This window comes from Lethenteron reissneri, chromosome 71 (genome assembly GCF_015708825.2).
Source record: "Lethenteron reissneri isolate LAM-NWPU_2019-01 chromosome 71, ASM1570882v1, whole genome shotgun sequence".
Lineage (NCBI taxonomy): Eukaryota > Metazoa > Chordata > Hyperoartia > Petromyzontiformes > Petromyzontidae > Lethenteron > Lethenteron reissneri.
In genome coordinates, this window is record NC_083849.1 from 4,215,308 (window position 1) to 4,287,396 (window position 72,089).

The 72,089-nt window shown below is 49.2% G+C and overlaps 1 protein-coding gene across 2 annotated transcripts; it reads right to left on the reverse strand.

The window, feature by feature from the left end:
* Nucleotides 1-4,424: 4,424 nt before the first annotated feature.
* Nucleotides 4,425-35,245, reverse strand: LOC133361153 (uncharacterized). 2 transcript variants are annotated; one of them, XM_061580018.1, is made up of 10 exons: nucleotides 34,652-35,244; nucleotides 30,618-30,757; nucleotides 30,132-30,208; nucleotides 28,104-28,247; nucleotides 22,636-22,737; nucleotides 21,176-21,213; nucleotides 12,154-12,200; nucleotides 11,203-11,232; nucleotides 9,008-9,104; nucleotides 4,425-5,304 (listed from the first exon to the last, which is right to left on the reverse strand). In XM_061580018.1, exons 1-9 carry the CDS (start codon nucleotides 34,769-34,771, stop codon nucleotides 9,053-9,055), a joined length of 750 nt encoding a protein of 249 aa, XP_061436002.1. In that variant the 5' UTR covers nucleotides 34,772-35,244; the 3' UTR covers nucleotides 4,425-5,304; nucleotides 9,008-9,052. The 2 variants fall into 2 exon arrangements, with proteins under 2 accessions (XP_061436002.1, XP_061436004.1); XM_061580020.1 differs by lacking the exon at nucleotides 11,203-11,232 and having other exon boundaries at nucleotides 34,652-35,245.
* Between the last annotated feature and the right edge of the window lie 36,844 nt (nucleotides 35,246-72,089).

The following is a 72,089-nucleotide window of genomic DNA, read 5'->3' on the forward strand; positions in this document are numbered from 1 at the left end:
CGCAAACCCTGGGCGAGGAAGAGCCTGCGGCTCACGGCCCAACGCTTCATTTCACACGGCCCACGTTAACGCCCCTGGAGACGAATGCGAGCCAGTGGCTATGAGATGTTAACTACCTCGCCTGGTATACAGGAGGTCGTGGATTCGATGCCGACCATGACGATGCCTGCTGCTGTTTATTTAGAGTTTGCGGTGTCCCTCCCATCACCATCATCACGGTGGCTTGGAGATGTTAACTACCTCGCCTGGTATACAGGAGGTCGTGGGTTAGATCCCGACCCCTGACTCCTGCTGTATATTTGGAGTTACGTCTCTCCTCCACATTTAAAATCGACATCATCACGAGTATTTGGCTGCTGTTATACATTTCCACGTGATGATAATGAAGCCACTTTGTTGAGCTTTCGTTTGTGATAGCCAGGTCAGGGCTTCTGAAAGAGAGCTATAAAGTTAAGTGGACCTTACCTGGTAAAATAGATAGTTTATAGTTTAGTTTTTTTATTATTATTTCTCCGTCACTGCCAGCGTCTCGCCCGCACTAATCGTGCGCTAGAGGGGAAGATTTTTTTCCCCCAACGATAGCGCCATGTGGCCTAACTCTAAACTCCATCGGCACTTCACATCGTGGCTGTGCGATCATAGAAGGCTACGACTGCGTTGTGCGCTGGAGTCCATTGCTACGGTTGCAGTCGTCATCGCCGTCGTCGTCATCATTGTCGTTGTCATTGTTGTCATCATCATTGTCGTCATCGTCATCATTGCCGTCATTGTCGTCGTAGTTGTCATTGTCGTCGTAGTTGTCATCGTTGTCGTGAGAATCGCGAGGCCGAACGAGGTACCGCTGCGTCCGAACAGACGCACGGCCTCAGGCGGCCTCAAGCGACGGTGACGTTGCCGCTGTGGCCCGCACAGCGGTCGCGTTCCAGACCGACGTTCCGGCGTGTCAGTCGCCACCCCCTCCCGCCTACAGCGAGACGCGGGGCGCAGTTCCACCGTCGTGGTCTGATCGGGACGACGACTCACAGCGGCTGCCCTACTGGCGCACACTCCTGCCAACTGGCAGGCCAGGTGCTGGGTCACGTTGTGACGCACAGGGGCAGCTGCCGCTGGGGGTGCCATTTTAACTGTCCTGAGAGGAGATGAGAGGTCTCTCGTCACTGTGTCTGAAGCACTCTGCTCTCTCAAACACAAAGCTCATTGCTGTTGTCGGGTTACTGTTGTTAGAATGCTCAGGTGTATGCGTGTGTGTGTGGAGTAGTAGTGTTAGACTTTAGCTTGCTGCGCTACGAACTCGGCAACCCGAGATTGATTCCCGCTAACGGCCAACACCAGTGACGATTTTCTGAACCTGTCCTGGGCCTCCTCCCCTAGGTCGACTCAGCCTCAATTGAATACCTGGTGCAGTGTGCAAACACAGCCACTAGAGATACAAAGGTGGCCGGGCGTGGTGCTGGCCACTCACCTCCTTGTGTGCGGTTCCAGTCTTCAAAGGTGCTCGTTAACAGCACTTGCCCCAACAGTCTGTTAAGGCTATACGGGGGTCTTTGTTTTATTGTGTATGTGTTCATGTGTGGGGGAGCGGTGGCACAGCAGTTGGCGCAGCGCTACGAACCCGACGACTCGAGTACGATTCCCCGCTGATGATCAATAAGACCAGTGGCGAATATCTGAACTGGTTACACTGGACTCCTCCCCTAGGTCGACTCAGCCTTTAATGAGTACCTGGTGCGATGTGTAAAAAAAAAAACATCGCCAACTGGGGGAGACAAAGGCGGCCGGGGGTGGTGCTTAAGTGCCACAGTTCTGGCCTTCACAGCCCCTGCTTCTCGCAAACAGCACTTGCCCCAACAGTCTGTGAAGGCTATACTGGTAGGGATCTTTGTCTTGAATGTGTGACCTGTAAAATACCTTTTGTAAGTCCTGGTGGCTTACTCAGCTGAAGCGGATTTTTGGTTCCTCGCAGCTGAACTCACCGGTTCCACCCCAAGCGCATCTCTTGCCGCTGGCGAGATTCCAGGGTTCAATACACGGTGTCTGTTGTTGTTTGTGTGTTTCTTTAATGTTTCGTGCAATAATTAAGTAAATAAATAAAGTGAGTATTATTTTTCTGTGAGCGTGGACTGTCTCCGGGGGTGCGTGCCTACGACGTCGTCGTCGTCGTCATCGGCGTCGTCGTGGGTGTCGCGATGTCTGGCCTGGTGGCCCATTGTCTTGCAGAGGTTCACGGATGCAAACCCAGCAGGCTGCCCCGATAGTGACCGTTAAAATAGTGCCGTGTATAGTAGTGTCGTGTATAGTGTAGTATATAGTAGTGTGTTTTAGTGTGTAGTGTATAGTGTATTATAGCGCAATGTGTAGTGTCTAGTTTATTGTAGTGTATTGTAGTGTATTGTAGTGTAACGTATGTTGAACTTCTTTCACACCATACGTATCCAACCGTGCTAATTGGAGGTGCGGAGAGAATCACAACAAACTAAACACAGAAAGCAGTCCTAGAGAAATGAGGTTGTCAATCTAGATGATGATTTAAGAGTGTATCCCAGTGGCTTTATAATATCGGAAGAGCATTCCAGACGGCTGCAGAGACAGTATGTCTGAAAGCGCCGCATGACGACGATGCGGTGACCACCGTTTTTGTTCGATGGTTTAGCCAAAAGCGTCTGCTGCTGCGAGGATGATGACCACCTGAGTTGGTGTGATGATGGTTTATAGCTCCTTGACGAAATTCGCTTCATGAAACTGAGTTTATTATGATTTAATATTTAAACCACGGTCTGCCCACTCATTCTGTGTGACACTGGGTGCGGCGAGGTTTGTGGGCAAATCCCTCTGCAGAGCTGCGCTTAACCGCACCCACGCGTATCAGGGTGGCTTTTTGTGCCGGTATCAAAGTGATGAAAAATAATAATAATAATAGGTTTTACCCTTTCTAGCAAAGGAATCAAGTCTGCATTAACCACACGAAGTACTTGTGGCAAAACATGCTCTGAAGATGATGATAATAATGTTACATGTGTAGTCATGTAACACATTCCTGCGGAGGGAGCTGGTAGAAACGTTGTGTTGCTCTGTCAATGGCCAGGGTCAGCGGCGGCGTGGTGTATTCCGCAAATATGCCCGACTGTGAGGGCGGGCACAAGCCGGCGTGAGTAGGTTAAACGTTGAGTTTTATAAGGGCACCACGGGGTGAGCAGCCCCTCCCTACCCAGCCCCACCCTCCACCCAGCCCAACCCTCCCCTCCCCATCCAGCCCCTCCCGCCCCTTCCCACCCTCGCCTCCCCACCCAGCCCCTCCCTGCACGACGGACACAATAATCCCCTGTGGGCTGCTGTAACCAGGAAGTTCTTACCAGCAAAATGGATCACAACGGCGCATAGCGCTGAGTGCAGTATAACAAGGAAATATGAGGACAGAGGTTAGCACACCGTGCAGTACCGCAGTGGGTCACTGAGGGCGTGGTACCGGGTGCTAACAGAAAGAGTCAAAGGAGCCCTACCGACAGAATAGGGAATAGCAGCCACTCCGCCAGCGCAGCGAGGAATTGCCGCATTATTGGCCACGAGGGAACGTGGTGAGGGCTGCTGGCGGAGGGGGGATGTGAGGACGAGTCACTCCGGCTCCGGGTGAAGTGCGTGATGGGCTGGGGTGAGGGGTTGGGGGATCAGGTGACCGAGGGGGATACGATCAGTGTAGCCGAGAAGCTTTTGGAGAGTTGTCGCATGTGCGAGGTTGTCGGAATCTTCAGAAATGTTCGAGGAGGGCGCGGCCGAGGGTGGAGCCAGGTCGCGCCGAGAGGGATAAAAGGGTAACCCCGATCGCATATCAGGGCTGTCCGTGGGTGAAGTGGAACCGATGTGCTACGTCTCCATCTTCGACATCGTGGGTCAGTCAGCACGTGGCTGGTCTGACCCGATTGTAGTTATCCCGTATAGGAAAGAGATCGGTGTATTATAGTCCCGTGGGTAACAAGAGTGAGGGACAGGCGTATTAGTCCCGTGTGTCACGGTGTCGTCTTGTCGTGTAGAATAAACGTTGTTGCCTCCTAATAGTGTCTCTGAAATGATTCACTGCACATGCATTGGCTTTGAAACTGATTGGCCGACACCGGAGACAGCAGCCTTCTTCATGGCCTCGTCTCTGTACCAGGGTTAGACCAGAGAACAACGCCAAAAGGCGAACAGTACAAGGGCAATGCAAGCATCAGAACACGTATCGCTTGGGTCGAGCAGCTATATCCGTGGGGGATATTTTTGCCAGTATAAAAATGATGACAATAAGAATAGGTGGTGTTACCCTTTCTGGCAATAAAACCGGAGTTGTGTTGAGATGTTCAAACACCAAATAGGCACACACCTATTGCAAGGCAGTCAAGTCTGCATTAACCGCAAACAGTACTTGTGGTGAACATTCAAACAAACGCGCGTTTCATTTGCACTAAATTTTATTTGAATTTGGTGATCATACGTTTGTGTATGTATATATGTACGTGTGCGTGCGTGTGTGTGTGCGGGGAACGGTAGTGGTGTCGCGATTCGCGCTGCCCTACGAGCCCGAGCTTAATTCTCGCTCACGGCCAACACCAGTGAGGATTATCAGAAGCGATGCTGGGCCTCCCTTAGGTAGACTCAGCCTCAAATGAGTACCTGGTGCTGTGTGTGGTAAACATCGCCACTAGGAAGACAAAGGCGGCCGGGCGTGGTGCTGGCCACCCACCCCCTCGTGTGCCGTGCCGGCCTTCATAGGTGCTGCTCGCTAACAGCTCATAGCAGTCTGTTACAGTGCGTTGATGTGTGGGGAGCGGTGGCACAGCAGTTAGCGCGCTGTGCTACGAACCCGCCAACCCGCGTTAGATTCCCGCTCACGGCCAATCAACACCGGTGACGATTTCCTGAACCGGTGCTGGGCCTCCCCTAGGTCGACTCAGCCTTTAAATGAGTACCTGGTGCGGTTCCACCCAACATCGCCACTGGGGGAGACAAAGGCGGCCGGGTGTAGTTGCTGGCCACCCCATCCTCCCCCCCTCATGCGCCACAATGCCCGCCCTTTATAGGCGCTGCTGTTTCTCGCTACTAACAGCACTTGCCCCAAACGTCTGTTCAAGGCTACACGGGGGACCTTTGTATTTGTGTGCGGAGCGTGTATGTGAGTGTATGCTAAGGAATCGTGTAGGAGTAATACACGTGGGGGGGGGGATAGGGGGGGGGAGACGGCGATTTAGAAAAGGAGAAGATTTCACAGCGCCGGGTGCTGCTGTTCGGCAAAAGACTCCATCCTCCTCGTCCCTGCTGATCACGACGCGAACCCTGCAAGCCAAGGGGAACGGCACGGGGTGAGCATTTTGATGGCACGGAGCCAGCAGTGCGGTGGTGGACGACATTACACTATACACTACACTATACACTACACTATACACTACACATTAGACTATACACATTACACTATACACTACACTAATCACTACACATTACACTATACTTTACACTATACACTACACTATACATTACACTACACACTACACTATACACTACACATTAGACTATACACATTACACTATACACTACACTATACACTACACTATACACTACACATTACACTATACATTACACTACACACTACACTATACATTACACTATACACTACACATTACACTATACACTACACTACACATTACACTATACATTATACTATACACATTACACTATACATTACACTACACACTACACGTTACACTATACATTACACTATACACTACACTATACAGTACACACTACACACTACACTATACATTACACTATACACTACACTATACACTACACACTATACTATACATTATACTATACACATTACACTACACACTACACTATACACTACACACTACACATTACACTATACACTACACATTATACTATACACATTACACTACACTATACACTACACTATACACTACACATTACACTATACACTACACTATACACTACATAATACACTATACACTACACATTACACTATACACTACACTATACACTACATATTACACTATACACTACACATTACACTACACATTACACTATACACTACACATTACACTATATACTACACATTACACTATACACTACACATTACACCATACACCACACATTACACTATACACTGCAATACACTATACACTACAATACTATGCACTAGTATACACTACAATACACTCCACTCCAATACACTGTACACTACAATATACTATACACTACAAAACACTATACACTAGTATACACTACAATATACTCCACTGATATACACTACAATAAACTACTACACACTACAATACACTATACACTAAAATATACTATACACTACACTATATACTACACTACTATACACTACACTAACATACTAAATAAAAAAACTATTTTTTTTTATAACTGCCCATTGTGTGTAGTTTGTTGTCCCCCCCCCCCCCCGCACCTTCGTTTAGCACGATTGGCTACGTGTGTACGGTGGTGTGAAAGAAGTTCAACGTACACAAACACACGTACGTATACGCAGTGCCGGATGAAGCTAGTGTGGGGACTGTAGCATATGTTATAAAGGGGCCCAAAATAAAATAAAATAACACGTAAATATTAAAACACTAAATTTCGATTTAAAGCTTTCGTGACTGCAGGGATTCATCTTCTTGGTTCTTTCGGTAAAGTCACGTAGAATGGAAATAATAAAATAATAAAAATGAAACATCATAAAATAATTCTAACGACGTTTCGGCCACAACGCAAGCAGCCGTCCTCAGGTGGAGAACAGGTCTGTCGAGAAGACAGAGTCTGAATGAAACAGCACCATGCTTGGAGCGTCTATTTAAGCTGGGATGGAGGGGGGAAGAGCGCCTTGACAAAATAATTTGCATATCAAGAGGAATTTAGCATATGTATGGGAAATGCAGATATGCGATTAGTACTACTTGTGAAATGCGTAGGAGGTTTGGCGGGGGGTTTAAAGTCATATTATGCCCGTGCATTATGCAGGATTAGCAGCATCAAAGGGAGGAGATAGGGGTAACATTAATAAAGGGAAGGAATGTTAATAGTATGTGGCTGCAGTAACTAAACCACCACGTAAACAACTAAAGTATAAATTACATAGTATCATCAGTATACTAAATATACTCTCCAATAAGCTGAGCTACTAACAGTAAGTAATACATTACAATGCTATGTCGCAAAAATATAATATGCTTCCAGCTAAACTGTATTCTCTTACATCACACGAGTCTACACCGTACTATATACTGCCATAGACAAACCCAACATTAAATTATATACTGTATTACTATACACCACCTTATACATTGTAATATTACACTATGTATTATTCTACCCACCCTACTGTATATCACACTGCTGTATATTCACTATACAATTACGATACAATATATTACTTTGTACATTGCATTAAAAATTACAATTATATACTATTTATTATTATACAATCCGCTATACACTATACCATTGACCGTCGTGTGAAAGATACTAAGAGGAAGCAACGACATATGTCAATGGGAGAGTGGTGGTAGGAGACTTGCAGTGGAGCAAAGAATCCATTCCCTGCGGAGAATACAAGATATATAGTCAATGCCAGTGAGTGGACTGCGGTCTGAAAGTCACCGTAAACGTGAACACAATCAGTTAAGATCCAAAATGGTTTATTACGTCCTTCCAATGATTGCTGAGCCAGAATCCTGCCTTTGATGCTGTTAATCCTGCATAATGCACGGGCATAATATGACTTTAAACCCCCCGCCAAACCTCCTACGCATTTCACAAGTAGTACTAATCGCATATCTGCATTTCCCATAAATATGCTCAATTCCTCTTGATATGCAAATTATTTTGTCAAGGCGCTCTTCCCCCCTCCATCCCAGCTTAAATAGACGCTCCAAGCCTGGGGTGTGTCATTCAGACTCTGTCTTCTCGACAGACCTGTTCTCCACCTGAGGACGGCTGCTTGCGTTGTGGCCGAAACGTCGTGAGAATTATTTTATGATGTTTCATTTTTATTATTTTATTATTTCCATTCTACGTGACTTTACCGAAAGAACCAAGAAGATTAAAACACTAATTTTTAACTTGCATAGTAAAGTAATTGTATTTTTTTTATTTGCTATACAGCCAGACAATATGACAAATCCCTAACCTTAAACACCCAGTCGTTCATAAAAGTTGAAGGCAGTATAGTACTATAGTAATAGAGCAAGTGCAGAATCACTTAACCGGAATTGATAGATTGAAAAAAGCATTTAGCGAGGGCACTTGAATGTGCGGGGCCCGTAGCTACATATGTAGCTACTTTTACTACTATAGGGCCGTGCATAAATGATGTCACGCACCTAGGGGGGGGGAGGGGTCAGACATTTGTGACGATGTGTGACGAGGGGGGGGGGGGGCTTTGAGAAATGTGACGTCACATCAAAATGCGCAACTTTAAATTAATATAGACAACACGTTATACTTAATTAAATAGACTTTTTAATAAATGTTGTCTCCTACAAAATCAGAGTGCAGCGCCACATTAACTACGCACTACAATGACAATATTCTTAGTTTTTTTCGGTAAAGTCACGTAGGTAAAACATTAAAATTAATAAAAGTAAAATAAAATAAAAATCACGACATTTCGGAAGCTTGTGTTGCCTCCGAAACGTCGTGATTTTTATTTTATTTTACTTTTATTAATTTTAATGTTTTACCTACGTGACTTTACCGAAAAAACCTAAGAATATTAATCCTTGCAGTCACGAAAGCTTCAAATCTAGAAACAATGACAATAGTTTAAAGCGATTTGAAGCAAGTTTTATTTGGGGGGGGGGGAGGGCAGAGCTTTGTGACGTCATTTTTGAGGGGGGGTCTGACTTTTTGTGACGCCGTGTAACGAAGGGGGAGGGGGTAAATAATCGGGTGACGTCATTTATGGACGGCCCCTATGATCATCGGTCACTGCGTACACTCCGAGCGCTGCTACCTGCCGGCGGCGGCGGCAGCAGCAGCGTGGGGAGGAGCGCGGCGGTTACTCCGGCATCGCCGCTCGGCGTGGCCGGACCATGGCGTCGCGCTTCAACCTGCGGGACCACGAGGCCGGAGAACGGCAACAAGGGGGGGGGGGGGGGGGGGGACAGGTGAACGACGGCCACGCGCTCGGCAAAAACGTTGGGCGAACGTTGGGTTCAACATTGAGCTAACATAGCCGGAGTGTTCGTTGAGTCTGTGGGCAGTGTGAGTCTATGGGCAGTGTTGAGTCTGTGGGTAGTCATTTACACTATGAGACATCTCCTTTACCAGTGGCAAAATATAGTAGTAGGTTTTTACCCTTTCAAATGGTACAAAAACTGACACCTTTATACAAGGCATAATGTTTGCAATAACCACAACACAAGCAGTCAAAATGCAAACAAAAATAAACTCTGATGATGATAATGATATGCACTGTCCTTGAAGTTGATTGGTCCACACCCGAGACAGCTTTTCTTAGAGCCTAGTCTCCATTGGTGTTGGACCAGATGACGCCAAAAAGCGTACAACTCAAAGACAGCGCACTATCAGAGTATTGAGAGCTCAGGGTAAGCATTTACACTATGAGACATCTCCTTTACCAGTGGCAAAATATAGTAGTAGGTTTTTACCCTTTGTATAAAGGTGTCAGTTTTTGTACCAGTCGCGGACTGTGCTTTACCTTCCTGTTTTATATACTCGTCTATTGCCCTTGCAAGGACGGGTGTATTGCAGTAAATCTGAAACTTGCAAGTGAAAAGCAGACCGCTCAGTGATATTCATTGCATTAATGCGTGTGCAATGTGTAAGGGCGCGGTGACACAGAGCTATTTCATTTTTTAAGGTTATAATCCCTTATTCATCATGACGTCCTTTTTACTTTGATGTCTCAAAAGCGTTACGGAGATTGCATGATGTGAGGGTTCTGCCTTTGTAGTGAGGGTTGTGAGTTGACGCCGAGGAGGGGGGAGGAGGCGCCTCGGCCCCCCATGTGGAGTGACGTCACCTGCTCATGATTATTAATGAGGAGGGGGGGTCCATGTGGAGGACGTAACTTGTTCATGATTATTAATGATGGGGGGCTGGTGGTCGACGTGGAGTGACGTCACGATCATTGCACACGGACATTTTTGGCTCATAGTAGGTAATAATAATGGGAGGGTTGTCCATTTGGAGGACGTCACCTGCTCATGATTATTAATGAGGGAGTCTGTTCGATGTGGAGTGACGTCACTTGTGCATAATTATTAGTGAGGGGGAGGGGAGTACTCCATATTGAGTGACGTCACCCGCTCATGATTATTAATGAGGGGGGCTGGTCGATGTGGAGTGACGTCGCGAGCGTTAAGGACAGACATTCCTGGGTGATTATAGGAGGTATTATTCATTCTAAAGCGATTTTCCATAACGCGGTATTCTTCAGGAAGGCAACAGCTACCACCGCCGCGTTATAGGAGAACAAGGGAGACTGAGAAACGAGAGAGGTGGAGTGAACGTGAAGCCGGCAGAGCGTTAAGGGGGAGAGCCCAAGCGTGAGAAGAGTTAATGTGGAGATCGGAAAGAATGGATCAACATGCAAGGCCCTCTTCCTCCTCCTAAGCTGGGCCCTAAGTTAAAACGACGAACTATTTTATTTGACCAGGTAAGGGCCCCACTGAGCTGCGTAGCTCTTTTTTCAGAAACGACGCTGGCGATCACAAATGATCGCTCAACGAAGTGGCGGCTTAGCAGCATCATCATCATCACGTGGAGATGTAGAGCCAATTACTCTGAACGCATGACTTCGATTCTCAACGTGTAGGGGGAAACCGGGGGACCTGGAGAAATATCCACACTACCACGGGGAGAGAAAGAGAGACACACAGACTCCAAATATACAACAGCAGGCATTGTCAGGGTCAGGATGGAACCCTCGACCTCCTGTATACCAGGCGACGTAGTTATCACGGTGGCTAGGAGATGTTAGCTACCTCGCCTGGTATGATTATGAAAGAGAGAGACATGCAAACTGCAAATATACAGCAGGCATCGTCGGGGTCAGGATCGCACCCAAGAACCTCCTGCATACCAGGCGAGGTAGTTAATATCTCTTAGCCACCGCGGCGGCCTCACCAGGTAAGTGGTAAAAAGTGAGTTTCGTGGAGGAGGGCGACTCCAGCAGACGCTCACCTTTTGTCGGGTTGAGGCACATGGCGCACGCTGAAGAGGGCGGGGTGAGATACAAGGGAAAGATTTTTACCAACGCAGGCCGTGACGGTAGTTCTCTGTGCTGCAGGATGACGCAATGGTTAGTGTTGAGTCTATGGGTAGTGTTGAGTCTATGGGTAGTCCATATTATTTGGTTCTTTTGGTAAAGTCACGTAGATGAAATATATTGAAAGAAAAGCAATAGCTTTAAGCACGCTAAAACGTCTGCTTGGTTTAGATATGTGGATGACACATTGGTGGTCTGGCCACACGGCAAAGATACACTGAACGTATTTCCAAATCATCTCAACTCGCAAAACCTATCCATCCAGTTCACTATGGAAGTGGAAGCTGACAGAACTCTACCATTTCTGGATATTCTGCTCGGACGGGGTAGAAATGGTAAACGAACACACGGTATTTACCGAAAGAAAATGCATACTGACGCCTATCTTAATGCATCGTCACACGATCACCCCGCACAGAAATCTGCTCTTATCAAGACGCTCATTCATCGAGCTAAGAAAGTGTCAGATGGTGAAATAAGTACAGAATAAGTGGTCTTACCAGTGATATTTACATTAAACATCTTTCACACTATACGTAGCCAACCGCGTGAATCAAATGGGTGGGGGAAGGACAACACACTAAACACAAAAACTGTTTGAAAGAAATCAGTTTGTCAATCTCGGGGATGATTTAAAAGTGCATAGCTTTAGCAGCTTTCTAATATCGGCAGGAAGAGCATTCAAGATGACCGCAGAAGCGCATCTGAAAGTGCAACGCGATGATGCGGTGACCACCATCTTTGTTCGACGGTTTAGCCAAAAGCCGCCGCTGCTACTGTTGCTGCGATAACGACCACAGAGTTCACGTGATAGAGATGGTTTATTGCTCCTTGACGAGATCCAGCGACTGGGCAACGCAAATTACCTCGAATCGTGATTTCCTCCCATTTTGGCTTCTTTCGAATCTTTCTCCTGTAAAAAAAAAGCATTCCCATTATCACAAGTGCGACATCGTATATCTGTATGCACGTGTGTACCAATCTTGATTTGAAGCTTTAGTGACTGCAGAAATCCATACTCTTTGGTTATTTCGGTAAAGTAACGTATTTCTAACTACGTGACTTTACCAAAAGAACCAAACAGCACGTGTATACCATATATGAGGAGCGGTGGTGTCGTAGCGGTTATCACTATGCTGTTTCAACACGTAGTAGTGCTTTTGCGACCAATATTATCCATAATGGAGGCGTTTTAGGGGTGTCCCCCCCAATATATATATAATAATTACGGCCTTGGTGAGTACGGTGACGTTTTGCCAGTAATTAAAACTAGCATCATCAGGCAGACAGCCAGAGTTGGCTTACTAATTGGCTGTGTCGGGTGGTGGCGGGTTTAACGACACATTTACGCAATCTCACCCAAAAACCGTTGTTGTGGATAGCGCTACGCTGCGCTACGAATACGGGCAACCGAGTTCGATTCCTGCTCACGGCCACCGACACTGGTGACGATTATCTGAACCGGTTCTGGGTCTCCCCTTGATCGACTCAACCTCAAATGAGCACCTGGTGTAGCGATGTGTAGTAAACATCGCCACCAGGGAGACAAAGACGGCCAGGCGTGCGGCTGGCCACCCACCCCCTCGTGTGCTGTGCCAGCCTTCATAGGTGCTGCTTGCTAACAGCACCTGCCCCAACAGTCTGATGAAGGCTTTACGTGGGATTTTTTTTATTTACCGTATATGACAAGGTGGAAACATCGCATAGGCGTGTAACTTTGTAACGCTTTAATGGTGGTTTGCGTTTGACAGAGGCGTTCTCATAATCGCCAGGGTCCCATGGTGGCTAGGAGATGTTAGCTACCTTGCCTGGTATACAGGAGGCCATGGGTTCGATCCCAATCCTGACACCAGCTGTATATTTGAGTTTGCGTGTCTCTCTCCTCGTGGTCGCGTGGATTTCTCACATTTAGAATGGACATCACGCGTTGAGAACATTTGGCTGTTGTTATCAATTTCCACATGATGATGATGAAAAGCCCACTTAGCAAAGCTATCATTTATGATGGCCAGATCGCTTCTGAAAAATATCCTACTTAGCTCAGTTGGGGCCTTGCCTGGTAAACAAAAACATCGTAGTTAAAATAGTTGAACAGTATCTGGACATCTGTGAAACTACTAAACATATGTGGGAAAAGAGCTTCATAGCTCATCGGATTAAAAAAAATGTCTCTTCTGACAAAGATTCTGAGTCTGTCGGAGTGCTTTAACATCTCACATCAACGCATTTTCAAAGGGGACAGCTGGCTGGAAAAATGGTCTTCACAATAAAAGTTCGTTTATGGGCTTAGATGGCGTATGAATGTACAATGTTGTGTCGTTAACCCATCGCCACAACCACCACCCGACACAACCCATCAGTTCGGTGCTTGTGAAGTACCCGTCGAGGACGCTTGACAACGGAGTTGAGGCACACGTATATTTATTTAACAAGTTGCCAGTACAGGACAGCACTAGAGGGGGTAGCGGCCCCCTCACCCGTATAACTCAGGGAATACCCCTAGCTATCCATAGCCTATCCCCTGAGTCCTCCACTAAAGAGCTAGGGGAGGCTGTCTGGCCCGACACTGGTAATCGGGCTACGGTACCCGGAGTCCCAGAGCACTGGCTCTGGTTCACGGGACCACGCCGCTGGCTCGAGCCTGATCCCGTGGGGCCCTGATAAGGGCGGCGATCAGGGGGAGTCCAGGGCTCTAGCTACGACGTCTTCCGACTTCTTAGCTTAACTATAACATAACTGACTAAGCCCATATAACGACCCCTTTTTATACCCAACCCTCCTTGAGGGGTGGGGCCCCGGGGGATCGTAACGCCGAACCAGCCCCCCCCCAGGGTGTCTGGCTCGGACGTCGCAGAGGGCATCTCCCTGTGCACACACGTAGCCCCGCCCACTGTGTTTCTTTCCCATAGGCTGCCATGCATAACGGCCCTCTCTCTAACATCCCTACATCACTCCCCCCCGCATAGCTCGCAGCCGTCCCGGCTGCAACAATTTCAACAAATGAATCTTTACCCCTTGACTCCCCCCGTGTGTGCCCCATTTTTTCATTTAACAGAACGAGAATTGAACAACAACACTAACAATGCCCCTAAAGGGAGAACAAACCGACGCGCCCCCCCCCCCGAATAAATACGAAATCCGTAGAGGCAAGATATGTACATTTCCCGGAACCCTCAGCGCACACACAACACGCACACAAGACGCACACACACACACAGCCATAATACAACAACGCGCCAAGAGCGCCACACGAACGCAGCGTCCAGTAACAATAGCACACGAAAGTGTACCAGAAAACGCAAAAAAAATAAAAAAAATTTTTTCTTATTTTCGTTTCGTTTTCACTTCTTGTTCGCGTTCCAGTGTTTTTATAAGAGTCTGCGCATTTTAGCGCGCGTCCTTGCCGCAGGCCCGTCACAAGGGCCAACCTCAGATGGCGGACCATTCGGTGGCCGCTGTCCCATCCGAGGCGAGTCCGCAATTGGAGTGGCGGGACCCTCGGCATCCCCCGTGAGGGATGTGCGCGAGCCCGTCATTCCGGGAGAACCTGGGGGCGGGGCAACCGGCAAGACGTCAGGTGAGATCAACAGAGGCGGACCCTCCGGGTCGGTCGACCCCTCACATGCTTGGCCCTGCGCGTGTGGAGCAGAGCCCCGCACCGCAACGAAGGGTTTTAGTCTAGAGGGGTGAACGAACCACCGGCGCCTCCCCCACTTGATACGAACGCACTGCGGTCGCAAAACCTCGACCACCTCGACGGGGCCCCGCCATGGCCGTACCAGTTTCGAGGAGGTCACAAGCGGTACCTGGGGACAGTGCAGCCATGCCCTGTCCCCTGGCTTCCACTGCAGCACGTGCGCGCGCGCGAGTCTGAGGCGCTCATTCGCCTTTTGGCGCATGCGGGAATTGAGCATGGCAGGATCCCGCGCCTCAGTTAGCTTTTGAAGGTTAAATTTAACGTGCTCGTCCAATTTTATTTTACCTAGAGGCGCGGGGATCTGCAGCTGTGCCCGAACAGGTGGGTCATGTTCGCGACCATACATGAGAAAGAAGGGTGAAAATCCCGTGGCAGCATGGGGGGCCAATCGATATGCTGCCAGGACCCCTTGAATTTGCAAGTGCCAATTGGTCTGTGACTCCGAAACCAGGTGCGACAACATAGACGTGATGGTACGATGCAGACGCTCGACCATCCCGTCAGTTTGTGGGTGATAGGGAGAGGTACGAATCTTCTTTGTACCTAGGAGATCACAGACTTGTTTGAGGAGGTTCCCGGAAAAATTTTTACCCTGGTCGGTCAGCAGCCGCTCCGGAGCACCTTTGTCCATGACGTAGCCTTGGACAAAGGCGTCCACGATGGCTGCTGCCGACTGATTTTCCAGGGGCCAGGCCATAGGCCAGCGTGTGAAGTATTCGACCCCTGTTAGCAAATATCTATTGCCCCTAGGGGTGGCGGGAAACGGCCCCAGGATATCCAACGCTACGAGTTCGTTCACCCTGGAGACTGTGATGGACTGCAACGGCGGGTTCGACTCCCGAGCTGGTGGTTTGCGTTGCGCACACCGGGGGCATGCTGCCAGCAGATCCGTGACATCCCGTGTCATGCCCGGCCAAAAAAAATCCAGCTGGAGCGAGGCGAGGGTCTTTTGGGTACCCAGGTGGAGGAGGCGCTCATGAGCAGCCCACACCACCTTACCCCGTAACCCCGCAGGAACTACCAGCCGGTGACGGTGGGATTTACCGTCCCAATGCATGAGCAAGCCTGCGTGTATTTCCCAATTGTCGGCATCACCCGTCCCACACCCCCTCTCCCTGGCGCGACGACGCAGCGCGAGGAGGGAGGCGTCCTCCATCTGGAGGCGTCCCCACTCAATCACAGGCAACCCAAGCAGGGAATCCCTTCCCTGTTTCCCGATCTCATCGGGGAGCGATGTGTCAACATCGGCGGCGGCCGCCAGGACTGGAACCGTCATGTCCCCAGCTGGCTTGCAACGCCCCGACCCCAGGAGGCATGCGCATTCGGAGGTGGTTGGCATGCGCGACAGAGCGTCCGCATTTGTGTGGCGAATGCCCTTACGATAGGTGGTGTCAAAATCGAATTCCTGGAGGACCTCCAGCCATCGGGACAATTGTCCCGATGGCTGTTGAACCTTCAGGGCGTACTGCAGTGCCGCATGATCCGTACGGACAGTGAAATGCTGACCGTACAGATATGGGCGGTACTGTTGGATGAAGAAAACAATTGCCAACAGTTCTCTACGGGTGACACAATATTTTTGCTCCGCTGGAGACAACACCCGACTGCCGTACGCAACCACCCGTTCCACGCCATCAACCACCTGGGAAAGCACGCCTCCGATACCTGTGTTGCTCGCGTCGGTGTCGAGCAAAAACGGCCTCGAAAAATCGGGGTAAATCAAAGGAGGAGCCTTCACCAATGCATCCCGAAGGGAGCAGAAAGCTACTTCCTCATCCCGACCCCAGTGGAACCGAACCCCTTTTGATGTCAAAGCATGTAGGGGTTTGGCAATTGTAGCAAAATTAGCGACGAACCGTCGGTAATATGAAGCGAAGCCAATAAAACTCCTCACCTCCCCCACCGAGGTCGGAATTGGCCAGGAGCTGACACACTGCGTTTTGGCGGGATCGGTAGCAATACCCGAGCGCCCCACGATGTGCCCCAAATAACGCACTGACTCGCGAAACAAATAGCATTTTTGGGGCTTAAATTTCAAATTAGCAGCCCGCATCCTTTGGAAAACAGCCCGCAGCCTCTGGAGATGTTCGTCAAAGGTTCTTCCAAAAACAATTACGTCATCCAAATAAATCAGGCACGATTCCCATTGCAATCCAGCCAAAACCAATTCCATCAACCGCTGGAAGGTTGCCGGCGCTGAGTGTAAGCCCATCGGTAACCGGTTGAATTGGAACAGGCCGTGCGGTGTACGGAAAGCGGTTTTAGGCTTCGAGTCATCGTCCAGAGGAAGCTGCCAGAATCCCGAAAGTAAATCTAGTGTGGAGAAGAATCGCGCTCCCGCCAAGGCGTCCAGCGATTCGTCCATCCGTGGGAGCGGGTATGCGTCGGCAACCGAAACCTTATTAAGGCGACGGAAATCTACGCAAAACCGCAACGAGCCATCCTGTTTCTTAACCAGGACAATCGGTGCTCCCCAAGGGCTGGTAGAGGGAGAGATAATGTCGGCGGCTAACATGTCATCGACAGCCGATTTGACATGGTCCTTTTCGGCGGGACTCAACCGAAAAGGATTTTGGCGAATAGGCGCGCTGTCACCCGTGTCAATATGGTGACGCAGCAGGTGAGTACAACCCAAATCGTATTTATTCCGACTGAAAACGTCGGAAAATTCCTTTAGCAGCGATCTAAGCCGTTGGCGCTCTAAATTGGACAGGTTCGTCGATCCCGCACAAAGCGCGTCGAGCCACCCTTCATCGCCGTCCGAATGCGGGTGCGTCCGAGCAGCAGTGTCAATGTGGTTCACGGCAGGTTCCTCGCAGGGCACCGGCGTCGCGTGAGCGAGCACAGTCCCTTGGGGAACCACTACTGTCTGCGACCCGACATTGAGGACCGCGATGAAGGGATCCTCGTCCCCCCTTACGATGGTCTGGGCCGGAATTAAATGAGGCCCATTAACCCCGGCCCTAGACGGCCCCAGCACAACACCCTGATCCCCAACACCCTTAGCGAAGGGCCTACGAAGTTTAAGAGGTACCAGCATTTGTGCCCCCGGCGGCACACGCACTGTTTTTACGACGAACGCCGGTACCGTCGCGAACGCCGTCCGAGTCGCTACAGGGGAAGGCAGGAACGCCATACGTCGCCCCGACGGAAGCTCAATGCATCCTTGGTCGATCAAAATACGAATTGGCATCCTGCCCAAGAAGTCCGTCCCCAGCAGGCACGGAACTGCCAGTGAGGAGGAGACAAAAATCGGCCCCGACAATTTGATGTCCCCGATAGAAATTTGCGCTCGAATCTGTCCCACGATGCCGAGAGAGCCCCCGTTAGCGGCATAGAAAGGGACATTAACCGGTAGCAAAGGACGGCTCTGCACCGGTAGAATATTGTAAATTAGTTCCGAAATAATTGTCGCCGATGCCCCTGTATCGACTATGATGCGTACCTCCACCCCATCAATGTAACCGACCACGGCCGACGATCCCGACGCCGCGGCCACCACGCGATGGGCCAACACGGACCACCGCTCGGGCTCGATTTGAGTCCCCGCAGTGATCCGCGCCGGTCCATCGCAGCGCCCCACCGGCCCCCCGTTCGTTACGGTGCGAGAGTGTGCGACAGGTGGGTGCGTTGGCCAAACATGTGAGGTGCCGCGACTCGCCGGATCATGGTGCTGGAGCTTGGGAGGAGGAAGAGGAGGGCCGGCGTCCTGTCGAGGCGTCGTCCCCCGCTGTCGAGGAGAACGGCACCCCGAGGCGACATGGCCCCGGATGCCGCAGTTGAAGCACCGCGGGAGCGCCGATGGAGACGATGGACGGTCGAAACGCCTCGACCCGTCCCGACCCGGCCGCGCCCCCGTCGTCTGTTGCCGTCGATGGTCGACGGCATAAAGTTCTTCTGACGGAAGGGTGGCTGCAGCCACCGCACGCCCAGCCGATGCCCTGTTTGCCTTTCGCCGCTGCTGCAGAAGGTTGGCGTGGAGGAGTCGCGCAGCCTGGAGGGAGGTCATTTCTGCATCCCCTTGTGCGATGACGACGATGTCGAGGTCGTCCGCCAAGAGGAGGATCTTCTCCGCGACCATTGCGTCCACGCCGTCGTCGTCCATGCGGGGAAAGGCTGTTTTTGCCAGCGCCAGAAGACTTGTCCGGAAAGCCAGAGGCGACTCTTTTTCACCCCGCCTGCGATCGTAGAACTGCTGACGGCATTCGGCTGAAGGTCCATAGACCCCGGCCAGCAGCTGTAGCGCCATTGGTAGTGTAGCCCGCTTCTCTTTTGGCGCCGACGTGAGTGCGGCGAGCGCGTCCCCATCGAGGAGCGCCGGCAGCGCGCAAAGGGCCTCCTCGTCGGACCACCGCGCCATCTCCTGATGGGCGAGGAAGCGTCGCCGGAAGCCGCCCCAGTCACCCTCCGCACCGATGAATTCTTTCAGCGGGGGCAGTCTTTGGTGAAGCGCAGCGGTCGATGTGGACTCCCGCAGGTTGCTTTCACCTCCCTTTGGCGGTGCCTCGGCGCGACTGGCCGATGGCATCGCCTGTCGCGGCAGCGATGACGCATCCTTCGGCTGCGATGACGCTGCAGCCCCGGCGACGGCGATGTCGGAGCCGATGTCTAAGCTGGCCACGCCCCGAACAGCCGCGGCGTCCATGGCGGGAAATTCAAATTTTGAAGTCGCTGAAATGGCGGGAAAGTGCTCCGGCCGCCGGTTCTCCTCGCCCTGCGGTGGACCACCAGCCCCCAACCGCGTAATGCCTTCCAGTGTGGCGGCAGCGGCATAAAGTAGCTCCGCCAGCCGTTCGTGAGCCAGTCGTAGTGCATCTGGCTGCGGCCCCTCTCCATGCTGACGTCCCGGTGAGAAGGCGCCAGGCTCCGGCTGCACCCCATCTTGTTGCTCTGTCTCGGGCTCGGCGATTTCCGCGGCGTCCTCCTCTCGTGGTACCCTGGTCCGAGCTGTATGGCGCGTTTCCATTTTTACCACTTCTGACGCCAGATGAAGTACCCGTCGAGGACGCTTGACAACGGAGTTGAGGCACACGTATATTTATTTAACAAGTTGCCAGTACAGGACAGCACTAGAGGGGGTAGCGGCCCCCTCACCCGTATAACTCAGGGAATACCCCTAGCTATCCATAGCCTATCCCCTGAGTCCTCCACTAAAGAGCTAGGGGAGGCTGTCTGGCCCGACACTGGTAATCGGGCTACGGTACCCGGAGTCCCAGAGCACTGGCTCTGGTTCACGGGACCACGCCGCTGGCTCGAGCCTGATCCCGTGGGGCCCTGATAAGGGCGGCGATCAGGGGGAGTCCAGGGCTCTAGCTACGACGTCTTCCGACTTCTTAGCTTAACTATAACATAACTGACTAAGCCCATATAACGACCCCTTTTTATACCCAACCCTCCTTGAGGGGTGGGGCCCCGGGGGATCGTAACGCCGAACCAGCCCCCCCCCAGGGTGTCTGGCTCGGACGTCGCAGAGGGCATCTCCCTGTGCACACACGTAGCCCCGCCCACTGTGTTTCTTTCCCATAGGCTGCCATGCATAACGGCCCTCTCTCTAACATCCCTACACTTGTGTCACGTGAACGAAAGTTACTACGTCAGCGCGAACCGGTGTGTCGGAGAGGGGCAATAATTGCCGCTTCGTGCGATCCCAATCGATCTTTCCAATAATACAAATGCTAATTTCCAACCTGCACAATTTTCACCTGCTGGCCGGAAAATAATAGGCGCTCGCTAACCGCACTTTTTTTGGTCCCTTTACATTCCGTAATAAGGCTGTGCGCGTGTGCGTGCGTGCGTGTGTGCGTGTGTTTGTGCGGGTGCGTGCGTGCGCGCGTTTGCTCGTGTGCGTGCATGTGCGCATGCGTGTGTGCGTGCGCGTGCGTGTGTGCGTGCGTGAGTGCGTGTGTCTGGCACAGTAGGGGGCACAGGTGGTGCATCAGCCAGTCATCTCAGTCAGTCGACCTGTGGCACCTGGGTCTGCCCCGTGACCTCCTGCCGGCGGGCGTTCGATACTTCACGTGGCCTCAAGATGCACATGTCCTGGCACAGCGTCGTGGTGACGTCACCGCCACTTAGTGGCGAATGGCGGTTGTTATCTGCGCGTGTGTGCGTGCGGGTGCGTGCGTGCGCGCGTTTGCGCGTGTGTGCGTGCGTGTGTGAGAATGTGGAATCGTTGCACAGGAGGTCCGTACCTTAACCGGCTTCCTGGGCTCCTTTATCAAGCAGAGGACTACGCACGAGTGACGGAAGAGACGTCGGGAGAGTGGGGAGAGAGATAGGGGGAACATAGACATGGAGTAGGGAGAGAGGAGGTAGAGAGAGGGGGGTAGAGAGAGGGGGTAGAGAGAGGGGGTAAAGAGAGGGGGTAAAGAGAGGGGGTAAAGAGAGGGGGTAGAGAGAGGGGGTAGAGAGAGGGGGTAGAGAGAGGGGGTAGAGAGAGAGGGAAGGGGTAAGGAGAACAGAGCGTGAAATATTTTGTGAAATCTTTCATTTAAAAAAGGGGGGGAGTTACGTAAAGCAAAATATTGGAAAAAAACGAAGCAAAGTGCCGACTACACTGAGCATATTCTTGTTTCCTCTGATCGTAAAAAAGAGAGAGGAGAGAGGAGAAATAAAAACGCTGCGTGAATTGTCAGATCCCCACGGTGTTTAGTATTGTAGAGACTCCTCTGAGGCTCAAAGCAATCGGCTGCAGCGGCTCGCGGTTCGGATCCGGCATGACTCTCCGGATCCGGCATGCCGCCCCGGTAACTAACGCCATGTGGAGCATTCAGAGGCGAGGTAGTTAACATATCATAGCCACCGTGATGATGATGATGAGAGAGACACGCAAACTCCAAATATACAGCAGCAGGCATCGTCAGGATCGGGATCGAACCCACGACCTCCTGTATACCAGGCGAAGTAGTTAACATCTCCTAGCCACCGTGATGATGATGATGAGAGAGAGAGACGCAAACTCCAAATATACAGCAGCAGGCATCATCAGGGTCGGGATCGAACCCACGACCTCTTGCGGACCAGGCGAGGTAGTCAACATCTCCTAGCCACCGTGATGATGATGATGAGAGAGACACGCAAACTCCAAATATACAGCAGCAGGCATCGTCAGGATCGGGATCGAACCCACGACCTCCTGTATACCAGGCGAGGTAGTTAACATCTCCTAGCCACCGTGATGATGATGATGAGAGAGAGAGACGCAAACTCCAAATATACAGCAGCAGGCATCGTCAGGATCGGGATCGAACCCACGACCTCCTGTATACCAGGCGAGGTAGTTAACATCTCCTAGCCACCGTGATGATGAGAGAGACGCAAACTCCAAATATACAGCAGCAGGCATCAGGGTCGGGATCGAACCCACGACCTCCTGTATACCAGGCGAGGTAGTTAACATCTCCTAGCCACCGTGATGATGATGAAAGAGAGAGAGACGCAAACTCCAAATATACAGCAGCAGGCATCGTCAGGGTCGGGATCGAACCCACGACCTCCTGTATACCAGGCGAGGTAGTTAACATCTCCTAGCCACCGTGATGATGAGAAAGAGAGAGAGACGCAAACTCCAAATATACAGCAGCAGGCATCGTCAGGGTCGGGATCGAACCCACGACCTCCTGCACACAAGGCGAGGGAGTTAACATCTCACCAGAGTTGGGCACCACCACCGTGGTCTCCTTGTCCAGGCCGATGCCGACGGTAAAGGCGTTGAACTCGGTGATCACTTGCTGCGGCAGCGTGCGGCTCCGCGCTGATGAGGGAGACACACGCCGGTGGTGAGCGGTGAGGAGTGGTGATTGGTGAGTGGTGAGCGGTGAGCAGGGAGTGGTCATCGGTAAGTGGTGAGCGGGGAGTTGTGAGTGGTGAATAGCGGTGAGTGGTGAACGGTGAGTGGTGAGCGGGGAGTGGTGAGGAGTGGTGAGCGGTGAGGAGCAGTGACCGGTGAGCGGTGAGCAGGGAGTGGTGAGTGGTGAGCGGTGAGTGGTGAGCGGTGAGTGGTGAGTGGTGAGCGGTGATTGGTGAGTGGTGAGTGGTGATCGGTGAGTGGTGAGCGTGAGTGGTGAGGGTGAGTTGTGAGCGGTGAGTGGTGAACGGTGAGCGGTGAGTGGTGAGCGGTGAGTGGTGAGTGGTGAGCGGGGAGTGGTGAGCGATGAGTGGTCAGCGGTGATCGGTGAGCGGTGAGTGGTGATCGGTGAGTGGTGATGAGAGGTGATTGGTGAGTGGTGAGTGGTGATCGGTGATTGGTGAGTGGTGAGTGGTGAGCGGTGATCGGTGAGTGGTGAGCGGTGGCTAAAACTTTTGGTGGAGGCAGTGCTGGAGGGTGCAAGGGTTGAGTTGACTCTGGTGAATTGGTCGAACGGTATTGAGCAGTGCGACTTGTTTACCATCCTCACCACCGCCATCAATGCTATCGCCGCTATCGCCGCTATCATCCTCACCACCGCCATCACCATCATCCTCACCATCGCCGCCATCACCATCATCCTCACCATCACCGCCATCACCATCATCCTCACCATCACCGCCATCATCGCTATCACCCATCATCCTCACCATCATCGCTATCACCCATCATCCTCACCATCACCGCCATCACCATTGTCCTCACCATCACCGCCATCACCATTATCCTCACCACCGCCATCACTGCAATCACCACCATCCTCACCACCGCCATCACTGCTATCACCACCATCCTCACCACCGCCATCAATGCTATCGCCGCTATCGCCGCTATCATCCTCACCAGCACCATCATCATTAAATTTGTCATTGTGTTGTGACTGAATGACGTGGTGGAAGTGTGATGGGGATAATTAAGAAGACGTTGATCATCTCATAGCCCGTCATTATCATCCTGCTAGCTCCCCGCACGCCAGCTACCACCACGCCTATCCCTACCCCTATCACTACCCCAACACTATCACATCACTACCACAACACTAACCCTACCCCTATCACTACCCATATCACATCACTACCACAACACTATCACTACCCCTATCACTACCCCAGCCCCTCCTTAACCACTGTCACGTGTCCTCCTGTCACCACAGCTCCACCATCGTCACCACTTGTAATAACAAGCTAACTACTTTAGTAGCTCATTGAGTTATAGATAATTACTTTACAGCGCCTCGGAAATGGGGCGCTGCTCTATACATCTAGACGAGACGAGAAGAGGGACTTAGTGGGTGCGTTGGTGAGTTAGTGAGTGGGTAAGTGAGTGGGTGAGTGAGTGAGTGGGTGAGTAGGTGAGTGAGTGGGTGAGTGAGGCTGCCGTGCCTCAAATATTGGCAGAAGTAACCACCCCTTCTGAATGGTTGCCTGATGTGCCATCTGTGGAGGAAGTCTGAGGGGCGATCCGAAGTCTGAGACCAGGAAAAGCGCCGGGCAGAGACAATCTCCGAAGCGAAATGCTGAGGGAGGGTGGCATCTGTGTGCAGACTGCCCTACAGTACATGGGATCATCACAACTGTCTGGACCACAGGACGGGTCCCCCCTCTCTTCTCAGTGTGCCGGGAAAGGTCCTGGCAAGGATTATTCAACATCGCCTTACCAGGCACGCTGAGGAGAGTCCCAATGTGGTTTCAAACCAGGGCGGTCCTCCACGGATGCCTTATTCTCTGTCAGTCTGCTACAGCACAGGTGTAGGGAATTCCAACGACACCTACATCTCTGCTTTATTGACCTGGTCAAGGCCTATGGCACAATCAGTAGGCCTGGGCTCTGGGCAGTTCTTCGTGCTTTCGGAATCCATGACTTGGAGCCATTCCAAGTTCACCTTGGCTCCCACATTATAAAGCATCATCTTTGACCACATATTTCGAGAAGCTTTCCATGGCTGTACCGGAGGAGTTTTCATCTAGAACAGATACAATGGGAGGCTGATCGATGCCCCAGTGCGGTCGAGGGATGGCTCCCTATTGGTCAACCACGTTATGTATGCTGATGATCTGGTGATTGCTGCTCACTCAGAGGAGGAGTTGGAGGCGCTGCTGCTGAACCTGGAGTGTGCCACTCATAGGTGGGGCCTTACCATCAGCCCCACCAAAACTAAACACCTGGCTGGGTATGTTGTACCATCGGACACTCCACCCCCTCGGCTCCCCATTTGTGATGGAGCAGTTGTGGAGAGAGTGGAGTTTCCCATATATGAGCAGTGTGCTTATGACCAGCTCTGATGTGACAGCAGAAGTCTCACTCTGAATCAGTCGGGCGGCATTATCTTTTCATCGGCTGCACAATGCTGTGTGGAAGCTACCTGGTCTATCGCTCTGCACAAAGCTTCGGGTCTTCTCGGCCACAGTCATGCCCTCCCTTCTCTATCCTTGTGAAACGTGGACCACTATAATGGAACATCTGAGCCGGTTAGATACATTCAGGCTGGGATGCCTACGATCTATCCTGGGTTTAACCTGGCTGGATTGTGTCTGGACACATTCCCATCGGTGAGCTCCTCCAGCAGGCAAGGCTGCATTGGCTGGGTCATGTAGCCCACATGCCCAAGCTGCTTCTGTTTGGCCATATAGAGGGCGCTAAATAGGCACGACATTGGCTGGAGAAGAGATGGACTGATGCGTTACGGGAGGATGTGGAGCTGAGTGAACTTGCTGACGACTGATACAAGCAGTTTCAGGATCGACCTCTATGGAGGAGGCTCGTGAAGGACGCTACTGGGCAATTGAAGCCAGTCGTCCTCCAGCAACAACGGAGGACAGAAGAGCGACCATTACAACAATGCAGCAAGTTGGCACAGAAGAGGTACAGCTGGTGTGGATCTACCTGTCATCTCAGTCAGCCAACCCATGGCACCTGGGTCCTTCACGAAACCTCCTGTCAGCGAGCCTTCAACACCTCACGTGGCCTCAAAGTGCACCTAGCCTGGCACAGGCGCCATGGTGACGTCACCGTCACTTAGTGGCGAATGGCGGGCATTGGATTGAGTGAATGAGTGGGTGAGTGGGTAGGTGAATGAGTGGGTGAGTGAGTGCGCGAGTGAGTGGGTGAGTGCGCGGGTGAGTGGGTAAGTGAGTGGGTTAGTGAGTGGGTTAGTGAGTGCGTAGATTATTGGGTGAGTGAGCGGGTGAGCGAGTGAGTGAGCGGGCGAGTGAGCGGGCAAGGGAGTGGGTGAGTGCGCGGGTGGGTGCGCGGATGGGTGAGTGAGCGAGTGGGTGAGTGAGTGGGTGAGTGAGTGGATGAGTGAGTGGGTGGGTGAGTGAGCAAGCGGGCGAGCGAGTGAGTAAATTGGCCTTTACCTACTGATTAGTCCTGGTCATAAACTACTGTTGTTATTGTTGACATTGTTATTTTTATTATTGCTGTTGATAATGTTTGTTATTGTTATCATTGTTATTGCTATTATTATTATTAATGTTATCATTGTTACTATTATCATTGTTGTTATTTATATTATTGTTGCCATTGTTGTCATTGCTGTTATTATTGTTACTGTGGCGTGGTGTGTGAGGCATGTCGATGCAGCTGTGGGGGAAACTGAATCTTGTGGCCTGGGATGCCGCCCGCTTGAGTGACACCGAGGAGGGGGAGAGATCCAGGGGCAGTGTAGAGGGAGGTGGCCTATTGTAATTGGCCAGGTGTTTGACCAATCCGGGGAGAGCCCAGACTATAAGAGGAGGCGGCTAGACTCTGAGCGGTTCGGTTGGGACTCTGTGGAACAGCACCACCGTCAGGGTGGGCTACTACCACCTGCAATCAGCAAACGAGGGCAGCGCGGGAAAGCTTCACTCGGCTGTAGTGGGGAGCCAAGCCATGGGGTAGGGCTTGCCGAGCAGTGGCGTGAACAAGACCAGCAGCATTGGGGAGCAAGACCCCAACAGCCTGACATTGAATGTCTGGCATTGGGAGTGTGTAGTCTTTGGCTCCTTGGCTGTGTCTGAGTGTGCGCATGCATATGACTGCTCGATGGAACGTGGAGTGTGGTGGTGATGGTGGAATTTTGTAAAAGATGCTCCCTTCTCATGGAGGTGAGGACGGCTACGACTGAAGTTCATAAGGAGAGGGCACTTGATGGCGTGTCCAGGGCCAGGCTCTGTCAGAGTGCTGGATGTTGGAACACGAGCTCGTACTCCACCAGAACACTGTGAGACCAAGCTGTCCCAGTGTTAGGGTGTACAACCCTCTACATTGTGTTGGCGTGAGTCTCGGGGGGACGCGCTCGCAGTAGGTGTGATTGGGTGCGTGTGGGTGTTTTGTTAAGGGGCCGTCCATAAATGACGTGACGCGATTTTGGACGATTTTTGACCCCCCCCCCACTTCCTCACACGGCGTCACAAAAGTCAGACCCCCCCCCTTAAATATGACGTCACAAAGCCACCCCCCCCCCCAAAAAAAACATGCTTCAAATCGCTTTAAACTATTGTCATTGTAGTGCATATTTAATGTTGTAGGATAAAACATTTATTAAAAGTAAATTGAAGTAAGTAGAACGTGTCGTCTGTTTTTATTTAAAGTTGCGCATTTTGATGTGACGTCACATTTCTCAAACCCCCCCCCCCCCTCCTTGTCACACATCGTCACAAATGTCTGACTTCCCCCCCCTAAGTGCGTGACGTCATTTATGGACGGCCCCTTAGGGCACAAGTGTCCTTGTTTTGTGGATGACGTGACAGTTATTGTTGTCGTTATTGTTGTTGTCGTTGCTGTTATTGCCGTCATTGTTACTACTGTACTGGTAGGAACCTCCTGGTGACACCAGCCCACAGGGGATTATTGTGTCCGTCGTGCAGGGAGGGGCTGGGTTGGGAGGGAGGGGCTGGGTGGGGATGGGAGGGTGGGGAGGGGCTGGGTGCGGCTGGGTGGGGAGGGGAGGGTGGGGAGGGGCTGGGTGGGGAGGGTGGGGAGGAGTTGAGTGGGGAGGGAGGGGCTGGGTGGGGGGTGGAACGGGTGGGGCTGGGTGGGGAGGGGCTGGTCACCCCGTGGTGCCCTTATAAAACTCAACGTTTAACCTACTCACGCCGGATTGTGCCCGCCCTCACAGTCGGGCATATTTGCGGAAGACACCACGCCGCCGTTGACCCTGGCCATTGACCGAGCAACCCAACGTTCCTACCAGCTCCCTACGCAGGAATGTGTTTGTTGTGGTGGGTGCCCACCCAGCAGGTAGAGGATGCTCTCCCGTGTGCCGTTGCGGTATCCGTACTGCTGCATCACCGAGTAGCTCTCGTACTTGATCTTCAGGAACCTGTAGGTGGCGTTCGTGTCGCCCACGAAGTCTGAGAAGGGCTGGCTGCTGTTGTCTGGGCAACGAAACAAAACAGAAATCGTGGCTTGTCAATAACAACAATAACAACAACAACATTAATAATTTATATTTTACATTTTTGTAAGGTGCCCGTGGGATCCCGAATGTGTTGCAAGCGAGGATCGGAAACCGATTTCCGGCCTCGTGCGATGACGTTCGGTGGAGACTGTGACGTCACGCAATGCAATGACGTCACACAAAGTATGGATTCCCCGTGTAGCCTTTAACAGACCTTTGGGGCAAGTGCTGTTAGCGAGCACCTGTGAAAGTCGGCACAGCACGCGAGAGGCTGGGTGGCCAGCACCACGCCCGGCGGCCTTTGTCTCCCCTCAGTGGTTATAGTGACTACACACCACACCAGGTACTCATTTGAGGCTGAGTCGATCTAGGGGAGGCCTAGAACCAGTTCAGATATTTGTCACTGGCGTTGGCTGTGAGCAGGAATCTACTTTGGGTCGCCTCGTTCGTAGCGCAGCGGGATAAAGTCTACACTACCACTCCCCATTAACGACGCAATGACGTAACACACATGCCCATGCCACGTGACGTAGTGCGTGTGTGTGGGGAGATCGGTGGCGCAGCGGTTAGCACTACGCTGTGCTACAAACCGGGCAAATCTGAGTTCGATTCCTGCTCACGGGCAACATCAGTGACGATTATCTAAACCGATGGTCTCCCCTAGGTCAACTCAGCCTCAAATTAGTACCTGGTGCGGTATGTAAGCATTGCCACTGGGGAGGCAAAGGCGATCGTGCTTGCTGCTGGCCACCCTCCCCCTTGTGTGATGTGCCGGCTGTCATAGGTGCTCTCTAACAGTACTCGCCCCTGCCGCGTGTGTGTTAAACTTGTGCGGTGCCAAGTGTGTAGTGTAGTATGTATTTGAAACTTATTTGTCACCGTACGTAGCCAATTGCGCTAATCCGAGGTGTCGGGGAGGAGAAGTACAACAAACTAAACAAAACAGTTCTAAAGAAACGCGTTTTCAAGTTAGTATCATAGTGTCGTGTGTGTATTGTATAGCGAGTATAGTGTCGAGTGCAGTATGTATGTTGAACTTCTTTTGCACCGTACATAGCCAACCGTGCTAATCGGAGGTGCCGGGGGGAAGGACAACAAACTAAACACAACAAACAGTTTTAAAGAAACGAGTTTGTAAATCTAAATATTGGATGGGGAAGAGCGTTCCAGACAGCCGCAGACAGAGCGCATCTGAAAGTGCCGCGCGATAATGATTGGACCACCGTCCGTGTCCGACGGTTAGCCAAAAGCTGGCGCTGCTGCTGCGAGGATGATGAGCGGAGTTTGCGCGATGATGGTTTATTGCTCTATCATGGGACCTTTTTTGCCAGAATCAAAGTATGATCAATAAAAAGAGGTTTTTACCCTTTCTGGCAAAAAAACAGGTGTTAAGAGTGTTTATTTTGCATGTTCACCACAAGCACGTGTGGTTAATGTAGACTTGATTCCTTGGAAAAGTTTTTTATTTGGTGTTTGAACATCTTAACACCACTCCTGTTTAATTGCCAGAAAGGGTAAAACCTATTTTCATTTTTCATACTTTGATACCGGCAAAAAGGTATCCCATGACATAGCTGCTCACCCCGAGCAATACAATGCTCTGATACGTGCATTGTCTTTGTACTGTTCGCCTTCTGCCATTCTCTGGTTTATTGCTCTCCTTGACGAGATCGGCAGCGAGGTCATCGTGCGTGGTTCATTGGGTCGATGATGTTCGATGTGCAATTGGGAGTCGGGTCGCCACTGGCTCTTGGGTGGTGCGGTAGCGGCAATCGACTGCATCATCACTCCCCCGACAAAAAGACCACACACACAAAGAGAGAGGGAGACAGAGTGAGTAGTACACACGAGGTGGTCGTACCGGGCACGAAAGGAATCAGGATCTTCTCCTTTGCGAACAGGTTGAAGTGCTTTGTTTCACGAATGCACATTCCCATCCTGAGCGGGATCGACATCAGGCACAGCACAGGTCATCAGGTTACCGCGCTCACTCAATTTATTCGTAGCAATGCCGGAACCCAACAACGCTCATGTATTTCGCGACATTTCCTCTTTGAGGGAAATCATCAACTAAGCAATGTGCCTACGCTGCTGTGTGTTCACAGGCGCAGTCTGCAGCGGTGCGTTTCAAAGTAGGGAGCGTGGTGATTGCTGTGTGGTCTAACCGAGGGGCACCCCCAGTAGTAGCTGTCCCTGTGCATCAAACTGCCAGTAGCGGGTGGCGATGTTGCCATGCGTTTCCCAATTGAGTCGTGTAATTTGGAAGGAAAAAAGACTGATGTATCTGGGAACAGCTGCTACGGGGAGGCTAGATTGGAGGAGAGGGGGGAGATGGGGGGCGACTCACATGAAGGAGGCTCCGTGGATGACCACCGTGCCGTTGGCACCCTCCTCCACGTGGTACACGCTGCTGTTCACTTTGTGCATCAGCGCCAGCAGCTCGCTGTTGTCGGATGCAACGGCCACGCCGTACCACGTGCCCAGGAACTGGCAAGCAACAGAAGGGCGGTTGATGTGTCACCAGGTGAGGCTCACCTACACAGTGGCTCGGAGATGTTCACTGCCTCGCCTGGTGTACAGAAGGTCGTGGGTTCAATCCTGACCCTGACAATGCCTTGCTGTATATTTGGAGTGTGTGGTGTCTCCCCGTGGCCGTGTGGATTTTTTTAGCTGGGTCCTCTGGGTTTTTCCCTTGACATTTAGATTCGACTTCACGCGTTTAAAGTGTTTGGCAGCCGCTATAAATTTCCACGAAATAAGCCACTTCGCTGAGATATCGTTTGTGATAGCCACGTCGCTTCTGAAAAATAGCTACATAGCTCAGTGGGGCCTTAAGTGGTAACAATAAAAGTAATATTTACAATTTTTAAAACACGCTTTTATTAAATGTATCGTACTAGTAATGGCAGAACTCCACGCAGAACCGGCCCTAGACCTTTAGGGGCCCTAAGCAAAATTTGGTTGGAGGCCCCTTTGATGTATGATTTTTTTCACCCACTAGCTCGCAGTGACTCTAGGGGGCCCTCTGCTGGCCACGGGGCCCTTTGCAATTGCCGCTGCGCTACGAACGAGGCTGGGCCGGCTCTGACTCCACGACTCCATGAAGTGGCCCCGAGGCTTGCCATAACGTAAGGGACCGTGGTGATTTACAGCTAACGTGAGTTGAGCATGGAGAATTAGACCCAAGGCGAAACATAACATATAAAAAAAGATTGTTTAAAAATATATATTTTTAATTTGAATGATAGAATATAGTATTGTCACCAGTATGACATAAGTATACCAAGTTTGCAGTCGATACGACATTGGGAAGTGGGTTGAAATTGATGATTTGAGGATACGACAACAGACAGAGTGAGTTTATCAAAAGCGTGTAAAAGAATGTTTTAAAATACAGTAAAAACCTTGGATTGCGAGTAACCTGGTCTACGAGTGTTTTGCAAGACGAGCAATTTTTTTTATAAATATCAATTTGATAAACGAGCGAGGTCTTGCAATACGAGCAGGACATATCCGCTTTGTCTGCCGAGCATCACGTGATCACAACTGATATACGAGTGCTTTGGATTACAAACACGTTTCCGGAACAAATTAAGCTCGCAATCCAAGGTTTTACTGTATATGTTTTAGATTTTTTATGATATAATATAATCTTGTCATCAGTATGACATAAGTAAACCAAGTTTGCAGTCGATAGCACATTGGGAAGTGGGTAAAAATTGAGTTACAAGATTTTTTGGGGGATACGACAACAGACAGAGTGAGTTTATCAAAGCGTATAAAATAATAAAATTTAATAAATAGAACAGTGCGTAATAGTGTATCACAGCGGTGTGCGTGGTGTTAACAATGAAGTACAGGCATAGCCGGTTTAGGCCTAAGGATGTGTTCCTGAAAACGATAACGTGAATGGAAAGTAACTTACATCGAAACAAAGAGATTCAGTGGTGGATGGTGACGTGGTACAGAACCTGCTACTAGTAGTAGCAGTGCCGGATTATCCTAGTAGCAGAAGTAGCTACATATGCTACGGGCCCCGCACTTTCAAGGGCCCCACACGAAATGCTTTCAAGCTATCAATTTCGGTTCAGTGATTCTGCACTTGCTCGATTACTATAGCACTATACTGCCTTCAACTTTTATGAACGACTCGGTGTTTAAGGTTAGCGATTTGTCGTATTATCTGGCTGTTTAGCAAAGGAAAAAAAATACTTTACGATGCAAGAAAAAAACGTGTGCTTTCATATTTATGGATTTTTTAAGCCCCCTTGATAACATATGCTACAGGCCCTGCAATAGCTTCATCCAGCACTGAGTATAAGTAGAACCTACTCCTACAGACGGGATAGTGGATCGTAACATGGTACAGAACCTACTGCTACTGCTACCAACTAAGTAGTCTAGAGATAGGATGGTGGATTGTAACATGGTACAGAACCTCCTACTACTAGTACCACCACTAAGTAGTCTAGAGATAGAATGGTGGATTGTAACATGGTACAGAACCGACTACTACTAGTACCACTAAGTAGTCTAGAGATAGGATGGTGGATTGTAACATGATACAGGACCTACTACTACAGTACCACTAAGTAGTCTAGAAATAGGATGGTGGATTGTAACATGGTACAGAACCGACTACTACTACTAGTACCACTAAGTAGTCTAGAGATAGAATGGTGGATTGTAACATGGTACAGAACCTACTACTACTAGTACTATTAGGGATGGGATGGCGAATAGTAACGTGGCCCAGCACCTACTACTACTAGTAGATACTACTACTAGTAGATACTAGTAGTAGTAGATAGATACTACTATTAGTAGTAGATACTTTCTACTACTAGGAGATAGTAGTAGATACTACTAGTAGTACTACTAGTGGTAGTAGTACTACTAGTAATAAATGTTTTCTCCTACAACATCAGAGTGCAGCGCCACATTAAATAAGCACTACAATGACAGTAGTTTAAAGCGATTTGAAGCATGTTTTATTTTCAAAATGTAAATATGGTTTTGGGGGGGGGGGGGGGGCAGAGCTTTGTGACGTCATATTTGAAGGGGGGTCTGACTTTTTGTGACGCCGTTTGACGGGGGGGGGGGGATCAAAAATCGTCAAAAATCGCGTGACGTCATTTATGGACGGCCCCTTGGGCTGCAGTAGGTCGTGTGGAGAGTTTACATCGGGGTGTTCCTGTATACGTTTGATTTTCATCAATACATTTAACTGACCTGTTCAGTATATCATCAGTTCTCTAAACCATATTAGATATCTAATTGTATATAGTGCCGACATTTGACGGTATATTGATCAAAAGAAAACACGTGTAAATAAATCAAGCAACAAATCTCATTTTTTCCATATTGTTGATAATCTCTGGCGAGTTGCTAAAGGTGCATTATGCATCATGGAGGAGTTTACTTTGTTGTAGATTAGGTCGCTTAAATATAAATGCGTCGTTTTACTCTTTGGTTCTTTCGGTAAAGCCAAAGAACCAAAGAGTATGGATTCCTGCAGCCACGAAAGCTTGAAATCAATATTTCGTCGTTATATTTACGCCATTTAATCCCCCTCCTCACCCACCTTTATTCTGGTTAATATTGGTCACGACAGCACAACTACCCCTACCACCACCACCACCAGCGCGTGTGAAGCTGCATTACGCACGAAGGGCACAGAGGGGAGTGACTGTCTGGCCAGGGCCGAGTGCTTTGTTAAGCCCGGCTGACGCGGACCGCTACCCGACCGGCCGGGTCGGACAGGAGGTCGATTGGGCAGCTTTGGCGAGGGCGTTTGGAGGCGCGGAGGGAGGGAGGGGAGGGAGGTTGCGAGCGGCCGCAGAACTCGCGCGGGTGGCTGGGGAACAGAGACTCGAGAGAAACCGGCATGCTGGCGAAGACGGTGGCGGCGGTGGTGGTGATGCGCTGATGATGATGATGCACTGATGATGATGATGCACTGATGATTATGGCGACGATGATAATGGCAATGATGCACTGATGATGATGATGGCGATGATGCACTGATGATGGCGGCGATGCACTGATGATGGCGGCGATGCACTGATGATGATGATGACGATGATGCACTGATGATGATGGCGATGATGATAATGATGATGGCGATGATGATAATGATGATGGCGACGACGATTGATGTTGATGCACTGATGATGATGGCGATGATGATAATGATGGGAATGATGATTGATGCACTGATGATAATGCTGATTGGAATGACGATTGATGTTGATGCACTGGTGATGATGGCGATGGTTATGATGGTGATGTTGATAATGGCAATGATGATATTGATATTGATTGTTTGAAGTGATGATGATGATGACAACGACGACGTTTGCGAGAGGTGACTGCACCAACCTTCGGCACCTGCAGCTCATCCGCGTCCCCATGGGACCCCTTCGTGGACGCGGCTTCGCCCACGAGGCAGCCGACGAGCACGCACGTGACCACTGTGACGAGGGTCGATTGTCCTGGCATGGCGCACGCAGCTTGAGCTTCTTTCGCACCGTACGTAGCCAACCGCGCTAATCGAAGGTGCGGTGTTGAGTCTATGGGTAGTGTTGAGTCTATGGGCAGTGTTGAGTCTCTGGGTAGTGTTGAGTCTATGGGCAGTGTTGAGTCTCTGGGTAGTTTGTGTGTGTGTGTTGAACCTCTTTTGCACCGTAAGATGCCAACCGTGCCAATGAGGTTGCCTGTAGGGAGGGGGGGGGGAGAGGGGGGAATGACAAACACACGAAAAACACAGAGACACGAAAAAAAGCAGTTTCTCAAGAAAAGTGACGACTCCAACAGCGCGCAACTCGCAGTGGCTTCCTAACTATCGGCGCAGGGGGAAGAGAGCGTTCCAGACGGCCGCTGAAGCGTATCTGAGAGCGAGCGATCCGGCAAACCACGTCTGTCGTGGGTGCGAATCTCTGTAGACTGCGACAGCAGCAGCATAAGCGCTAGGGCATGGACCGCGCTCACCCCCTGTAAGCTGATAAGCAGGGCTGATAGCAGCAGCAGCATTATCAGCGCTGACCCCGCAGCCTCTGTTTGCACGGCCCTGGTGGGGTGGGTGGTGGACAGAGAAATCCGAGGCATTGCACAACCACCGTGTTTGTTGAAAATAGTGGCTCTGTGGTGTATAGTGTAGTATATGGTGTATAGTGTAGTGTATTGTAGTGTATAGTGTAGTATATAGTGTAGTGTATTGTAGTATATAGTGTAATATAGTGTAGTGTATTGTAGTGTATGTTGTAGTGTATAGTAGTGTCGTGCGTAGCGTATAGTATCGTGTATATTGTAGTGTAGTGTATAGTGTAGTCCAGTGGTTCTTATCCTTTACTGCAGCCTTGCAACCCGTTTGGTTCTCGACCGCTAGACAACAATGCACAGTGATAATAAACACATCGGGTTTGATGAAACAAAGTAAGTTATCCTCACGTATCCGTGCTTAATTTGTGTTTTCGATTATTTACCTTTAAAAAAAAATCTGGCCATGTGTCGCACCCCCAGGGGGTGCGTGATGTGCCCAGGGTAAGAACCATTGGGCTTAAACGTTTTCACCCTGTCATGGGACCTCCTTTGCCAGTACCAAAATGAGAATAGGGTTTCCCCTTTTTTCTGGCAACAAAACAGCTGTGTTAAGATGTTAACTGAAACCTTTTTCAAGGAATCATGTCTGCATTAACCACAATTCTTGTGAGCAGAATGCAAACCGTACCGTGTGTTTAGAAAGCTGCGGCAATAATCAATGGGGGGAGGGGTAGTGGTGGGGGAGGAAAGCTGCAGCACTTTGGGAAAAAATTAACAACGCTGACGGGATCTCTTCGGGACAGTCACGACGAGGATTTGTTATTGGGGCGCCACGGTGGTGAGGAGATGTTAACTACCTCGCCTAGTATGCTGTATATTTGGAGTTTGTGTCTCTTTCTCTCTCCCTGTGATCGCGTGCATATTTCTCTGGGCCCTCCGGTTTTTCCTTAGACATTTAGAAACATGCGTTTAGAGTATTTGGCTGGAATACATTTTCACGTGATAAGCCACTTGGTCGAGCTCTCATTTGTGATTGCCAGGTCGCTTCTGAAAAAAAGATATACAGCTCAGAGGGGCTTACCTGCTAAAATAAAAATGGTTTATAGTTTTAGTTTAGTTTAACCCAGATGACCCCCTGGTTCAAGAGATTACACGAATAACTGTCCCATTGGTGACGAGGCAGTTGTGGAGAGAGTGGAAATGTTTTCATACCTGTGCTTATGACCAGCTCTGGTTTGACAGAAGAGGTCTCGCTCCGAATAAGTTGAACGGCATTATCTTTTCATCAGCTGTGTGGTAGCAACCTGGTCTGTTGCTCAATACGAAGCTTCAGGTCTTCTTGGAACGACCATGCGCTTCCTTCACTATGTTTGAAAATGTGATCCTCCCTATTAGAACATATTCGCCGGCTAGAAACATTTACGCTGGCCTGACGACGATCCATCATAGGTTAACGAGGCTGGATTGTGAGAGGAGCTCACAAATCCTTGAAAGATCTGGACACAGTCCCATCATTGAGGCAAGACTGGCTGCGTTGGCTGGGTCATGTAACCCGCATGTCCAACCACTGCATGCCCAAGCGGTTTCTGTTTGGCCGGATAGAGGGGGCTAAACGGGCGCGGCACGGGCCGGAGAAGAGATATTGTACAGAAGAATATGGACCTGAGTGGACTTGCCGAAGACTGGTTCCCGCGGTGTCAAGATCGTCCTCTGTGGAGGAGGCTCGTGAAGGACGCTGCTGCTGCGCTGTTGGAGCCAGTCGCACTCCAACAACAGCGGAGCGCACAGGAGCGACGCTCACAACAACGAGCGGAGCGCCGGGCGGCTACAACGCAGAGAGTTGGCACAGTACAGGGCACAGGTGGTGCATCTACCAGTCATCTCAGTCGGTCAACCCATGGCACCTGCTGGGTCTGTCCCGTGGCCTGCTGCCAGCGAGCTTTCAACACTTAACGTGGCCTCAAAGTGCACCTGCCCTGGCACAGGCGCCGTGGAGACGTCACCGTCACTTAGTGGCGAATGTCAAGTTGGGTGGGTGCCCAGCACCACGCCCAGCCTCCTACAGTCTGTTCAGCCTATAAGGGGGATCTTTGTCTTTGTATGCGTAGTGACTGTGAATGTCACTGTGTGGTGCCGGGCCTACGAAGCCACGGCAGATAGATAATGTGTTGTCATTATGGGAAGCCCGCTTACTGGGCGTAGTACCAGCCATAGCGGGGCTTGGGTGAGCACTGGTCAGCGCGGAGGCACCACGTACATTGAATTTATTTTATTTTATACCTATGTGACTTTACCGAAAGGAGCAAAGAGTATGGATCCCTGCAGTCACAAAAACTTCAAATCTACACGTACAGTGTGCAGTGCGGGCTCCCAGTGAGGGAGTCAGAGGGAGCGTCAACCAGCCAGGGTTACGTTGGGGCATGATACGCTGGTTGACCTGCCGAAACGTGACCGGATGAGATTAGAGGGGGGGCACCGGTGGACAGGGGCCGCTGGGCGGTCACGTGGTATAAAATAGCTCTCGGGAGCCTTTGGGAAAGAGCTCGAGAGATGTAGAAGGTGGGCGGGGCGAGGAGCGGAGCCAGCCCCAGCCCAGGCCGATATAACGGGGGCCCGTTGAGGGGCTCGGGGTTCTTTGGGTTACTGGTGAAGAAGATCCACGTTGGGTAAAAGAAGCCTCTAGCCACACGGTCCGGGAACCAGCTTGTGGTCCGGGTCGGGATAGCGAACCGTGTCTAGTTCTGCCGTAGCGTGGCTAGATGGGCATTCAACACCGAAGTGTAGGTTGTGTTGTGTCATGTTGAGTTGGTGAAATAAAGTGTTGCTCCCAAAACAACGTCTGCGACTCAGTTGGACTCACTACATATGAATCTCTGTGTGACAGTAAAGCAAACAGTACACACAGTACACACGGTACACACGGTAGCTGGTATGCAGGAGGTCGTGGGTTTCGACCCTGACGCCTTGTGTATATTTACAGTTTGCGTCTCTCTCTCCCCGTGGTCGTGTAGAATTTTTTCTCTGGGTCCTTTTTCCCTCCACAATTTAGAATTGACATCACGCGTTTCGAGCATTTGGCTGCCGCTGTAAATTTACACGTGATTTATTTAGCGAATGCATTTTGCACCTGACCGTCATACAGTTAGAGCACCAGATACACAAGAAAAAGAAATACGTTTGTCAATGTTATAATGGGACTCCTCTACTTACGAACAAGTTATGTTCCAGAAGTCTGTTCGTAAGTCGATTTCTGCGTAAATCCAACTTTACTCGTGTTGTATAATCTCCTGTAGATGTAATGCTACTGGTTCTTCATGTTCTGCAGATGTAGATGATATCACTGCCATCTATTGCGCTGCAGTTGAACTTACGACTCTCGGTCCGAACAGGCAACTGGACATATGAACAGGTTTGTTCGTATCTCTGAAAGTTCGTAAGTCGAATATCCGTAAGTAGAGGAATTCCTGTATATATGTTATGAGTGCACATAAGCTCCACGTAGCTACATAGAGCCATGTATGACAGCTTCCTCCTCCACCTCCCAGCACGTGCAGGGCAACCACCAGTACCGCCCAGCACAGCCCTAACAGACTTCACAGCCGATGTTTGTGTGGCCAAGGCGGTCTCCTGCTGGCCCCGCATTCACACAGGCGGGGGCTGCCACTTAGCAGTATTACGATGGCCACATCGATGTTTGGAAGCAAAGACAAAGATCCCCCATGTAGCCTTAACAGACTGTTGGGGCAATTGCTGTTAGCGAGCACCTATGAAGGCCAGCATGGCACACGAGGGGGTGGGTGGCTAACACCACGACCGGCCGCCTTTGTCTCCCCAGTGACAATGTTGACCTGAGTCGACCTAGGGGAGGCCCAGTTTAGATAATCGTCACTGGTGTTAATCGTGAGCAGGAATCGAACTCGGGTCGCCGGGTTCGTAGCGCAGTGTAGCGCTAACCGCTACCATACTGCTCCCCACTATTGCTACCCACGGGTACACACACAGACCCTGGCCCTGATCAGACACCGGTTCATGCGGTTCAACTGAACCTAAGTGATCACCTTGGGGAGATCGAAGCCAGTGCAATGTGGACAGATGGATCCCCGATGAAGCCCTTGTTGGGCAACACATCCACGCATCTCCATTTATTGTACCCAGGGAGTGCGGGTAATCCCGCATACTCGGGAGTATGCGGGCTGTGGTAATGCCCCCCACACTGGGTTGTTTGGGCTTCAGATGCGCACGAATTGAAGGCTTGAAGGTATCGATATGAAGGGGTAACTCTGGTTCTGCGTGTTACCTTCCACGTGATGATGATAAAGCCACTTCTTTGAGTTGCTATCATTTGTGATAGCCAGGTCGCTTCTGAAAAAGAGAGCTATATAGATCAGTGGGCCTTACCTGGTAAAATAAAATAGTTTAACTGAGTCTATGACAGTACGCACACGAAGGCAGGGTGGAGGGAATTTGGGGGGCGGTGCCACCCGAGGCATTGCCTGCGCAACGAGCGCCAGCCCGGAGTAGTCCCCACCTCAGGCAGTCCCTCGTGCGCCATCATCGCTCGACTTTCTGCCATCGTCACTAGAAGCTGCTCGCAACTCCTCCGAGGGCGTGTCATGCAGCCCTCTGCCACGCCGCTGGGCTTGGCCGCTGGCCTGGTGGGGCCACCAGCGGCCAGTCTCGCTATCTCCCTCTGTGTCCTCCTCCCCGAGCGGGCAGCAGCTGCCAATTTATAAGGTCGGGGGCCGACGGGCAGTGGCTCGCTCCCCAGACTCAAAGTCCAAATCCCAGGAGGAGCGGCGGGCCTGGGGGCAGAGGGGCAGCCCCGAGCCGCACTTGGGGAAGCCCCCTGAGGGGACCTACTCTTCCCCCTCCGAATGCATCGGCGGATGCCACAGGCTCATGATTCCACAACTTGGCTGGGAAACCACTCCGCACCTCGCAACCTCACACCGGGGTTTATATTCCACCCCGCTTCGTTGAGTAGGAAGCGCCCTGTCCAACCATCACTTTGGGTGGTGTGTGCCTCTACGCATGTATATTTACCTATTTTGTAACCAGCCACTGGCTTCGTTTCCTGCCAGCGAACCTCAGATGCTTCACGTGCCCTCAAGGTGCACGCGGCCTGGCACACGCATCCAGGTCCCCGTCACTTTGTGGTGAACGGCCGCTGTGGTTGTTATCTTATATATATGTCTATATTATTATCCGCGGGTGGGTATGTATATGTAGTGACTCAACTCGGAGACAGTAAGACTTGGAGGCACGTCTGCTATTTAACAAGCACCATCGGGATAACGCACACCCTACGTGGGTGCACACTATTATTATTAAGTCCGTCTATTGTCGGCGGCACTACTCAGTTAGAGCAGTTGGTAGGCTGTCTGACTAGCAGCGCCCCGGGATGGTGAAGACGGAGACGACGACGAGGAGATGGTGACGACGAGATGGTGACGACGATGGACTTGAGCAGCACGATGGGGATCCCACAGGGGCCCCTTTTACACTCTCAGCGTGGCCTCGCTCCACCCCGGCCACGCCCCCTTCCTGGAACCTACTAGCAGGTTCCCGGGCTTCCCGATGGATCCCTTCTGTGACCTTTCCCCGAGATGTCCCCCTCTCGTGTATATCGTGGCCTGCTGACTTGAGTACTGCCATACACCGCAGTTCCCCTTTTTCACCAGCAGCCAGCGCTAAGCCACTACATATACATGTGCATCTCTCTACAGGGGTGGTGAGAACACAACCTAAGGTCGGCCCCTCGTGCCACACCCACAACGAATCTGCACTTTTCCTGCCTTTTCGCGAGCTCTAGCGGCGCGGGGCCTGGTTATATAGAGCCGTGCCCAGTCTCACCTGATGGAGGGCATAACCACTTTGTTCACGATACATATAAGGTGGCGGTGGCCTCTCTGCACTTGGCGTAAGCGCGGTCTAAAGTAGGCCCCTCACGCCACACCCCCCCTCAATACCCCCTCCACCTGAGGTCACGTGGCCTTCCCACGGCTCAGGGAGATGGCTTCTCGGGGTGAAGACCCCCTCTGTGCATGCCTCGCTGGCGGCAGGGAAGGTTTTCTAAACTGGAGGCCTGCGGTTCGGGCCGAGCCCTCTCATAGAATTAGCTACCTGCCTAATCCACAGCCATCACCACACACCCACAATGTACCACCAACAATATAAAAGACCAAAAAGACACAGACTGTGTAACATTTTATCTCTGACCTCGGGGTTGGCTGGGCAGAGAGGAACTTTCGGAGGTGAACTGACCTGGTGTGCACGGCGTGGTGGCACTAGAACCCACGAAGGTGAGAGTTCCCGCTGAACTCTACACCTTCCCGTTTGTCCACACACACAAGCGTCCACTCATCTCCAGCCCGCTCTGCTCATGCCCTCTGTGCCTCGCTCCCTTCCTGATCTATGCCCACTCTGGGCCCTCGCTCTCTCATTCGCTACCGAGAGGGGACGGGTCGAATGGGATTCGCCAGTCCCGATCACTTGACCACGACTCTCCCATTCCACCCCTCCCACCCCTCCCCGCCTGACTCAACCGCCTGCTAACTTTCAACCAACTTTTGAATGACTCCCAGCGAGAAGCGGCGGTAGTCCCCACGGGCTTGGGCGCGGCTATTTCCACACTTCTGCTTGGGACCGCCATGTATTCGATCAATATTGAACCTCGCACATTAGGGAAACACAGTCAGGCCTACAGCTTGGAGTGACTTGGCCTAACAGCCTTTATCCGAGGTGTGGGAATGGCGGTCCTACCACTAACAGAGAGAGTGAGAAAGAGAGAGCGACTCATAAACAACATGTCTCCCACATTCCGCTTGCCCCTCCGTCGCCAACACAGGGACCCCTCGCCCGATGATTAATAGCTCCAGATACATAGTCCGTCTAATATAGTTCCTGACTGGATAACCGTGCCCTATTGGGATCATTTTCATTGTGGTCAAAATAAACATAAAATAAACTCATACAATTGGTAGGATGGTGAATGGTGTAAGTTTTATTTGTATGTTTTTGGGTGATTTATTTTCCGTTATTGTACTTTGCCCTTCTGTCGTGTTTCTGTATCGTTTATTTTGCTCATAAGATTCCTCCTCCAGTATGAATGAATATGCTGATTCTGACAACCCGAATAGTGAACACCCATAGTGTCATACCACAATCACGGCCCAGGAACTCAGATGAAATGTTGTTACGTACATTGAACTGAGTCTATGTACATATGTATTTTTAACGTATTTCGCACCGTACGTAGCCAACCGTGCTAATCAGAGGTGCAGTGGAAGGACAACAAACTACACATCAAAAGCAGTTCTAAAGAAATTAGTTTTTAATCTAAAAATGCACAGTTTCCAGCGGCTTCCTACTGTCGGAAGCAAAATGTTCCAGACAGCCACAGGAGCGCATCTAAAAGCACGTGAGGCAGTGACCATCTTTGCTCAATGGCTAGCCAAAAGCCGCCGCTGTAAGGATGACCGAAGTTCGCATGATGGTTTATGCTCCTTGATGAGATCAGCGAGGTATCATGGTTCATTTGTGGCAAGCACTTTGTGTGTAAAGAATACGACCTGATACGGACAGTCCTCGGGTTACGAATCTAATTCGTTCCTGAGACCCGTTCGTAAGTCGAACGGTTCGTAAGTCGGAACACAATATAGCAACTTTTTAAATGCCCATATGGTCAGTGCTATGTCATGTGTTACAGATCAACAAAAAGGGGAAGCATTGTTCAACTCATAATTAAAGAGAAATGTTGCACATTTGCATGTAACACTGTAACAATACTGTATAGTAATTATAACATTAAATAAAGTAACATAAATAGAAAAAAACGGTTCTATTTTCACTTACCTTGAGCCCTGATGCTAGCTTGTAGTCGGAAGGGGGGCAATGAGTCACCATAATAGCTCACACACACGGGGCGTGTGGCGCACGCTGCACACAGAAACACACACAGGGGAGCACGCACACAAAGACAAACACACACACACAGACATACGTACACAAAGACAAAAACACACATCACAATGACAACGATCCCCCGAATAGCCTGAAACTGTTGGGCCAAGCAATTATAAAGGCCGGTACAGCATGTGAGGGAGTGGGGGGTGGCCAACACCACGCCCGGCCGCCTTTGTCTCCTCAGTGCTGATGTTTACACACCGCATCAGGAACTGGTGTTGGCCGAGATCAAGAATCAAACTCGGTTCATCGCTTTCGTAGCACAACGCGCTAACTGCTACACTACCGCTCTCCACAAACTCACACTTTCTTACACACACATATGTACACGCGCATACACGCAAACACTTCCAGTGCGAAGCCGACTCATTATACCTCGCAGAGGATCGCTCCTCCGAACAAAATAGTTTCGCGGTTCAGTTTGCAATTACGAGTTCGCGTTTTAAGTTTTCATGGAAGCTGATTCAAAAGTACAGGTGTTCGTAAGTCGGGAGTTCGTAAGTCGAATATTGCCTTTAACATACCTCTCAATCCCTTATCATTGCCTACCATATTACAGAGAAATTCAGACCTTATTGGTCACCCCGTGTCCTTATAAATCTCAACGTTCATCCTACAAAGTCCCATCACAAAAAAGAAACACAAATATACAACAAAAAATGTGCCCGTATTGAAATGGCTGAACGGCGTATGGACCTGTAAACTCTATTTCCCTGTACAAGAATACGGACGGGTAAACCGTGTGGGTTGATGGCTTTGCTATAACGCATTCGTTCAGCAACCAGAAGCCAACGCAGCTCGGCGAGCGCCGGACGGACCACGGTCGGATTCGTGCGGTACCTGTCACGGCAACATAGACAGATACATCTTGTAGACGCTGCAGCTCGCTAATGGCCCAGGATTGTCCCAGACGAGGGAAGAGTTTCTGCTGCATCGGATCTCACAACTTCAAACCCCCTGCGATGACAACTGGAAGGAAAAGCAGGAGCGGCAGACACGGCCCATCACGGACTAAATCAATGACCCGGGGTCATTCATCCCACTCGGGAGCAGACAGTCTGCTATCTTCAGACCAACACGGATAAGACATTTATGGAGGGCAATCATTGTCGACGACGAGGGATTTTGCTGAATAAGAAGTGGACTCAGATTATACACTATGTGACACGATTTTTGTTCCTGGGTAGTAAGTGTTATTTTCTTATTGCTTATGCCTCAAAAGTATAGAAAATGGATATTATTCTCCACGTACTTTTCTTTTGTGACCAGGACTTTATGTGAAGGAATGACACAAATGCACACGTTTTCTCATTGAAAATAGGTAAATTTCAAAAGTGAGGGAAGCTTCGAGAGAAGGGGCTCCAAAGGTATAAAAGGGGAGGGCAAAAGGGGAGGGGACGAGCTTCAAGACCCAAGGAAGAAGCCGGGCCGACTGTGGTTGCTGTATCTAATTAATCCGAGTACAACGTGTGTCAGTGGCATTACACATTCACTCATACATGCATAGACACTCACTCATACAGTCATACATGCATACATAGACACTCACTCATACACCCATAAACTCATACATACACTCACTCATTGATACACTCACTCATACATATGCAGTGGCATAGCGCTGGCTGCTGGCAGAAAAGGGGATCTGCGGCATACGGCAGTCCTGATGTCAGCAGGCCAGGATATACACGAGAGGGGGATCTAGGGGAAAGGTCACAGTAGGGGCCCACCAGGAACTCGCTAGTAGGCTCCAGAAAGGGGGCGTGGCCAGGGCGGAGCGAGGCCATGTGACAGTATAAGAGGGGGCCCTTTGGGGAACCTCGGGACTGTTGTTGGAGTGGGATCCTCGTCGTGCTGCTCAAGTCCATCGTCGCCATTCTTCTCGTCGTCATCTCCATCTCGACCACCTTGGGGCGCCCCACTAGTCAGGCAACTCGCACACTGATAAACACTGACCGCAACTGCTGCAGATGCTCCTGAAACGTGTGCCCGAACACAATTACGTCGTCCAAGTATATGAGGCACGAGTCCCGTTGATGAACTGCCAAGACGAAGTCCATCAGCCGCTGAAACGTGGCCAGAGCCACGTGAAGACCCATCAGGAGGCGGTTAAATTGAAACAAACCTTATGGTATCTGGAACACGGTTTAAGCCTGGATCCTTCATCCAAGGGTTGCTGCCAAAACCCCGACAACAAGTCGAGGGTCGAGAAATACTGTGCACGCGACAAGGCGTCCAAGGAGTCATCCATCCGGGGGAGCGGGTACGCGTCCGCCACAGAAACTTTATTTAATTTATGGAAGTCGATGCAAAAACGCAGGCTCCCATCCCGTTTTTTAACCAAAACAATGGGAGCCCCCTACAGACTGGTGGAAGGGGAGATAATCTCAATGGCCAACATTTCATCAACTGCTTTGCAAATGTGGTCCTTCTCCTTCAGACTGAGCCTATACGAATTCTGCCGTATTGGAGCGGCGTTACCCGTCTCGATGCGATGTTGCAATAGTGACGTGTGGCCAATATCAAATTTCCCCTGGCTAAAAATTCTCGGAGCAAGGCACGCAACTTGCCCTACTGTTCCCCGCAGCCCCCGGCCCGACGTTCAGCACTTGCAAGAAGGGCTCCTGGTCTCTTCTTACTATAGTTTGGGCCCCTACCAACGCGAGACCCCGAATCGATATCCGTCAAATCAAGTTGCTTTCGCAACCGCAATGGCACCAACATCTGAGCGCCTGGAGGAACCATGACAGTTTTCTTTGCCAGGGCCTGAACCTCGATGAGGGCACGGAAGTGGCTATGTTAATGTGAGAGATTAGCATGATACAACAGCTGACATAGGCAGGTAGGACGGAAACATCACAGTCAGTTAAGACTTTACCTGGTTAATAACGTCCTTCCAATGATTGCTCAGTTTGTACCCATCCTCTCGGTTGAAGTTGTGTCTGTGTTTATATATCTGGATGGCTTCATGAACAAATCTCGGAAAGTAGCGGGTAGGTTTGCAGAGTACCTCACATTAACATCATGCTAATCTCTCACATTAACATAGCCACTTCCGTGCCCTTGTCCAGGAGGCCGCTCTCCTCCTATCTTACAGTTACATGCTAATTTCTCACATTGACATCACTAGCCCCGGCCACTTCTTCATGACCCTTGGGCTACACCCATTTCAAACATTTTAAAACAGTCTGCTTCAGCAGCAGACCATGCTTTCCCAACCTAATGATGAACGCTTGTGTGGTACCCGAAACGTCGTGATTTATTTTATTTTGTACCTACGTGACTGTACCCAAATAACTGAAGAATATTGTTATAATTAGTCCGTCTATTGTCGGCGGCGCTACTCAGTCAGGACAGTTGGTATGCTGCCTGACTGGTGACGCCTTGAGATGGTGAAGACGGAGAGAATGACAAGAAGATGGTGAAAAGTACGAGAATGGTGAAGACAACGAGAATGGTGAAGACGAGAAGAATGGTGACGAAGACTTCAGCAGCACGACGGGGATTCCACTCGACACGACAGCCCCGAGGTCCCCCACAGGGACCCCTCTTACGCTGTTGGCGTGGTCTGGTTCTGCCCCGGCTATGCCCCCTTTATAGAACTTCCTAGCGGGTTATTGGTGTGCCACTTCTGTGACCTGTCCCTTAGATCGCCCTCTAGTGTCTATCCTGGTCTGCTGACATCAGGGTTGCCGCAAGCCGCAGATCCCCTTCCCTGCCAGCAGCCGCCGCTATGCTACTACACTGCTATTCTATGCCACTACACATGCACTCATACACTCACTCATATACTCACTCATTCACTCACTCATACACTCACTCACATACACTTACTCACTCATGCCGTGATACACTCACTCATCATACACTCACTCACACAAGCACTGACCTATTCACTCATCAAACACTGATTCACTCATCATACGCTGACTCACTCACACATCATACACTTACTCACACTACCACTGACTTACTCACTTATCATACACTGGAAGTGACTGCGAGCTATGGCTGCAAGTTTGGTCGTACCTGTTATATATATCGTTAATTGTTAAATTTGAATTACAGTTCCTATGATCACTGTTGTTACATTGTTTTGATAACTTTATTTGGTGATTTTGAAAACATATGGTTACGCCATGTTTCTTGCGGAAGTGCGGAGTTGGCCTGATAACTTTGGTTGTTATTGTTTGACTTGCATCACACTGGGATTTTTGCATACAGCGTTGTAATACGGTGTTTTTATCTGGAAGATTTGCTGGTTTATCCAGGATGTTTCTGTTGCGCGTCGTCGCTTTAAGATGTTCTCTGTTAATGTTTTGTTTGTTGCGGTTGCACCCGACTCAAAAGCCGCATGGCTCACAGGGCTATACCTAATACATGAAACTTTAACTTGAAACTCACCCACACACACTGACCCACATACACTCATACACTCACTCATTATATCATTGTATATGATGGCAATATTGTCAAGAGCTAAAAGGCCCGAGTCCGAGATCTGCTCACCATGAGAGGGCGTCAGGAGAGAGTTTGCTGCAGGTGTTTTGTTCCTTCTCTGTTGAAGGAGCAGTCCATAGTTTGGGTTGAATGGTCACAATCGTACTCCTTGTGGTTTGTGTTTTTCATGTATCTCTATTAATGTATAAGGGTCTCTATGAATTAATATCGATCTCATTGCATCTCTATGTATCTATAGGTGTCACTATGGTCTCTATGTCTCTCGATGGGTTCACTATAGGGACGATAGTTTGAGATGCATGACCATAATTGCACTACTGTGGCTTGTGTCTTTAATGTATCTCCATGAATGAATATGGGTCTCTATGTGTCACTATGGTCTCTATGTCTCTCTATGGGTTCACTGTGTGGTCCATAGTTTGGGTTTGTATGGCCACAATCGCACTACTGGTGGCTTGTATTTTTACTTTTTTCAATTATGTTGATGTTCTGATGCGATTGATGGTCATACCACTGGTGTCTTCCAGGAGTATCCAACTCAGGTGAAAAAAAGTGTGAACGGCCATTCCATTCCAATGTTTTCCAGCAGCATGTGTTTCAGCAGTTCCACATGGACAGGTTTTGACATTCCCAGTGTTATCTTATTTTTTATAAAGTCTAAATCCTAACATAGCATTTAAAAAAAACTAAATATGTTTTGGATGTAATACCATGGCGACAATACCCATAGTGTTCGTGTTCAGGAAACAGTCTTTATTCTATATTAACTATTAACTGTTTGTATAGTGAATTATCAAGTGGAAATTTAAAGCAGCCAAAGACGCTGAACTAGCGTTGATTTTAAATGTGGAGGGAAAACCCGGAAGACCCGGAGAAAAAATTAACCCGTAAAAACAAAGTTTTTCACTATAAATCCTTTATATACGTGGCATCGGGGCGGCTAGAGTCCTCTCGTCCTCTGGCTTGAGATGGCTGCCACCTATGGGTAAGATGATTGTCTGGCAGCATTAAACAATTGGTAATTAAATATTTGTAAAAAATTCCCTAAACAGTGTAAAATTTTGGAAATGTTTTTTCACGAAAATGCATTGTCACGCACGAGTCTGTGTGCAAAATGTCAGCTCGATTGGATCACGGGAAGTGGATTAAAAAACGACCGAAAGATTTGCACGGTCCTAAGCAAGCAAGCGAACTTAATATAAAGGATTTAAAAATCCACGCGACCACGGGGAGAGAGACACTCAAACTCCAAATACACAGCAGGCGTCAGGGTCAGGATCGAACCCAATACCTGTTTACCAGGCGAGATAGTTTACATCTCCAAGCCACCCTAATGCAATTCAGTTCAGCTGTTTTTTTGTAAACAAGAGCAGAGTGAGCCCATGAAAAAAACCTGTTTTTCAAGGGGATTGGAAAATACAACAAATGAATGCCCAAACACGGAAACAGTTTTTTTCAGTTTCATTTATTTGGCATAGCCCTGTGAACCATTCGGCTCTTGAATCGGGTGCAACCGCAACAAACAAAAGACAAAACACATGAACAAGAAAACATCTTAAAGTGACGATGTGACTATGTGCAAACAGAAAATCCAGAAAAAAACAGCAAAATATTCCAGAAAAAGCACCGTACACCAACGCAGTGTGCAAAAATCCCAGTGGGACAAGGGTGTGTAATGGCTACTTGGGCTACCCGGTCTATTTTTTGTTAATCTAATTAGTTAAATGTAAGTGAGGGAGAGGATGTGGCAGTAATGGTGATCAGGATTGGTTTTAACAACCGACCTTATCATATAAATATTAATAGTTAATATAACGGGCAGTCTTCGACTTAAGAACACAATTCGTTCCTGAAGCCCATTCGTAAGTTGGGACACGGTAGTCTACTGCATGTTAAAAAGGCCACACATCAAAACAAAACAACTCAATCCCAGCACGAGGCTGACTCCTTTACATCTCACGGAGGATCGCTCAGCTGAACAAAAATAGTGCTGCGGTTCAATTCGCAAGTGAGAGTTCGCATTTGAAGTTGATGTTAAGGGGCCGTCCATAAATGACGTCACGAGATTTTGGATGATTTTTGACCCCCCCCCCCTCGTCACACGGCATCACAAAAGTCAGACCCCCCTCAAATATGACATCACAAACCTCTGCACCCTCCCCCCCAAAAAATAAAACATGCTTCAATCGCTTTAAACGATTGTCATTGTAGTGCGTATTTAATGTGCCGCTGCACTCTGATGTTGTAAGAGAAAACATTTATTTAAAAGTCTATTTAATTAAGTAGAACGTGTTGTCTATATATATTAAAAGTTGCGCATTTTGATGTGACGTCACATTTCTCACCCCCCCCCCCCCCATCGTCACACATCGTCACAAATGTCTGAACCCGCTGCCCCCCCCACCCCAGGTACGTGACGTCATTTATGGACGGCCCCTAAACAAAACATTTTCAGTTTAACACGTAGCAGCTGGCTGCTGGCGGAATAGGGGAACTGCGGTGTACGTCAGTATTGAAGTCAGCAGACACGAGAGGGGGCGTCTAGGGGGGGAAAGGTCACAGAGGGGGGCCCATCGGGAAGCCCCCGAGTAGGTTCCAGAGAGGGGGCGGGGCCGGGGTGGAGAGGGGGCGGGGCCGGGGCGGAGAGGGGGCGGGGCCGGGGCGGAGAGGGGGCGGAGCCGGGGCGGAGAGGGGGCGGGGCCGGGGCGGAGAGGGGGCGTGGCCGGGGTGGAGAGGGGGCGGGGGCGGGGCCGGGGTGGGGCCGGGGCGGGGCGGGGCCACGCTGAGAGTAAAAGAAGGGCCCCTGTGAGGGACCTCGTGGCTATTGCTGGAAGTGGGATCCCAATCGTGCTGTTCAAGATCGTCATTACCATCTCGTCATCGTCGTTGCCGTCTTCGCTCGATATTGCGCTGCTAGATCGTTGTTGGCTGTCTCGGTTCAGCGCCGTCAGTGTTAGACAGTGTTGTGTATAAGCTAGCAACAGTAACAGTGTGTACCACGTGGTGTTGTGTGTAGGCTAGTAACAGTGACAGTGTGTACCCACGTGGTGTTGTGTGTAGGCTATCAACAGTAACAGTGTGTACCCACGTGGTGTTGTGTGTAGGCTAGCAACAGTAACAGTGTGTACCCACGTGGTGTTGTGTGTAGGCTATCAACAGTAACAGTGTGTACCCACGTGGTGTTGTGTAGAGGCTAGCAACAGTAGAGTGTGTTCATAATCAACGTTTTTGGGTTTAGATCGCGTTATTTATAAATGTGTCGTAACCCTCCACCACCCGACACGGCCAATCAGTAAAAAAGTGTCACGTTGACAAAATACAAATAGTTCACTGCTTTAGCCCACCGGTGTGTTGAAGCGTGAAACCACAACATTTACAATTTGAGTATGACGTTTCGCTGGTAATTGCATCCAGCATCATCGGGCAATTCGCCAGAATGGTGAGGCTCTGCTCTGTCTCCCGTTCTTATATAGAGCAGCAGCAGGGTGACGTCATCATTAACTCATCCGGTGCAACGATTTGAGGGGGGGGGGGGGTTATTGTAATTATATACTAGATTAGTAATCAGGCAGTTGTTACGATGCGAGTTGTAGATTAGTAATCAGTTGGAATGTGTTTTATTGTGATTATGCTACATTAGTAATCAGTTAGTGTTTGTTTCCCTTATAAGGAATTGTAATGTATCTTATTTAACAATACGCTTCCAGGCTGCACTAAGCCTGTAGCTGTCTGAGCGATTAAAGTTATTTCTGTTTCTCTCAATTTCAATGGACTCTAATTAGTCTTTGCCAGTAGTAACTAGTTTTACACAACACTTCAACGTTGTCAAAATCAATTGAGTGTCCCTGTTGGCAAGCATGTTCTGCCACTGCCGACAGTTGTGTTTGTGATAGTTTAATATTTCTCTGGTGTTCTTTTAGTCTTACACTAATGTTACGCCCTGTCTGTCCAATATAGCATCTGCCACATAAACAATTAATCCGATATACACCGTCTGTTGATAATTTAGGTAATTCGTCTTTAGTGCAAGTTACTAGTTGTTGAATTTTGTGTACTGTACCAAATCTTACTGTAATGTTTTGCTTTTGCAAAACACGGGCTAATTTGTCAGTTACTCCTGAGATAAATGGTATTTTTATTGTTTTAATAATCTGATCGCTTTCAGCAGTGTTGCTTTGCGATCGTGATTTGGCATTTAGTGCTCTGTTAATTTGAGCATTATTGTAGCCATTCTGTCTTAGTGCTTCTTTAACATGTTTAATCTCTCTCACTAGACTTTCACCATCTGACACTGTTTTAGCCCGATGTATGAGCGTCTTGATAAGAGAGGATTTCTGAGCTGGGTGATGATGCGAATCTGCATTCAGATAGGCATCAGTGTGCGTTTGCTTTCTGTAAACGCTGTGTGTTATTTTACTATTTAGGCCATGCCCAAATAAAATATCCAGGAACGGGAGTGTGTTATTCACCTCCATTTCCATGGTGAACTGAATGGCCGGGTTTTGTGCATTGAGATGATTTAGAAAATCGTTAAGTGTATCTTTACCATGTGGCCAGACAACCAATGTGTCATCCACATATCTAAACCAAAAGGATGGGTTTAATGTGCTCGAGGCAAGTGCTCTGGTTTCAAAGTTTTCCATGTACAAATTTGCTATAGCAGGAGATAAAGGAGAGCCCATTGCTGCTCCCTCCCTTTGTGTAAAGAATTTGCCTCTCCATAAGAAGGAAGTGTTATTTAAACAATGGTCAGCGAGTTTCGATTCCAAGAACACAGGATGAGATGTTACTATCCTTTGTGCAAGCACTTCCAAGAGTTCATGAACAGTGAGCCTGGTGAAATTTGGGGAGCGCATCGTCAGTAGTGTACCTTTGGTTCCTAGGGTGTTTCGGCCTTTCATACTATACACCCTCCCCAAAGGCGGCCAGCGACAGGGTGATCAATCCTACGCTTGCGTCCCATTCCCAATTAGTCATAGGAGTTGCCTTGTTGTTGATAGCCAACATCCCATGGGACTATGCATGGCAGGGGCGTCCTCCTCCCTGAGTCAAGCATTGTTGACCGCATACCTCCTGGCCCTCTTACTTCGGAGCCCAGCTGGGGTCTTTCCTCTTCATCCAGAGCCACTGACTGCTGCCTTCTGCCGCCTCCGATACAGCTCTGATTGTTGAACGCTGGCTCTCGCCCTTAATTCCCAGGTCTCTAAGCAGTCTGGATGTAGATGTTGCCATAAAACCTCTGCAGCCCACCTCCACTGGTCGGACTTCTGTGTTCCAGCCATGATGCAGTGCTTCGGCAGCTAGATCGGCATAGCGCAGATGTTTTCGCTCATAAGCCTCATCTACTGAGTCCTCCCAGGGTACTGTGAGCTCGATGATGAAGACCTTCTTGAGCGAACGGGACCAGAGCACCATGTCAGGTCTTAGGGGGGTGGTTGCGATCTCCGGAGGAAACACAAGTTGCCGGCCAATGTCAGCTAGCATTTTCCAGTCGCGGGCCAAGCGCAGCTGGTCTCGCTCTAATGGTGTAGAGCCACTCTTCGGTGGTTTAGCCCCTTCGCGGACAAAGGTCGTCCGTAAGGGGTGTGATGCTGCTGGGGGTGGTAGGGAGTTGGTGGCAGCTCGCTTGTCCTCCAGGGCGGACACAAGGTTTTTAAAGACTTGGTTGTGACGCCAAGTGTAGCGTCCTTGGGTGAGGCTTGTTATACACCCTGTGAGAATGTGCCTGAGGTTGGCTGGCATGGACCAGAGGGCACAGTCCGGATCTTCACCATACCATTGGTGAAGATTGACTGGTGTTGGAAGGACGTCATATGTTGCTCTGATGGAAAAGCTCAACCGCCTCACTTCCATGGCCCACAGATCCTTCCAGCTGATCTTCCTCTTATCCACTCTGTCCCATCGAGTCCACTGTCCCTGTTTGGCAAGAGAGACTGCCTTGGCCCACCTTGCAACCTCCTCCTGATGGCGTACTTCCTGCACTACCATCTCCCGCCGCTCTGGTGCTGTGGCCTTACTCCAAGCAGCACGGCTAGTTAGCCCAAGGCCTCCTCTCCCTTGCTGAACATGACCCACAATGTCAGCATGTCTGAGGGCTGCTGTTGCCTCCTGGACTGCTTTTCCTGGCCTCCATTTGCGCCCAGTTGCCAAGGTCAGCGCGTTGTTGCTCACCACTGGGTCTCGAGATGCATTCAGTGTCATCTGGAGCCTGGTTTTTGCACACTTGAATTCCTCTGTTAGACTGGTGAGGGGCAGCTTGAGGACACCATCTCCATAGAGGCCTATGCTGGTAAGGCATCGTGGAACTCCGAGCCACTTCTTTAAGTAGCCTGTGACTCCTCTTTCCATCTTCTCCACTGTTGAGATTGGAACCTCATACACTGCTAGGGGCCACAACACCCGGGGTAGGAGACCAAACTGCAGACACCAGGCCTTTAACTTTCCAGCTAGCTGGGTGTTTTCGATGGACTGTAGGCTACTACTGATGTCTTTGCGCAGCTGTTGCACCTGGTCTTTGTCCTTCAGGCTTGCATCATACCACCTTCCAAGACTTTTTACCGGCTGCTCAGACACTGTTGGGATTTGGTCATCTCCGATGAAGAATTTCAGGTCAGAGAGTACTCCCTTCACAATCGAGATGCTGCGTGACTTGGATGGTTTAATCTTCATACGGGCCCAGCTGATGTTCTCCTCGAGTTTTCTGCGCAGTCTCCTGGTGCATGGGACAGTGGTGGTCAATGTTGTAATGTCGTTCATGTAGGCTCTGAGTGGAGGGAGGCGGAAACCAGAGTCGACTCGCTGTCCACCAGCAACCCATTTTGAGGATCTGATGATAACCTCCATTGCCATTATGAATGCCAACGGAGAAATGGTACATCCCGCCATTATACCTACATTCAGGCACTGCCATGAGGTGGTGAATTCTGAGGTGGTGAAGCAGAACTGCAGATCCTGGAAGAACGACTTCACCAGGGTTGTGATGGTGTCCGGTATGTGGAAAAATCTGAAGGCAGACCACAGGAGTTCATGGGGCACAGAGCCAAATGCATTGGCGAGGTCGAGGAAGACTACATGGAGGTCCCTTTTCTCCACCTTGGCCATTTTGATCTGGTGCCAGATCATGCTGGAATGTTCCAAGCAGCTAGAGAACCCTGATATTCCTGCCTTCTGTACAGATGTATCGACGTACGTATTCCTTTGCAGGTACTCGGTCATCCTCTGGGCAATGACCCTAAAGAAGATTTTCCCCTCGATATTCAGTAAGGAGATTGGGCGGAATTGGCTGATGTTCACTGCATCCTTCTCCTTAGGGATCAGGACCCCGCCTGCCCTATGCCACACTTTGGGTATTATCTTCTTTTGCCAAGCTGTTCTCATAAGCCTCCAGAGGAACCTCAGGACGTCTGGTGCGTTCTTATACACTTTGTACGGGACTCCATTTGGCCCCGGGGCTGATGCTGTTCTTGCCCGTCGAACTGTGTTTTCCACCTCTTTCCATGTCGGAGGGCTGGTCTCAATATGATGTTCCGGGGGTTCAATGGGTGGGATATCTGATGGGATGGCCAGATGTTCATGTCGCTTTGAGTCAAAGTTTGTTGTTCTCAGGTGCTCCTCTAGGTCTTTCTTTGTTGTTTTTAGAGCTCCAATTTTTTCCTTCGTGAAGAGACTTTTAAGGAACTTGAAGGGATCTTTATAGAATCGAGTTCTAGTTTGTTCTTTCTTCCTTATGCGTTTCCGTAGGTTCTCTGCTCTACGGAGGGATGCCAACCGGGTTTTGATGTCAGCCTGAAGTGCCTCTATGCCCTCCTTTTCCACTTCCGAGGCCTTCTTCCACTGTTTCTTAAGCTGTCTCCTTTCTTGAACGAGGCGCTTGATTTCTTGTTGCCTCCTGGAAACTGGTGGGGTTGGAACCTTTCTTCCGCCTTTTGCCTCTTGCACTCCAAAGCTTTCTGCCCCGTACTCATAGATGATGTCCCCCATCCTCTCCAACGTCTTCTCCACTGTGCCTCGAAGTTTCTCGAGGGTCAAGGTAAGGTCAGTATTCACTGTTTCCCACAACTTCTTGTCACTGGCGCCAGGCCACTTCACATACGGTCTGTACCCTGGTAGTCTCCTCTCGACTGTAGGTCTGGGAGGCTGGGTGAGTTCCACTTCTGTTGTTGGTTCCACCTCAGTTGTTACTTCGGTGGTTGAGTTTACGTCCTCCATGACAGTGGTACTGATGCACTGCAAACTATGCTTTGCGTCCAGTTGCTGTGCTTCATTCGACTGATTTGATCGCTTTCGCAGAAAGTAATCAATGCGAGGCCTCTGTCTCTCTTACCCAAACACCCCTGAATATCTTTTGGTAAACCTGTATTCTTTACTAGTGTATCAAGTAATTTAAGCGACTCGCTCACTGGAACCTTAGTGAATAGCGAAATCACATCAAAATTTACCAAAATATCATTAGGGTTAAGCTTAATATCTTTGATCACATTCACAAGATGTTCTGAATTTCTTATGAATGAAGATGTCCTACCGATGTAGGGCTGTATTTGTTTAGTTACATATTTTGCTATTTTATATGTGGCAGAGCCAATTGTACTGACTATGGGTCGTAATGGGATGCCGATTTTATGGAGGGTTACGACACATTTATAAATAACGCGATCTAAACCCAAAAACTTTGATTATGAATAATATTGGTCGCGAAAGCCTACGTGTTAAGTAGAGTGTGTACCCACCTAGGGTGTATATTATACCGATGGTGCTCGTTAAATAAAATAAGTGCCACCAAGTCTCATAGTTTCCGAGTTAAGTCACTACACTAGTGTAATATGAGGATACACCCGGGGGGTAACTGATAGGCTCTGCCGGCCTCAGCCCGCAGCCAATGGGACGGCGAGCCAGGGGCGTAGCCCTGTGGCTGCATAGCAACATCTGGAAGGTTCCAGGGGAGAGGCTGAGGATTGGCTGGTGGTATCACGTAGGCAAGAGGATACAAGGGGTGGAGAGAGACAGCTCGAGGAGAGTGGAGAGGGGCTGAAGAGAGAGACCACGTCTTGTGCCTCCGGCACGCCAGCGGCCACGTGGCAGGCCGGAGGCTGTCTCCCACACGCTGTCAGCCAGCGGCGTGAGGGAGCGATGAACGGGAAAAAGGGACCCGGCGTGTGAGGGAGCCGTGTAACCAGAGAACGAATAAAGAAAAGACAACAAGACACAATATCGTCCGGAGCGGGTTTATTACACTAGGATGGAATGCACATCATACAGTGGAATTATTTTAAAAATAACTTAAAGAATGTTCCTCTTCTCAGGTATTTTGGCTCGTAGCAGCCTTGTCACGCTTTGGCACGCCGTGACGCTAAAAGACATTGTCACAACACAGCCCAGCCTATAAACCCATTCATAGCTCGCATACTTGGAATGCATGCGTGTGGCCCGCGTAGCTTTTGAAATATCACTGAACGAAGTTCGACATACAGTACAAGTATTGTTCGTACGTACAAAAGGGGAAGTGACTCAACCGTGTAAAGAGACGACAATCGGGCATCGCAACCCACGGGGTCGGTCTGAATTCACCTGCCCGCTTCTTCAAGGAAGACGACCGCTCGCTCTCTTACAGCCACGATGAGTGGCGCAACCAGCAACAACTTCGCCTCGACCGCCAGCCGGTGGGATTTCAAGAAGTATTTAAAGAGTCCGGTCTCCGTTAACGTGACGGCTGTGTCCATCACACTGGGCCTGTTTACGTGGCTCGGCGACGAATTTGAATGCCCCTGCGTTGACGACGGCCGACGAAATGCGTTCGCCTACCTCTTCATGCTAACACCTGCGTTGTTGCTCGCCCTTCTGAGCTCCTGGGCTATGTACGAGATGAAACGGCCAAAGAAAAACGTGAAATTTGGCTTGATGACATTCGTCTTGGTCTTTTTGACATGGGTGGAGGTCGTGCTGCTCGACGGCAAGACTGTATGCTGCATGGAGAACTCCTACCCCGTTGATTTCACCTGCCACCTGATCAACGCGAGCGCTGCAGAGCGTGAGCAGCAGCACGAATCTTGCACCGCCACGTCGAAGGTGAGCTGTGCACTTCTCGAGCCAAGCACATTTTTTTGCGCAATGCTCCAACAACCCCTTTGATGGTCCGGTTATGGATCGAGATCGTGTAATGGTAGTGCGCTGTTTTTTGTCGGCGATACTTGCCATGTACGAATACCGTTCGACTCATTTGAAGCTGATTATCGAAATTTGGTAAATTGGGACCGCCACGGTTGTAAAAACCATCGCGGGATCTTCAATATTCCCTGATAGAAAACCCATCTTAATACAATACACAGTACTCCAAAATACCATAACTACCCATCTTAACATAGGCACTGTACACAGTACAGCACTCCAAAAGACCCTCATAGGCTACCATCACAATATTAATTTATGGAAAAAGCACGCATACATTAGGTGCTAGTACTGTGTGTGCTCGTATGAAAAGACGAAGACTCCCATTGTAGCCTTAACAGACCGTTGGGGCAAGTGCTGACAACGAGCAGCACCTATGAAGGCCGGTACGGCACAGGAGTGGGTGGGTGGCCAGCACCACTCGCAGCCACCTTTGTCTCCGTAGTGGCGATGTTTTACACTGCACCAGCTACTCATTTTAGGCTGAGTCGACTTAGGGGAGGCCAGGATTGGTTCCTATAATCGTCACTGGAATCGAACTCGGGTCGCTGCTTATCGCTACACCACTACCGCTAGTTACAGTACAGCTGTCGACACATCACTTTTGAGGTTCAGATAAAGCCAAACACGTCGACTTTCGCCATCAATCTGGCTGTCCTTCTGATGATGCTAGTTGTAATTACTGGCAAAACGTCGTACTCAACATTGTAAATGTTGCGGATTTGCTCTCCAACACACAGGTGTGCTGTACTAGTGAAGTACCGGTGAAGACGCTTGACGCCGAGGTTGAGGCACACGTATATTTATTTCACAATACGACAGTGGGCATATACACACTCGAGGGGGTATCGGCCCCCTCACCCGTATAACTCGGGATACACCCCTAGCTAACTCTGTCCTAGCCCCGAATCCTCCACTAATGGGCTAGGGGAGGCTAACTGGCCCGACACTGGTAAGTCGGGCCCGGTACCCGGAGTTCCAGACCAGCTCTTACAAGAGCACCGGCTCTGGCTTTCGGGACCACGCCGCTGGCTCAGTCCTGTCCGGCCCTGAAAAGGACATCGAACTAGGGGAGTCCAGGGCTCTATCTAAGACGTCTTCAGTCTTCTTCCCTTAGCTTAAACATAACTGACTCGAGCCCTTTGAACATCCCCTTTTATACCCAACCCCTCCCTGAGGGGTGGGGCCCCGGGGGATCATAACGTTCGAACCAGCCCCCCCCAGGGTGTCTGGCTCGGACGTCCTCGTGCACTTACGTAGCCCCGCCCACTGTGTTTGTTTTCCATAGGCTGCCATGCATAACGGGCCCTCTCTTTAACACCCCTACACTAGTAACGAAGTGGCATGTCTGTTTACGTGACAAACCTTAATAGTTGGCTGTGTTGGGTGGTGGCGGGTTTAACAACACATTTCTATTTTCGCGATCTAACCCAAAAAAATCAGATACAACTTTTATGCATTCATGACTACTGTATTCACATAATCAATGTGTGCATACGTTTATTTTTTTCAGATATGTTTTCTTTCCATCCTCATTACAATTGCTGCAATTTTGGCAGCGATCATCTACCGAAGATGTTCTAGAAAAAACGTTGAGGTGCGTGAGATACAATCATTGACAAAGCAGTGATAAAAATGGTATTTCCAACCAAATCACCAATCAGAGATTTGCCCGCCCCCCCTCCCCCATATTTGTAATTCAGTTGGTATGACTTTGGATGAAGGGGGTTGTCTTTGCCCATATATGGGTATGCGGATCGTTAATAGAGATTAATTGTATGGATTGCCACTCAGCCGATCCATAATAAACAAACATTAAAACTACCCAAACTCCTCTACTTACGAACACTAGACTTACCTACTTTTCAGAAATACGAACAAACCTGGTCTGTATGCCCAGTTGACTGTTCGGGCCGAGAGGCGTAATTTCAACCGCCACGCAATCTGCAAAACATGAATAACCGGTGGCATCTGTATCTACAGGAGATTATACGACTTTTCAAGCCATTCCACTTACTCTCTGGTTCTTTCGGTAAAGTCACGTAGGTGTAGGGGTGTTATGGTAGAAACACACCTCTGTTACAGCCGTTAGGATGCTACGGGACAAACACGTCGGTTACAGCTAGCACCCTGGGGGGCTGTGGGTTTTAGATCCCTCGCGCCCCTCCCAACGGGTGGGGGCTGCGGGGTGTGTTTTGATCCCTCAGAGCCCCGCCCCTCGGTGGCCAATTCATGTAAAAGATGGAAAGCCAGAGAGCTCGAGGCAGTGTTGGGGAGCCGAAGAGCGAAGAGCCAGTGAAGACTGAAGACCGGAAAGATAGACCCTGGAACTCCTCTAACCCGCTGTCCTTCTCAGGGGTGGGCAGAGCAAGCCAGTGGTGCGCCCCAGAGCCTCAGAGCCGATGTCCTACTAAGGTCTGTCTGGCTGGGTGTCGTGACCTGCGCCTTGGCTGGGCCAGGTCAGGTAACCTCCCCTAGCGCCTTTAGCGGAGGACCTGGGAGCATAAATAGTTAGGCAGAGAGCCTAGGGGTGTATCCCAGTCTAGTACGGGTGAAGGGGCCGTTACCCCTTCTCAGTATTACCCTGTTGAGGTATAATAGTGCTGCCTCGACTACACCGTCTCTGTCGCTTGTGAACCCACTACATAGGTATAAAATAAAATAAATCGCGACGTTTTGGGCGCAACAAAGTATCCATCATCAGGTTTGAAATGGGTGTAGTTCAAGTGTTTTAAAGAAGTGGCCAGGGCTAGTGATGTTAATGTGAGGGATTAGCATGTGAAAGTAAGCTAGGAGAGCAGCCTCCTAGACGAGGGCACGTAAGTGGCTATGTTAATGTGAGGGATTAGCATGATGTTAATGTGAGAAATTAGCATGTAACTGTAGAAAATAAGGAGAAGAAGAGCGGCCTCCTCGACGAGGGAGTGCAACCCAATGGGTGTAATCCAAAGGGCCTGTGAGTATGAGAGTGCAATGCAACGGACATGTGAGAATGAGATATCTAAGAGAGAGGCATAGAGAGACACAGAGAGTCGAAATAACAGATGACATATGCAGGTTGTATGGAAACATCACAGTCGGTTAAGACTTTACCTGGTTAATAACGTCCTTCCAATGATTGATCAGTTTGTAACCATCCTCTAGGTTGAAGTTGTGTCTGTTTTTAAATCCTTTATATTAAGTTCACTTGCTTGCGCGCTTACGACCGTGCAAATCTTTCGGTCGTGTTTTAACCCACTTCCCGTGATCCAATCGAGCTAACATTTTGCACACAGACTCGTTGTGCGTGACAATTTATTTTCGTGAAATTTTTTTTCCACTTTTTAGGAAAAAAAATGTCATATTTAATTTAAAATACCAATGTGATAAAAAATGAAACTCTTACTCAAGAAAAACATAAATGAATAATAAAATAAAAACGATGCCACGCATATAAAGGATTTATAGTGAAAAACTTTGTTTTTACGGGTTAATTTTTAAATCCTTTATTAAATCCTTTATATTAAGTTCACTTGCTTGCTTGCTTGCGCGCTTACGACCGTGCAAATCTTTCGGTCGTTTTTAACCCACTTCCCATGATCCAATCGAGCTGACATTTTGCATTATCACATTGGTACTCGTTGTGCGTGACAATTTATTTTCGTGAAAAAAATTCCAAAATTTTCCACTTTTTAGGAATAAAAAATTAATATTTAATTTTAAATACCAATGTGATAAAAATGAAACTCTTATAATTGGTTCTTTACCCTTCTATCTGGCAACAAAACTGACACCTTTTTGCAAGGAGTCATGTTTGCATAGACCGCAATACCTGCAGTCATAATACAAACAAAAGAACATAACTCTGATAATGTGCACTGTCCTCAAGGACAGTGGGAAGTGGGTTAAAAACGACCGAAAGATTTGCACGGTCGTAAGCGCGCAAGCAAGCAAGCAAGTGAACTTAATATAAAGGATTTAATAAAGGATTTAAAAATTAACCCGTAAAAACAAAGTTTTTCACTATAAATCCTTTATATGCGTGGCATCGTTTTTATTTTATTATTCATTTATGTTTTTCTTGAGTAAGAGTTTCATTATGGGGACCTCATTTGCCAGTAAAAATATGATAATTGGTTCTTTACCCTTCTATCTGGCAACAAAACTGACACCTTTTTGCAAGGAGTCATGTTTGCATAGACCGCAATACCTGCAGTCATAATACAAACAAAAGAACATAACTCTGATAATGTGCACTGTCCTTGAGGACAGTGCAATGCAACGGACATGTGAGAATGAGATATCTAAGAGAGAGGCATAGAGAGACACAGAGAGTCGAAATAACAGATGCTTTATTGACCTGGTCAAGGCCTATGATACCATCAGTAGGACTGGACTCTGGGTTGTTCTTCGTGCTTTCGGAGTCCCTGACCCTCTGCTCACGATCATTAAGGACCTTCATGATGGTGAGCGGGCCCGGGTAAAACTACGTGGCCGGGAGTCGGAGCCTTTCCCTGTACACCTTGGGGTGCGACAGGGATGTCCTCTGGCTCCCACATTATTTAACATCTATTTTGACCGCGTAGTTCGTGAAGCCTTCAATAGCTGTACCGGGGGAATTTCCGTTTGGTACAGATATAATGGGAGGCTGATCGACGCCCGGGTGCGATCAAGGGATGGCTCCCTATTGGTCAACCACGTTATGTATGCCGATGATTTGGTAATAGCTGCTCATTCAGAAGAGGAGTTGGAGGCGCTGCTGCTGAGACTGGAGCGTGCCACTAAGAGGTGGGGCCTTACCATCAGCCCCACCAAAACCAAGCACCTGCCTGGGTATTTTGTACCATCGGACACTCCACCCCCACAACTCCCAATTGGTGATGGGGCAGTTGTGGAGAGAGTGGAGAGTTTCCCATACCTGGGCAGTGTGCTTATGACCGGCTCCAGTCTATCAGCAGAGGTCTCACTCCGAATCAGTCGAGCGGCAATATCTTTTCATCGGTTGCGTAACGCTGTGTGGAAGCTACCTGGTCTGTCGCTCCGCACGAAGCTTCAGGTCTTCTCGGCCACGGTCATTCCCTCCCTTCTCTACGCTTGCGAGACGTGGACCCCCCTGGTGGAGCATCTTCGCCGGTTGGAAACATTTAGGCTGGCCTGCCTACGATCCATCCTGGGTTTAACCAGGCTGGATTGTGTGAGGAGCTCACAAATCCTTGAAAGATCTGGGCAAAGTCCCATCAGTGAGCTCCTCCGGCAGGCAAGGCTGCGTTGGCTGGGTCATGTAGCCCGCATGCCCAGCCACCGCATGCCTAAACAGCTTTTGTTCGGCCGGATCGAGGGGGCTAGACGGGCGCGGCACGGGCTGGAGAAGAGATGGAGTGATGTGGTACAGGAGGACGTGGAGCTGAGTGGACTTGCCGATGACTGGTACCAGCGGTGTCAAGATCGGCCTCAGTGGAGGAGGCTCGTGAAGGACGCTACTGGGCAGTTGGAGGCAGTCGCCCTCCAACAACAACGGAGGGCGGAGGAGCGACGCTCACAACAACGAGCGGAGCGCCGGGTGGCTAAAGCACAGCAAGTTGGCACAGTAGGGGGCACAGGTGGTGCATCAGCCAGTCATCTCGGTCATCTCGGTCAGTCGACCAGTGGCACCTGGGTCTGCCCCGTGACCTCCTGCCAGCGGGCTTTCGACACTTCACGTGGCCTCAAGGTGCACTTGGCCTGGCACAAGCATCGTGGTGACGTCACCGCCACTTAGTGGCGAATGGCGGTTGTTGTTGTTGTTGTTGTGTATGTCTGTGTGTATGTATGTGGGTTTTTTTGTATGTGTTTATGTCTATGTCTGTGTGTCTGTATGTATGTGTGTATGTACGTGTGTGTATGTGTTTGTGTGTATGTATGTGTGTGTATGTGTTTCTGTGTATGTATGTGTGTGTATGTATGTGTGTTATGTGTGTCTCTGTGTGTCTGCATGTATGTCTGTGTGTATTGTGTATGTGTTTGTGTGTATGTATGTGTGTGTTTGTGTGTATGTGTATGTATGTGTGTGTATGTGTGTGTATGTGTGTGTATGTGTTTGTGTGTATGTGTGTGTATGTGTTTGTATGTGTTTGTGTGTTTATGCTCGCATTACACAAATGTCTTGCAGGTCTAAGGCGTTCCTCGCGCAGCATTGCCGCTTTATTATTGCAGTCGTTTACTGCCGTGCGCACCCTGAAAGTCGTGTGTGTCTGCAGCAAGCGCGTGTATGTGTACCTATGGACGCGCGCGCGTGTGTTGTGTAGGGGGAACGGTAGTGTAGTGCTTAGCGTGCTGTCTGTGTCTGTGTGTGTGTCTGTGTGTGGTGTGTGGGGAGCGGTAGTGTAGTGCTTAGCGTGCTGTCTGTGTGTTTGTGTGTGTGTGTGTGTCTGTCTGTGTCTGTCTGTGTGTGTCTGCGTGTGTCTGTGTGTGTGTCTGTGTGTGTGTCTGTGCGTGTGTGGTGTGTGAGGAGCGGTGGGTGTAGTGCTTAACGCTACGCTGCGCTACCAACCCGGCGAACCGAGTTCGATTCCCGATCACGGCCACCACCGGTGACGATTATTTGAACCTCCCCTAGGTCGACTCAGCCTCAAACGAGTAACTGGTGTGGCGTATTAACATCGGCACTGGGGAGACAAAGGCGGCCGGGCGTGGTGGATCCAAGTCCCGGGCGAAGCCGGGTCATGTGTATGTGTGTATATGTTTGTGTATGTCTGTGTGTCTCTATGTATGTGTGTATGTATGTGTGTGTATGTGTTTGTGTGTATGTGTGTGTGTATGTATGTCGGTTTTTTTGTATGTCTTTATGTGTATGTCTGCGTGTCTGTATGTATGTGTGTATGTACGTGTGTGCATGTGTTTGTGTGCATGTATGTGTGTGTGTATATATGTGTGTGTATGTGTTTCTGTGTATGTATGCGTGTGTACGTATGTGTGTTATGTGTGTGTCTGTGTCTGCATGTATGTGTGTGTGTATTGTGTATGTGTTTGTGTGTATGTATGTGTGTGTTTGTGTGTATGTGTTTGTCTCTGTGTATGTATGTGTGTATGTATGTGTGTGTATGTGTTTGTGTGTATGTCTGTGTGTGTATGTATGTGGGTTTTTTTGTATGTGTTTATGTCTATGTCTGTGTGTCTGTATGTATGTGTGTATGTACGTGTGTGTATGTGTTTGTGTGTATGTATGTGTGTGTATGTGTTTCTGTGTATGTATGTGTGTGTATGTATGTGTGTTATGTGTGTCTCTATGTGTCTGCATGTATGTCTGTGTGTATTGTGTATGTGTTTGTGTGTATGTATGTGTGTGTTTGTGTGTATGTCTGTGTGTATGTATGTGTGTGTATGTGTTTGTATGTGTTTGTGTGTTTACGCTCGCATTACACAAATGTCTTGCAGGTCTAAGGCGTTCCTCGCGCAGCATTGCCGCTTTATTATTGCAGTCGTTTACTGCCGTGCGCACCCTGAAAGTCGTGTGTGTCTGCAGCAAGCGCGTGTATGTGTACCTATGGACGCGCGCGCGTGTGTTGTGTAGGGGGAACGGTAGTGTAGTGCTTAGCGTGCTGTCTGTGTCTGTGTGTGTGTGTCTGTGTGTGTGTCTGTGTGTGTGTCTGTGTGTGGTGTGTGGGGAGCGGTAGTGTAGTGCTTAGCGTGCTGTCTGTGTGTTTGTGTGTGTGTGTGTGTCTGTCTGTGTCTGTCTGTGTGTGTCTGCGTGTGTCTGTGTGTGTGTCTGTGTGTGTGTCTGTGCGTGTGTGGTGTGTGAGGAGCGGTGGGTGTAGTGCTTAACGCTACGCTGCGCTACCAACCCGGCGAACCGAGTTCGATTCCCGATCACGGCCACCACCGGTGACGATTATTTGAACCTCCCCTAGGTCGACTCAGCCTCAAACGAGTAACTGGTGTGGCGTATTAATATCGGCACTGGGGAGACAAAGGCGGCCGGGCGTGGTGGATCCAAGTCCCGGGCGAAGCCGGGTCATGTGTATGTGTGTATATGTTTGTGTATGTCTGTGTGTCTGTATGCATGTGTGTATGTACGTCTGTGGATGTGTTTATGTGTATGTATGTGTGTGTCTATGTATTGTGTGTATGTGTTTCTGTGTATGTATCTGTGTGTATGTATGTGTGTTATGTGTCTGTCTGTGTGTCTGCATGTATGTGTGTGTGTATTGTCTATGTTTTTGTGTGTATGTATGTGTGTGTTTGTGTGTATGTGTATGTCTGTGTGTATGTATGTGTGTGTATGTGTGTGTATGTGTTTGTGTGTATGTGTGTGTATGTATGTGTGTGTATGTGTTTGTATGTGTTTGTGTGTTTACGCTCGCATTACACAAATGTGTTGCAGGTCTAAGGCGTTCCTCGCGCAGCATTGCCGCTTTCTTTTTTCAGTCGTTTACTGCCGTACGCACCCTGACAGTCGTGTGTGTCTGCAGCAAGCGCGTGTATGTGTACCTATGGACGCGCGCGCGTGTGTTGTGTAGGGGGAACGGTAGTGTAGTGCTTAGCGTGCTGTCTGTGTGTGTGTGTCTGTGTGTGTGTGTCTGTGTGTGTGTCTGTGTGTGCGCGTGTGTGGTGTGTGGGGAGCGGTAGTGTAGTGGTTAGCGTGCTGTCTGTGTGTCTGTGTGTGTGTGTCTGTCTGTGTGTGTCTGCGTGTGTCTGTGTGTGTGTCTGTGTGTGTCTGTGCGTGTGTGGTGTGTGAGGAGCGGTGGGTGTAGTGGTTAACGCTACGCTGCGCTACAAACCCGGCGAACCGAGTTCCATTCCCGCTCACGGCCACCACCGGTGACGATTATTTGAACCTCCCCTAGGTCGACTCAGCCTCAAACGAGTAACTGGTGTGGCGTATTAACATCGCCACTGGGGAGACAAAGGCGGCCGTGCGTGAGTGGTGAGGGAGGGAGAGTGGTGAGGGAGGGAGAGTGGTGAGGGAGGGAGAGTGGTGAGGGAGGGACAGTGGTGAGGGAGGGAGAGTGGTGAGGGAGGGACTCAGCCGCAAAACGAGTAACTGGTGTGGCGTATTAACATCGCCACTGGGGAGACAAAGGCGGCCGGCCGTGGTGGATACAAGTCCCGGGCGAAGCCGGGTAGTACAGCTAGTATTTAATTAAAAATGCCAATGTGATAAAAATGAAACTCTTACTCAAGAAAACCAGAAATGAATAATAAAATAAAACCGATGCCACGCATATAAAGGATTTATAGTGAAAAACTTTGTTTTTACGGGTTAATTTTTTATATATTTGGATGGCTTCATGAACAAATCACTGAAGGTAACCGGTAGGTTTGCAGAGTACCTCCGTCTTGGAAAATATATTTCGAGTGAGCCCACAGCGTTAAAACAATGATCGGCAAAGGCAGAGGTATTAGTCCTACCGTGTTTCAGATCTGCCTTGTGTTCACGGACGCGGTCCGACACATGTCGTTTCATTTCCCCAATGTAACTGCTGCCGCAACCACAGCTCAGTTTGTAGGCACCAGGGTATTGCATGTCAGGAATCACATCTTTTACAGATGGGATTAAATCACGGATTTTGTGTACTGAATTTAAACGAACCTGGATCTTGTATTTGTTTAAGATTTTGGAAATCTTTTTGGTAACCCCAGCTATGTACGGTAAAGTGATAGTTTTGGTTAGATCCTCAGAAGGTTGTCTCCGCATGGCTGGGGAGACAGCTTTGCGGATTGTACGGTCCGAGTATCCGTTCATCTTGAGGGCTTGGTGTACGTGCTCCAACTCACTGGCTAGGTGGTGCTGGTCGGAGATGCAACATGCCCTATGGTGTAGTGTTTTGATGAGGGAATTCTTCTGGGCTGGATAGTGGTGGGTGTCAGGCTTCAGATAGGCATCCGTGTGGGTAGCTTTACTGTAGACCGAATGTCCCAACGAGCCATCGGGTCTCTTCTCGATGAAAACATCCACGAATGGTAACTTGCCATCCTTTTCCACTTCCATGGTGAATTTGATAGACAGGTGTATGGAATTGATGTGGTTGAGAAATTGGTTCAGTGCTGGCAGGCCATGTGGCCAGATGACGAACGTGTCATCCATGTATCTCTTCTACAAGGAAGGACATAGGGTGGATGTCTGGATGGCATCTGTCTCAATTTTTTCCATGAAAACATCCGCTACCACTGGCGATAAGGAAAACCCCATTGAGGTACCCTCATTTTGTCTGTAGAATGTACCATTCCAGGTGAAGTATGTGTTGGTAAGACAGTGCCTTACCAAATTTGGTACTTCTGGTTTCAGTCCTTGTTGGACTAAGTCTTCAATGATTGCAATGGTGTCAAGTACATGTACATTGGTGAACAGAAAGACTACATCGAAACTGACAAGCAAATCATCCGGAGACAGTGAGATGTCCTTGATTAGAGAAACCAAGTGAGCTGAGTTAAGTACAGCTGAGGTGGACTTGCCAGAGAAAGGAAGCAGAGTCTGACATAAATCGGGCCAGTTTGTAGGTGGGTGAGTTAATCGTGGAGATGATAGGACGGAGCGAGGTACCTACTTTGTCTATATTTGTGTAATAAAGGTCGCGGAGGCAACTTCTGGAATCAGTGTTGTTTATTAGCTTTCTTCCACAGCTCTCATCGTACGGGCTCCTCTGCTATCTGACTCCTTCACGCTGTTGGCAGACAGCGTGAGAGGGAGGGATAGAGAGTGAGAGAGATGACTGTCGCTGCCACGTGGGGCAGGCTCTAGACCCCGCGCTCCCGCGTGGCTTCCCCCTTCGTTCGTTCCAGCTCTGACCACGTGTTGCCCGTCTCCATCCCTTTTAATCCCTGGGTCACGTGGTGCCTCTCAGCCAGTCCTGGGTAACCTCCTTGGAATCTTCCAGATCCCATCCTACGGTCCCAGGACCACGCCCCTAACTCGTCCCCCCATTGGCTGTGGCTGAAGCCAGCAGGGCCAATCATCTCCTTCCAGGTGTCACCTTCGCATTACGTCAGGGCCATGCCCCTACTCATCTCTCCATTGGTTATGGGCCTGGACCGGTAGAGTCAATCATTATCAATGAGGTGTGACCACTTAATCACCCACGTGTACCCTCACATTACATTTGGAAGGCCATAAAATCTGGGTGGTCTAACAGCCGAAGGTTTTAGGGGGCTCTGCTTGGTCTGATCGATTAGAGAAGTTGATTTAGTGATGATATTGTTGGTTTTAGTAGCTAGGCAGTTGGTGGGATCTGATTTTGGTATAGTCATCCATCATTAAGAAGGTCCTGAATTTTGTTGTTGTAAGTAGTTTTATCCATGATGACAGTGGCATTGCCCTTGTCGTCTCAGAGGATGACAATGTCATCTCTGTTTTTTTCATTTAGAGAGTTCAAAACGCTCGTCCTTGCTGATGTTGCTAATGGGTTTCTTAGCGTTTTTGAGGATAGCAGCGATTTCAGATCTAGCAACGTCTGCTGGGATGTGTCCCAAGCCTTTGAGGGCTACGGCAACCTGGGCGATTATATCATTCACTGGGATATGTTTAGGGGTTTCTGCGAAATTCAACCCTTTAGCTAGTACCGATTTTAGGCTGTCGGAAATTGGGATGTTACTCTGATTGATGACAATATTATAATTGGTTCTTTACCCTTCTACCTGGCAACAAAACTGACACCTTTTTGCAAGGAGTCATGTTTGCATAGACCGCAATACCTGCAGTCATAATACAAACAAAAGAACATAACTCTGATAATGTGCACTGTCCTTGAAGTTGATTGGTCCACACCCGAGACAGCTTTCCTTCGAGCCTAGTCTCATATGGGTTGGACCAGATGACGCCAAAAGGCGCCTTTTGGCGTCATCTGGTCCAACCCATATGAGACTAGGCTCGAAGGAAAGCTGTCTCGGGTGTGGACCAATCAACTTCAAGGACAGTGCACATTATCAGAGTTATGTTCTTTTGTTTGTATTATGACTGCAGGTATTGCGGTCTATGCAAACATGACTCCTTGCAAAAAGGTGTCAGTTTTGTTGCCAGGTAGAAGGGTAAAGAACCAATTATCATATTTTTACTGGCAAATGAGGTCCCCATAGTGATGACAATATTGTCAACATCTAACTTTTTAACGTGTGGCTCTGGCTTCTTTTTTGACAGGAGGTTGAATTTAGCGATCAAGTTAACTTTACATTCGGTTGACATTGAAGTAGCAGAAGAGACTGTCCTGTTATCTACATGGTTCCAATCAGAAGTGGACATTTTATCTGTTAATTTTAAGTGTGATTGTAAGAGAGTCTTGTCTAAATCATCAAGTTCAAATCGGAGCAATCTTTTTCTCTCTGAGATTAGCGATCGGCTAGCTTTGAACAAGATCCATTCAGCATTAGGAGAAGTGACAGCAGCAGATGTGAGTGTAAATGCGATCGGTATCACCTTGTTATCGCGGCATCTCTTGAGAAAGGTTAGCAATTCGATTCGGTGAGCCTTCTGTCTCGCAGTCTGTTAAAAGCTCTAACAGATGTGTGAAAACCCTCCGCGTAGAGGTGGTTCAATCTTGATTTGAAGCTTTCGGGACTGCAGGAATCCATACTCTTTGGTTCTTTCGGTAAAGTCACGTAGGTATAAAATAAAATGAATCACGACGTTTCGGGCGCAAAACAAGCATCCATCATCAGGTGGAAAAGCATGGTCTGCTGCTGAGGCAGACTGTTTTAAAAGGTTTGAAATGGGTGTAGCTCAAGGGTCATAAAGAATGGCCGGGGCTTGTGATGTTAATGTGAGAAATTAGCATGTAAAAGTAAGCTAGGGGAGCGGCCTCCTAGACAAGGGCACGGAAGTGGCTATGTTAATGTAAGGGATTAATGTAGATGCCGTACAATATGTTTGAAATTGACATGAGTAAAGTTGAACTTACGAACAAATCGACTTATGAACAGATCTCTGGAACCTAACTCGTTCTTAAGTAGAGGAGTCCCTGTACCGGTTTAATCATAACTTGCGGGTTAATCGCTGTGTCGATTGCTACCAATCGATCCATGGATCGAGTAATGATGTGACATGCCCCCTTCATTTGCTTGGCAAATATCAGCAAAGTCGGTGATTCCGTCGCATCCAGCTTTTATTGTACCACAGCGTTGCAATATGATGAAGTTGTACACCCGACGAAATCGCCGGTCAGAGCTTGGCCCTCCCCATATGTCAGATTGTATCTTAAATTAAATTCCACGGTTCACATATCATACAAAACAACGGTATTGATGTCCGATGTTTACGGAACTTTTCATCGTAATGTGTTCATGTAGTCGATCAAATTACTGTGTTAAATCGCTGTTTAACATTTTCCTTTTTTATGCTAAGGGGCCGTCCATAAATGACGTGACGCAATTTTGGACGATTATTGACCCCCCCCCCTCGTCACCACACGGCATCACAAAAAGTCAGACCCCCCCTCAAATATGACGTCACAAAGCTCTGCCCCCCCCCCCCAAATAAAACATGCTTCAAATCGCTTTAAACTATTGTTATTGTAGTGCGTATTTAATGTGGTGCAGCACTTTGATGTTGTAGGACAGGGGTGTCCAAACTTTTTGCAAAGAGGGCCAAATTTGATAAAGTGAAGATGCCCGGGGGCCAATAGTTCATTCTGACATTTTTTTCACTACAAAAGTTACATGAAAATACACACCGTTATGAAACAAATTTCATTGTCACAATTACCTTTATTTTTCAAATGACAATGTAACCAAATATAAGCCACTCAGGCAGACGTGAACAACTCTAAAAACACAATTCTGCCTTTCATTCAGTCAGTTAACATTGAACAAACTGTATAGAATACCTTAAATTTCCATGAGTTAAATATCTTTGCCTCATGAACATTTTAAACAGGAGTTATAAGTAATGCAAAGTCGTCTGTTATCATTAAACTTTAAAACAAGTGAATGTTGCCCTTGTCTTTTACAAGATCTTTCAGAAAACAATAGTCTGTGTCACATCTACAGGTACATAACATCAACAGTTATAACCAAATCTTATTTAAGAGTTTAATAAAACAAGTGCCATAAGTCCAAGTGCATTAGTGTGCTTTTGGCTTTTCACTGTTAATAGTGACAGATGTTACCGTTCAAAACACTCAATTTCAGATTAATCAAGGAACAGAAAACTTGCTGACACTAATGAAAAGGGTGATACTGAGATCTAGATTTCAGTAAAGAGACCAGGTCTGGCTTGAGGGCAGTGGTTGAGATGCGTAAAATGTCA

Coding starts and splice junctions, on each gene's coding strand:
- LOC133361153 (XM_061580018.1), bottom strand. CDS start 34,771: ATGCCAGGACAATCGACCCTCGTCACAGTGGTCACGTGCGTGCTCGTC. Junction 28,248..30,131: donor CCTGATTCCTTTCGTGCCCG/GTACGACCACCT, acceptor TTCGTTGCCCAG/ACAACAGCAGCCAGCCCTTC. Junction 9,105..11,202: donor GTGCCTCAACCCGACAAAAG/GTGAGCGTCTGC, acceptor GTGGTCCCGCAG/GTTGAAGCGCGACGCCATGG.